Source organism: Taudactylus pleione, unplaced genomic scaffold (assembly GCF_031769625.1).
Source record: "Taudactylus pleione unplaced genomic scaffold, aTauple2 ptg000016l, whole genome shotgun sequence".
Taxonomy (NCBI): Eukaryota; Metazoa; Chordata; class Amphibia; order Anura; family Myobatrachidae; genus Taudactylus; species Taudactylus pleione.
This window is the reverse complement of record NW_028284418.1, coordinates 48,869,898-48,941,986: the sequence shown is the minus strand read 5'-3', so window position 1 is coordinate 48,941,986 and position 72,089 is coordinate 48,869,898. Positions and strand designations below refer to the sequence as shown.

Sequence of the window (72,089 nt, the reverse complement as noted above, 5' to 3'; positions counted from 1 at the left end):
TTTGTGTTTTTTTGGCCATTTTGCTTTTGCCTGGTGAATTTGCATCCTTATGTAAATTTTCAAACGTTCCTTAAAGAGCCCTTTTTTTTTCTCATGTAAAATGTTGTTGTTGCGCGTTTTTGCCTTGTGGGCCAGGATTAAATGTAAACCATTTTTACAATAATGTCAGAATACAAAGTCGTACATTTTTTGCACATTTATTGCTATAAAAAAACAATTTCATGCACATATTTTACACAAACATTTTTTGCAGTGTTCATTCCAAAAATTGTAATAATTGTGCAAACATAAAAGTTGTTTGAAACGTAAAGCTAAAAATTAAAAACAATTCACAAGAAAGGAGAGGGAAGTTTTGGCCAGACAGGAATATGGGGCAAGCACAGAAGGAGTGTGGGAAAAGTAGCCAGTGCTGTCAACGTTTTTTCCCCCGTTTGGCTGGGGGAGGGAGGGCGCCAGACCGGGTCCGGGATGTCATCGGGCTGGCCTGTCCAGAGGCAGATGTTGTGGCCTCTGGACTAGGCACAGGGCTAGGCACATTTGGAGGATTGGCTGATGTTGTGCCAGAGGTGGAGGATCCTGATGTTCCAGCAGGAAGGGAGGCCGGCTCCACCATGTGCTGGCGAACGAGCTGCTCCAGGGCATTGGCGATGCGGATGTTGGCCCTGGTATTTTCCGCCAGGGCCTGACCAATGGTGATCCGATTTAAAATTGAGTTCTGTGAGGAGGGACACTGCCTGCGAGGGGGATTGCCCTGGACTGGCTTTTGCGGGGTCCTCAGCCGGATGTACTGGTTCCTCCCCTGCAGAACCAGCAGAAATTCTGCGGCCAAGCCTCCCCTCTGGAGCAGACTCATCCGCCTGTGTCTCTGTTGGAAAAATGAGAAAAGAGGAACATTAGAATCTACATATTGGCACAATAACATTTCAGAGTTGGTGACATCACAATATTTACCTTGGACAACATGAGGAGCCACAAAGTCTGGCATGTCCATATCCATGTTTGACACGCCACACACCTCCACAGCCTGCACACACCCCCGTGCCAGCTCTTCTAAATCATTCAACGCCAATGACACAGGGGTGGGACCCCCACCTGTCCCCCTTGCATGCCTAGCCCTGTCTGCCAGTTTTTGCTTCAGGCGATATTTGAAGTCGGCCCATCTGTGGGTGAAATTGGAACCATTATCCTTTTGTTTTAAATGGGTTTTGGTTTTAGGGGGGGTCAAGTGTTTACTTACCGCCGTTTGACATCCCGGGCTAGACGGACATAATCACCCACCCTATTGACAGCAACGGCTACCTCCTCCCACATTCTCCACTTCTGGCTTGCACTCATATTCCTGTCTGCCTGTGGCAGGATGTCCACACACTTCTGAACCAAAACCACCATCTCCTTTCTTGTGAATTGTGGCTGCCTTTTCTTTTTGCCAGCTTTGGCCGGAATACTGGGCCCAGCAGCCTCTTCCAGCAGCCTCTTCCATGTCATCCTCCTCACCTATTTGTTTAAATGTTGAGAATTGTAAACTTCACAACTTGCACTATATTATGTTTCAAATTAATCATTGTTTCCAAATGCCTGAAATACCTACCGCCCATTGTTTCCCTGGTCTGTAGCCATGTCTTAGCTCAAAACAAGAAATACACCAGAATGTTTGGTTTGGCTCGTGACGTATTTATACATGCGTCCTTATTTTTCGGCCGCATAATTGATTGTGCGTTCCTATGATCCCTCCTTAATTTGTGCGGGAAACTAAACACTATTTATGGCTTGGGGTGTCTCGAGTCGAGGTGGCGTTTCTTGATTGTTGGAGGTTACGTTGGTCGGAGTTGATTGTTGGCGGGTTTTGGAGTTGGCGTTGGTGGGAGTAGTTTTTGTTTGCTAAATTTTTTTTTTTTTTCCGTTCGTATTTTTTCTGGTGGTTGTGTTTTTGGCGTTTCTTTATTTGGTAAGTTTTTGGCAGTCTAACTTTTGTTCAATTTGTATCTCCTTCTTTTCCTGAATTTTTTAACGTTATTTTTTCGTAATTTCATCTTTGTTAGGTTTTTTTTTGGCTCTGCCCCAAAGACCTTTTGATCCGGAAACTTATATATTATCTATTGGTAAGTTCATTTTTTCACTTGGTTAGTAAATGTTCATGTTTGTATTTACTTTTTTGGACCTTACACTTGTAACCTTTGTTTTTCTTAGTCAGAAATGTTTCTAAAATGTTGTGTTTTTCTAGCTGTGTATTTTTGAACTTGTATTTGCGAACTAATTAGCGCATTTTTATCTGTTTCTATTGTGCCTGGTATTTGCGAATAATTAGCGCATTTTTAACTGCTTATTCAGACCCGTTAAATTGTTTGTGTTTTCCCTTTAGCATTTGTTGATTACATTTGGCCCCAATTTGAGGTAGTCTGCGCAATGTCATTTGGCTCTTTGGCCAAATGTGTGTTTCTCCCCTTTTATGTTTTGTCTTGCACCCAATTTTGAAACAGAAATGCACAGCATAAATTGTTGTATTTTTATATTGTGATTCTTTACAGTTTGCACGTATCATGACAATACCCCGGCATGTAAGCATCAATGTATGGTATCATCAAGCTAAGTATAAATCTATTTTTTGGGGGGGTTAAAAAGCCTTACATTCCAATCTTGCCATTTCAGGTTGATCTGGGTCGGATTGTTCTGGCCATGCTCCCGGAAGCCGACCAACCTCAATCTCGTCCCAGGCGTAGGCATCGTAGGCGTGCAAGGCCCCAGATATATAGAACACGTGTTTGAAATGCCCGATGATGAGGTTTTAAGACGCTACCGTCTTCCTCCCAAAATCATCATAGACACTCTCTCATTAATAGAGAGTGATCTTGAGTGGCAAATTGACAGTCCTACAGCAATACCACCACTTACGCAATTTATGGCGGTGTTACATTTCTGTGCCTCAGCATCGTTTCAAACAACGGTGGGAATAGTGGCGGGCATCTCACAATCCTCCTTTTCCCGGATCCTGAGGGCAGTGATGGAGGCACTTTTCAAGCACCTCCGTCATTTTATTCAAATGCCTTTGGATATGGGTGCCCTTAGTGTGGCCAAGGCCAATTTTCACCAAATAGCTGGCTTCCCACACATCATAGGGGTTGTGGATGGTACTCACATACCACTTCAGCCTCCAGCATGGCTGGAGGCCATATTTCGCAACCGGAAACACTATCACTCCCTGAATGTAATGCTGGTATGTGATGCCTCCCTCCAGATCCTGTCCCTGAATGCAAAATTACCAGGAAGTGCACATGACTCATTCGTCATCCGGCAATCAGGGATATGGCACAAATTAACCAACCTACAAGCTGGTGATGCGTGGCTTCTGGGTAAGTGGAGACCTTTAGTACATAACAATGTTAAGCTTGATACACAGTGTTCCTGATGTTGTCTATTCTTTTTCACAGGAGACAGTGGATATCCTTGCATGTCCTGGCTGCTCACTCCTTATTTGGCTCCCACACCAGGCCCACAAAGTGCGTATAATTCCGCACTTACAGCCACCAGGCAAGTGGTGGAGTGCTGTATCGGCCTTTTAAAAGGCCGATTCAGATGCCTCCACCGCTCTGGTGGCGAGCTCATGTATTTGCCGGATATGGTTTCGAAAATTGTGGTCCTGTGTTGGATATTTCACAACATCGCCATAAGGAATGGTGTCCCAATGCAGCCAGAGGATGCCTTACCTGAGGATGGCCCCCCCAAGGTTGGTCGGAGGTCAGTATGTGGGGGGGCCATACGCGATGATGTGGTGGCCAGATATTTTAGGTAATTATTGTCAAAACAGTGTTTAGACCCAATGTGGTACGGTTTGTTTGAGAACATCTAATTTTTTTTTTGTTTTTTCTCCATCTTCTGTTTGTTTTCATAATCTTTGGGACTCCAACGATGACTACTTCCTGCTACCCTTAAAAAACCTTCATGTGGAAACTTTGGGAATATATTATGGAACCCATATTGCAACGCCACATTTGTGGAATCATGTTGGCATTGTCCTTCGTCAACCAGTTCTTGATTTTTTGTGTGATATTTTGTAATTTTTTGTATGTGTTGTATTTATGATTATCACTGTGTATTTTGTTTGTGAGTGACCACTTTGTTATTTTAGTTATGTTGTGAATAAATGTCTGGAGAGTGTAATTTTGTTCCTTTTTTTGGCCATTACAAGCAAGTGTAACCAGGTTCACACACGTTACATTTGCCTAAGGGGTAATCCAGTAATGACGCAAGTTAAGCTAAAATGTAAGATGTTTTCTGGGGCAAAACCAACACCCAAAGGAATCCTGTACAATCAGTTGGCTTCGTAATATCGGCCTAAGCAGCTTGCCCCCCAAATAGGAACATGTAAAATGTAGTAATATATAATTTTGACAACACCAAAAAAGGGAAATCAGATTGTTACTGTTAGGTGTTTCTTGTGCCTGTTTTCCTAAAAAATACAACACACAATCTTAGTGACAATAATTGCAAATCCTTGCTGGAAGAGTCTACTTATGTCAGTGTAAACAATCTCTGATTTTGAAACAAGGAATGAGAAAGAACGTTAAGTTTAAAATATTAATTTATTTATATTTTGACAAAAAAAAACTAAAACTGGTTCCTAAGGAGGACCGACATATGGTCAAGGACCACCAGCAGCCCGATGACGTGTTCCCGCATACGGCCCACACAGCCGGCTAATTCAGCCATACGCCTCTGTTCCTCTGTGGGTTAGAAAAGTGTGGGGATTAATACATCAATAATGAAACCACATTAAAAAACAAGCCAAACCAAGCTAACCAAAAATGAAAATATTGTGGCCCAAAGCAGAATTACACCGAAAAAACCAAGCCCCCCAAAATGGTCTACCCCAAAATTACAAGTCCAAAAATCAGATTCAGACAGGTGTGATATGTGTATGGTGAAATCAGCAGTAACAGGTAAAGACAACCTGAAAACTCCCAAAAAGTCGGCAAAAAAACACAAAAAAAGGGAACGACACATGATTACATCCAAACAGTTTGTTGCGAAAAAAAAAAAAAAAAAACATACCGTTCAAAATAACGGACGCTCCTGAAGCCACTCCCTCGTCCTCCTCGGAGGTGCCTCCATTCCCCAAAGATCTTGGCGGGGTGATTTGGGATTCCGGGGAGGGGGTAGTTAGAAGAGGGGTGGTTGGAGGAGAGGGGGAATTGGGATGGAGGGGAAGGAGCCTCGAAATATCCTCCACAGGGTCTGGGCAGGCTGGGGAGGAGGGGGAAATCGGGGAATTTGGGGTTGTGGAGGGTTGGCTTGGGGTTGGAGAGAGTGGGCGAGAGCGCCGTCTTGGATGGCGATGACGCCGTAGTCTTCGCTGTGCCCCTAAAAGATGTGAAACAAATTGTGGTTAGTTTCAACAAAAACCGAGTAAAACACTAATTTATGACAACACAAATCTGAAAACATGGCCATGCAGATATGAGTTCAATGAATAAATAGGACATACATGAAAACATGGCCATGCAGATATGAGTTCAATGAATACATAGGACATACATGAAAACATGGCCATGCAGATATGAGTTCAATGAATACATAGGACATACATGAAAACATGGCCATGCAGATATGAGTTCAATGAATACATAGGACATACATGAAAACATGGCCATGCAGATATGAGTTCAATGAATACATAGGACATACATGAAAACATGGCCATGCAGATATGAGTTCAATTAATAAATAGGACATACATGAAAACATGCACACGCAGTTAGGGCCACAAATATAAACATGAAAACCACAGTCCCAAAAACTTACTTTCAGCGATCTGCATGCGAAAGCATGCCAGCAAGCGGGGCGTCCGCCGTTGCAGGTCTGACCACCTGCGCTCCAGCTGGCCGATCTGGCGGCGTGAGCCGAAGGAACGCAGGCGGCCACGTACCTCCTCATATGCGGAACGCTTCTCGCGATTTGTGATGGGTGGAGGCTGGCTGGTGATCCGCCTATCCATCACCTCGGTTAACACCAGCAGCTCGCGCCTGGTGAATGCAGAGGCTCTCATGATGGCAATGGTGTATTTGTTAAAAATCATTTTTAATAAAGACCCGAAAATAATTTTGATTGGCTAATGTATTTGGGTAATTAACAGGACCAATTCTATTGGTTAGTGTATGAGTCATGGGTTCGACAGGGCCAGAAATCTCTTAAGAGTTATGATAGGCTTGATGCAGTGACATGCGTAAGCAAATTTAAATAAGGAAATGAACCACGGAAAATATGCGTGGTTAAAAACAAATAAAACAATTGTTTAATTGGCTCTAACATGTATTTTGACAAATAAAAGCGAATGTTTAAGCTGTACGTATTCTGCGGGTAAACACAAACACGGACAAGATTAAAGTTTATTGCATTGTGAAAAAAATATAAAAAACCAATTAAGCTAATTGATATATTGATTGGCATGATACGATTGAGGGAGGTAGGCAGAATAAACGAGCAATTAATCGAAATCTGACAGTCCCACTTCCGGTTTGTACTTGTGCGTGCGTTCCCTTCAAGCCATTTCGGGGATGTACGCTCGCTATTTGGCACGCTCGTTAGTTAGAGGAGGGGTCGGTAGAGTTTGGGGAGGATGTTTGGCTGCGTTCGAAAATACGAGCGAGTGCTTGAATTTACATATTTTTTTACGTACGCCGAACGTACGAACGGCCACTTGCGTCCGGGTCTGAATGAGGGCCAAAGTGTGCTGATTATCATCCTCTTTTGTCCTAATAAAGTGGATGTTCAGGCAATTGGTTTTGCGGATGCTTGCAACTAACAGTATTACTTACTTTGATCCATATCAAGCTGACTCCTGTATGATATTATATGACCCTGATGTGAATTGCTGCATTTCCTGGATTCAGAAGAATAGCTACAGTAAATGGTAATATTAATGTCAATACTAAGAACAAAACTGTGGCCACAGTAATTGACATATTTAGGATTCTTGGATTTTGGGGACATATAGGTATCTTGGAATTTTTTTATTTAAGTTTTGATAATTATAAGTGCCTAATATGAATCAATCAATTTTACATTTCTATATTGATTGTGTTTATTATCTAATCATAAGATTCCTATCTCTGCAATATCTACTGAGCACAAATAGTGCACTTTTTATTTTTTGGGGAATCTTACTCTTTTTAGTTATTTATCAACAGTTATTTATATAACACATATTATGAAGCACTTTACAGAGAATAATTCAGCCATTCACATCAGTCACTCCCTGTCCCAGTGGAACTTATGATCTGTACTTCAGATTGTATATGGACACACGTACACATAGGGGCGTATTAAGAGGTGAGGGACCAGTGCACAGTCTCTGTCCGGGCCCCCACCTCTCTAGCTGGCAGCACAAGTGATTAGAGTCTGGTGCTGCGCACAGGTCTCTGAGAAAATGGTGTGGCGGACGGTTTTCCGCAATTGCATGACGCAGGTCTCCGGAGAGATGAGATCAGTATTTTAAGAACTTGAACCCAGAGGCCCGCTGGTTAATTTTTTGTCAGAAGCCAATTAAGGTCCCAGAATGTTTTTTTGGAGAGTGTGAATAAACCGAAGCACCTGGAGAAAACCTATTCAAACACAGTGAGAACATAGAAACTCCACACATACTGTATATTGCCTTGGTCAGGAATTGAACTCTTAACCTCAGGGCTGAAAGGCAGCTGTGCTAACTACTTTGCCAACCATGCTCTGTAAGTGAGTTTTAATAATTGTTGGACTATTATTTTTCCTAAACTACTGTTTACAGAGCTAGCACCTGTCATTTTGATCTCAGCCCATTTAAAAAAGCCAAATATAAGATTTCCAGCCCTATTATTTCCTTATATGTATCCATATAGATTATTTTAATGAATGTAAAGATCCATAATAATTATTTATATATATATATTTTATGAATTCAATGTAAATATTGCATATTACTAATTCTCAAACACTATTGGTATTATTTGGACATAATATTGTATATATTGTTGTATATACTTTTATAGGAATAGCTGCTCCATTATCAACCAAATTATAGTTATTGGGGCTGATTCTGTGCTGCACGCTAGTCGCAATGCGCATAGAGCATGCAGGCTTCAGCACACTGCGCATGCGCCAAAGAGAAAGATTGGCTTTAGTGCATGCGCCTGATCTGGTATATGCACACAGGCAGCATTCGTCTGTGTATATGAATTGACCAATCCACCGATGGTGCACACAATTCGTGAAATGGGCATTCCATGCTGCAACGCAACATGCGGACAGAAATTGGACACCTGCACAAGATGGATCTTTTGTCCCCAACATGGGGTGGGTGCAAGTCCAGATACTAATGATGAAGGTTGTGGCTGCGGACAGTAGGCGGGATAGGTTTCCACTTGCGGACACACAGATATTTAGTATACACGAGTGGTTTCTTGCAGTGGCTGAATGGATCTGGTTCATTACATATAGTTGTCAAGCATCTAAATTATTAGTGCTAAATCTTTTTCCCTTTCTTTATTGTGTGTGTAGTTGTGCAAGGGTTAAATAGCCTTGGGCAACAAATTTGACACTTGAAATCCACAGATGGGGGTCACTTACATATGACCCACTTGCAATTGGCCTTGCCTAATAAGGTTTTGGGCATGAAATAGGGGGAATCAGTATGATTGGTGCTAATCCAGACAGCGGAAGCCCGGCAGGGGTGAAGATCCCGAAGCTAGAAAGGTAAGTACTAACCTATTTTTACCCCCTAACCCTCCCCCCCAAGTGCAAAACCCTAACCCCCCTCTCAGTGCCTAATCCTTCCCCGCAGCCTAACCCTATGTCTCCCGGGGGGGTGCCTAACCCTAACCCCCCCTTTCCCCTAGCCTAACCCTAACCTCTCGGGGGGGTGCCCAACCCTAAGTCCCCCCTGGAGCTCCTAACCTAACCCCCCCCCCGGAGCAGTCCGCGGCCATCGCCTGGCTTACCTTCGATCGGTAAGCTGGGTGTCTGGCTCACGGCGTAGGTCTAATGACAGGCGTCGGGATTTCGATGCCTGTCATTTCTACCTTCCCGGGATTAGACAGTCGGGAAGCCGGCAGTCGGGATTTCAACCGTCGGCTTCCCGACTGCTTCCCAAATAGGGTGGTCAAGTGGGCACAGGCATCAGATTTTCTACATTTGAATAAGTAGTATAGTTGTTCAAGGGTTAAATAGCCTTGGGCAACAAATTTGGCACTTGGAATCCACAGAGGGGGGTCACTTACATATGACCCTCTTGCAATTTGCCTTGGCCAACAAGGTTTTGGACATGAAATAGGGTGGTAAATTTGGCACAAACATCAGATTTACTACATTTGAATAAGTAGCTGTAGTTGTGCAAAGGTTAAAAAAACGCCACATCAACAATCTAGTTTTAGCATGTTAAATTTTGTCATTCTAAATGTGTCGACATTTTAACCATGTTGACCTAATTGTACAGTTCATGAGCTATTGTACAACTTTATGGTTGAGATAGTCTGCCTCTCAATCTTTGACCGCTGGAATTTAGACTGAATTGGAAGAACCGTTCTGCCCTTCCGAGGATTCTGCTTACTTCTTGTATGACTTGAAGGCTCCTTGTGCCTCCTTGATGATTTATGCAATGATTGCAAATACGTGCTATAGTGCGTATTTTACCCAGGAATTGAAGGTGGGGACTCATAAACAAAAACCCGCCAGGTCCCACAGGATGCGCTTTGAGCCTGTGACCAGTCAGTAGTACTGCAGCGCTGTCAGTGTCCTGTGCTGCCTGTGACTGTCAATACTTCATGCTCCAATGGCAGAGGAAGGGGTGGAATGTGCGAGTGTGATCTCTCGCCCTCCCCTCACCCTCTGCTCCGCATAGGGTGCAGATCGATTCATCGAGGACTTCAGCCTGTTGTGTGTGGCCGGGGACTGTTACGGCCGGGCGTGGGATGAGGCAGTTGCATTAGTGGGTAAAGCCGCAGTGCGTCGTCAGTAATCTAAAGGAGTCAGGGGACTGACTGCAGAGGAAGCCATATGCGGGAATCATGCCTGCAGAAGATGTTAGTGGTAGGTGGCAAGACAGAAGGTGGCTGGGGATGGTATAGGATGAGGCTGCAGCCTGCCACGGGCAAGAAGAGGACACACAGAATGGGAGGATACAGAGGACACAGAAAGCATATGTGTCAGACTGAGGAAAGGGGCACAGTTCCTATATGTATATAGGGATAAAGGTACAGAAGGTTAGTGCCCTGTACACATATATATTGTTGTTTGAGCGTGCTGCCGCACGAATAGGTGACCCCACCTATAAAAGATGTAAAAAATATGCTGCGTTCAGCTTCTTGGTTGTTGTGGTAAGGTCAATTACATATGAAACCAATGTGTCCCCATAACAATGTCAAGTATGAAATATCAAGTATATTGAAAAAGCAATATGTTTTACTAAAGATGGTTAAGGGGTCTATGTACTAATAATTGGGGTCCAGCTGCGATTATTATGTATCTGTATCGCTGAGGAAATTTTATCTTTAAAGAAAATATCCCCGCTATGTACAAAGGGAACTCGCAGGGACAGCGGTTGCGGTAACCGCTGTCCCTGGTAGTTATATCCCTGGCATTTAGTAGAAGTCTTTCACAGAAGTGAAAGACTTCCCCAGGGGAAGCTGACATTGCGCACAGTGTCAGCGTCTGGAGATGGTTGGGGGCTGCAGGGGAGAGATTGAAAGATCTCTCTCTTGCACCTGGAGCCCCAATAGGCATACCGTAGTTTACACCATCTGAAGATCATGTAAACTACCGAGGCTAAACGCCGAAAAGCTTAGCTTTTTGAGGTTTAGTACATAGGGGTCAGATCGTAGTCCCCATTGATAATAATGGGGATTACAATCTGCAGTGCATATTAGCACTCTGCGGAAGATTTCTGTGAAATCTCCTGCATTGTGCCATAGTAAATATGAACTATACATAAAATGATGTAGAAACTACAGTTCTTGAATAATTTTTTTTTTGTAAAACTCAGCTTGATACATAGGCCTCTAAATGTATAAAGCATAATATTAAAATGGCAAATGACATCAATCATATGGTGGTCCACGAGAATCTGTCCAATGATCAGATAATGGCACCTGCTGTGGATAACTATTAATGAATCTCTTAAGATCACTGTTATGTAGGTGATGGCCCTGGCTTTGTCTGAGTGGAGTTTGACTGGAAGGCTTTGGAGAAGATGTCTTGTTTAACACAAGGCCCTGTAAATTGCCCGCAGTTCCAAGATATTGATGGAAAGTTGGGATTCCTGGTCTATCCAATGGTCCTGGAAGGTTCTCCAGAGTGACTGCACCCTAACCCTGGCATTCGTAGTGAGTAGAGTCCACTCCAAAATAAGGAACAGACATACCTCGTCCAAGTGAGAGGTCTGAAGCCACCAGAGGAGCAAGTGACGAGTCTCTGGAGACAATAACGTCAACTGGGACTTGATCTGAACGTGAGATGTGTTCCATTTGGTCAGAATTTCCAATTGGAAGCTCCTAGAGTGGAACTGGGCAAACTCCACTATTTCGAATGTAGAGACCATTATGCCTAAAACCCTCATGCAGAGATGTACCAACATTCTAAATAAATGGAGAAGAGATTGTAGCACGTTCCAAAGGGAAACAATGTTATACTATGGGAGAAAATCCCTCTGGACTAGAGTGTCCAAGAGGACCTCCAAGTGTACCATTTGCTGAGAAGGTACTAGGCTGGATTTGCACTAATTGAGGAGCCACCTGTGGGACTGAGGGGTCTGAATTGTCAGGTTGAGTTGCTCCTGCAGAGTATCCACTGATTGGGCTGCAATGCGAAGTTTGTCTAGATAAGGTATTATCCAAACCCCCTGAAGTTGCAGAGTGGCCGCCATTACTGACATTACCTTGGTGAACAACCAAAGAGCTGTCGACAACCCAAAAGGCAAGACCCAAAATCAGTAATGTAAGAAGAACACAAATCGGTAAAAGCATTGATGTCCATCCCAACTCGGGATATGTAAATAAGCAAAGCTATAATAGGATGTAAGATCACCATGTGTCAGCCCGCCCCCTTACATCATGTGGAGGGGGCGTGGCCAGCAGCACCGGTAAGTGCAGTGCTGGTTTGAGCATCCTTTGACTGCAGGAAGTTGTGGTCTCTTCGTATTCCCTGGAGCAGCTGGCTGTGGAGGAATCAGCTAGGCACATAAGCTGAACTTGGTGGAGTCTCAGAGGGAGGGGGCAGAGCCTTAAGAGGGGAAGGAGAAGAGAGAAAACAACTGGTCCCAGAGACTGAGGGAAGAGGGAGGAGACGGGCACTGCTGCTGCTGGCATGTCAGTCTGACATGTCTGCAGTCTCTGCCAGACAGCAGCTGACAAGTGCAAAGGTGGTGGCCATGACTTTTGCTAATTGTGGTTGCCACCAGTGTTCAGTAAAATAATGACATCAGAGACATCCTTTTTATTGTGCTGGCAGCCTCAGTGCAATCCCCTAAGGTGCTGGTGCCCTAGGCAGCTGCCTAAAGCTGCTTAATGGTAGTGCTGGGCCTGTACACAGTCCATATTAATGCTAATTCAGTCTGTGTAGTTACCAGGAAACAGTGCTTTATGTCTCTGTGATGTTACTTGTTACTGGTAAATTAGCAATTACCTTCTCATGAACATACAGTGATTAGCACTACTGCCTCACAGCGCTGGGGTCATGGGTTATATTTTGACAAGGGCTCTATATGTGTGGTTTATATGTTCTCCCCTTGTTTGTGTGGTTTCCTCCAAGTGCCTCGCCTTCCTCCCACAGTCCAAAAACCTAATAATATGTATTAGTGTGTTCGTGGGTTGAGAAATGTAACCGTACGATCCCCAGGGCTTGGGCACATCTTGCTGTAAGGGAAAGGCAGATTGCTAAAGGTGAAGACCTAGAGTTCTAATGGTCTTATAATCTCTTTACTGGTCCTGCCCTAACATAAACCTTATGAGATCTAAGAATAATGTTATGTAACAAGAATACAATAAAATAAGGTTACAATAAAATTAAATTGTGAAATGCAATGAATTGAAACCACTAATACCACCAATGATGTTTATTTAATTGGTAAGATGTTATCTGATAAGTGGCCTATGGTGTTAGTGGACAATGCAACAAGGTGACGGCCTCGGCCCAAGCGGATCTTTTCATCACCTTCTAAGGGCAAATTCCAGATGGATGACAGAATGTGCGCTACAATGAGCTGTAGTCTTGATCTAAAGGGAATTCAATTAAAGTTTCAGATCATCGTTTCAGAGGAAGAATTAAACGTTTGTTTTAACAATAGTGAGAATACTCTAAAAATAACAGCAATGACAGGGAAATTGTAACCAGAATACAATTCCCCAAAGAATTCTAACAAAAGCTAGGTAATGACAAAGTATAAATATTTTTGTCTACAGGAAAATCTTTTTAATTGGTAGTCAAATGGATTTTTTCATTTTGTAATTTATTGAAACTCTTCCTAATATGTAATCCACAAGCAATAAAAAAACAATGGAAGACACAAACAGTTCCGCTAAGACTTTCTCTGCAGAACGACTATGAGCTGGCTGCTCAGCCAATTACAAGTGGTTTCCTACACTAGCTGTTGTGATTGGTAGACTATGAGGTGGGTCATGGGGATTCTTTACTTTAACCAAACATCAGTACAGATTAAATTAATTTCTGCGAAAAAAAATAATGATTAGGAAAGCTATGAGGCTCCATACCTGTCAATTTCCCATTCATTTGAATTTCCTATGATTTCAATAGACTTTATGTGTAGCACACAACTCCATTAGAATACATGGGCCACTGGAATACCCACTGACAGGAATGGGAAAAATACAGTAGAATACTGGTATAACCAATGGTATATACAGCATGGATAAAGGGTCTCTACCCAGCCTCTTGATTTATTACTCCACCCCCACTGATGAACTGGATTAAAGTGTAGTTGATAGACTAATAACCCATCTTTGAAGCCTATTTAATGCAGAAGCCATTAAATTGGATATCTACCATACACTAGCCATCAGATTATGGGACTGTTTTATACAACACACACATAATTGAGTAGCTTCTTTATATGCTAGCCACCAGATTGGGGTCTGGTTAGTATACTGCCCACCAGATTTGGGTCTTCTTATTATACTGGCCACAATATTGGGGTCTGCTTAGTATACTGACCACTAGATTGGGGTCTGCTTAGTATACTGGCCACCAGACTGGGGTCGTCTTAGTATACTGGCCACCAGATAGGGGTCTGCTTAGTAAACTGGCCAACAGATTGGGGTCTGCTTAGTATACTGGCCACCAGATTGGGGTCTGCTTAGTAAACTGGCTACCAGATTAGGGACTGCTTAATATACTGGCCACCAGATTGGGGTCTGCTTAGTATACTGGCCACCAGATTGGGGTCTGCTTAGTATACTGGCCACCAGATTGGGGTCTGCTTAGAATACTGGCCACCAGATTGGGGTCTGCTTAGTATATTGGCCACCAGATTGGGGACTGCTTAGTATACTGGCCACCAGATTGGGGTCTCCTTAGAATACTGGCCACCAGATTGGGTTCTGCTTAGTATACTGGCCACCAGATTGGGGTCTGCTTAGTATACTGGCCACCAGATTGGGGTCTGCTTAGAATACTGGCCACCAGATTGGGGTCTGCTTAGTATATTGGCCACCAGATTGGGGTCTGCTTAGTATACTGGCCACCAGATTGGGGTCTCCTTAGAATACTGGCCACCAGATTGGGTTCTGCTTTGTATACTGGCCACCAGATTGGGGTCTGCTTATTATACTGGCCACCAGATTGGGTTCTGCTTATTATACTGATCACCAGATTGGGGTCTGCTTAGTATACTGGCCACCAGATTGGGGTCTGCTTAGTAAACTGGCCACCAGATTGGGGACTGCTTAATATACTGGCCACCAGATTGGGATCTGCTTAGTATACTGGCCACCAGATTGGGGTCTGCTTAGTATACTGGCCACCAGATTGGGGTCTGCTTATTATACTGATCACCATATTGGGGTCTGCTTAGTATACTGGCCACCAGATTGGGGTCTGCTTTTTGTATACTGGCCACCAGATTGGGATCTGCTTAGAATACTGGCCACCAGATTGGGGTCTGCTTAGTATACTGGCCACCAGATTGGGGTCTGCTTAGTATACTGGCCACCAGATTGGGGTCTGCTTAGAATACTGGCCACCAGATTGGGGTCTGCTTATTATACTGGCCAGAAGATTGGGGTCTGCTTATTATACTGACCACCAGATTGGGGTCTGCTTAGTATACTGGCCACCAGATTGGGGTCTGCTTAGTATACTGGCCACCAGATTGGGATCTGCTTAGAATACTGGACACCAGATTGAGGTCTTCTTAGTATACTGGCCACCAGATTGGGGTCTGCTTAGTATACTGGCCACCAGATTGGGGTCTGCTTAGAACACTGGCAACCAGATTGGGTTCTGCTTTGTATACTGGCCACCAGATTGGGGTCTGCTTAGAACACTGGCAACCAGATTGGGTTCTGCTTTGTATACTGGCCACCAGATTGGGGTCTGCTTAGTATACTGGCCACCAGATTGAGTTCTGCTTAGAATACTGGACACCAGATTGAGGTCTTCTTAGTATACTGGCCACCAGATTGGGGTCTGCTTAGTATACTGGCCAACAGATTGGGGTCTGCTTAGAACACTGGCAACCAGATTGAGGTCTGCTTATTATACTGACCACCAGATTGGGGTCTGCTTAGTATACTGGCCACTAGATTGGGGTCTGCTTAGTATACTGGCCACCAGATTGGGGTCTGCTTAGAATACTGGACACCAGATTGAGGTCTTCTTAGTAAACTGGCCACCAGATTGGGGTCTGCTTAGTATACTGGCCACCAGATTGGGGTCTGCTTAGAACACTGGCCACCAGATTGGGTTCTGCTTTGTATACTGGCCACCAGATTGGGGTCTGCTTAGTATACTGGCCACCAGATTGAGGTCTGCTTAGTATACTGGCCACCAGATAGGGGTCTGCTTAGTATACTTGCCACCAGATTGAGGTCTGCTTAGTATACTGGTCACCAGATTGGATACCTTATACATGCAGATCATCTCCACCTTGGGATATCTTGTTTGGACACAGGATTTTTTTTCCAAATTAAGAATAAAAATGTTGCTCTGCTGAGACGACAGGAGAACAGGACTGAGGACTAGTGAATTCATCACTACATCTGGAGGTTCCCCTGAGTATCTGGGACACTATACCTAATAGACCTTGCTCTATTCAACTGTCTGTTAAACCCAATGGAGTGGCTAAATGTGGATATGGTGTATTCATTTACATATTATATATGTCACGGCCAGGGTATTTCAGCATGGCGCTAGGCGAGTGCTACCTGTGAGGTCATTGTGGCGCGGGCTGTCTGGTGGCGGAGCTGGTGTCTGGCGGGGGGCTTTGGCTGCGCGCGTTGTTGTGCGGGCCTGTTGTCACTCTGCGCTGGTAAGGCCTGGCGGCGTCTCCATTCTGTTTGGCATGGGCGCCGCCATCTTGCCTTCTGGCCATGTGATGCGGCTGGCCAATCCTGGTGAGTCACATGTTCCCTCCGGCCAGTAACAGCACGGCATGGGGTATTTAGGAAGGGTCAGTGCCTTCCTTCTTTGCCAGTGCAACGTGTATCTCAGCCTAGCTGAGAGGGAGTTCTCTGTGCTTACCTGTTCCTGTGAATTCGCTGTCTGCCAGTCTGCCTGTCAGCTCCTAGCTCCCACTGGACTACCCCACTTCCTCCATCACCCTTGCCCATACCTGTGCCTGAGCCTGCTGACATCCTGCGCTTCTGTTCACTACCTGCAAACCTGGCTTGATTATTTTTCAGTTCACTGCCTGCAAACCTGGCTTGATTATTTTCAGTTTCACTACCTGCACACCTGGACAGCTCTAATTATTTCTACTTGGACATTAACCCTTCTACTCCCACCACAGAACTCTTGTGCACATTTATATATTCCTGGACTTTTATTTACTGCCATTATATGTCTACTCAAGCACTTATTAAAAATCCTAGTTTTATTTTCAAATCTGATTCTGTGATTGCTCCTGCTACCACCCCGGGTCCACAAACAACCCAGAACATCACAGTTTGCACTGGCCCCATGGAGCCGGCCACGGATCAGGAGTCAGGAGTGGATTTGTTTCGGTGCATTTCTGGTCGTTTAGAAAATCTGGAAAACATGCAGCATCAGATGGCTCAATTTCTGCAAGAGATGTCCAAGCGACAGGATAGTTTGCAAACTTCCTTTTCTACCCCTGAAGTACCAGCATCTACATCCGCATCAGCGTCTGGGAATACAGGAGGCAGATCATCTCCCCGCTTACATCTTCCTTTACCAAATAAATTTGACGGCAATCCTAAACTCTGCCGAGGATTCCTAAATCAGTGTGACATACATTTTACCCTGCAGCCTGACAACTTTCCAACTGCAAGAACTAAAGTGGCTTATATAGTCTCTCTGTTATCCGGCCAGGCCTTGGAATGGGCTTCCCCACTCTGGGAGCGCTCAGATCCACTGCTGGATAATTACGCAGGCTTTGTGTCATCCTTCAGGAGGATTTTCGATGAACCTGGGCGTACTGTATCAGCATCATCAAACATCATGACACTGAGACAAGGGGTCCGTCCTGTCAGTCAATATGCCGTGCAATTTCAAATTTTAGCATCAGAGCTCAAATGGAATGAGGAAGCCCTCACCTCGGCCTTCTGGCATGGGTTGTCAGACCGACTAAAGGATGATCTAGTCACTCGAGAGCTTCCTACTAATCTGAACGACATGATTTCATTGTGTATCAAAGTTGACCTACGCTTCAGGGAACGTCAGGCTGAAAAAAACAGAACTGACCAGCAAAGGTCATTTACCCCCTCCATTTCTACCCGTCCCATTCCTTCTCCCACTGAAGAGGAGCCTATGCAGGTGAATCATACACACCTCTCCAAAGAAGAACGTCAGAGAAGAATGCAAAAGAACCTCTGTCTGTACTGCGGAGAGTCTGGTCACCTGCTGATCTCCTGCCCCCGTAAACCGGGAAATGCCAAATCCTAACTGACCCTGGAGACATCAAGTTAGGAGTTATGAACCCGTCTCCAAAAATTAAAGATTTCACGATTACCCTAGCCTTGGATCTTAAACCCAAACCTGTCTTTGCTACTGCTCTAATCGACTCAGGAGCAGCCGGAAATTTCATAACGTCTAGTTTCATTGATAAATTTCAGATACCTTGTTTGTCTCTCAACCATGCTATCTCTCTGACCTCGATAGACGGACGCCCTCTGACTAACGGGATAGTCACCAAAGAGACTCAACCTGTATTGGTCCGAATTGGGGCACTTTATTCTGAGTCCTTAAAATTCCTGGTGATATCAGAGGCCTCTCAAGAAATTGTTCTTGGTCTACCCTGGTTACGTAAACATAATCCCAGGATTGATTGGAGTTCTATGCAGATTCTGTCATGGGGTATGGACTGTCAGAAATCCTGTCTTCCAAAAATTCGACCTGTGAGAAAGACAGTTTCATTAGTTTCTTCTGCCATTCCCAAGGAATATCAGATGTTTGCTGACGTTTTTTCTGAACAACAAGCAAATATCTTACCCCCTCATAGGGAATGGGACTGTCCAATTGAATTGATACCTGATAAGATGCCACCTCGTGGTCGTACCTATCCGCTGTCCTTGCCTGAGACTCAAGCCATGACCGAGTACATCCGGGACAACCTGGCAAAGGGGTTCATCCGCCCCTCTACTTCACCTGCCGGAGCTGGGTTTTTCTTCGTTGGCAAGAAGGACGGTGGTCTAAGACCATGTATCGATTATCGAGGCCTTAATGACATTACTGTAAAAAATCGATACCCTCTTCCCCTGATTACTGAGTTGTTTGATAGGGTCAAGGGCTCTGTCATTTTTTCTAAATTAGATCTAAGAGGGTCTTACAACCTCATTCGTATCCGAGCTGGCGATGAATGGAAGACCGCTTTTAATACCAGAGATGGACATTTCGAGTATTTAGTAATGCCTTTTGGATTGTGTAACGCCCCTGCTGTCTTTCAAAGTTTCGTTAATGAGATTTTCCGGGATCTGTTATATGTTTCGGTTGTTGTCTATCTGGATGACATACTGATTTTTTCACCCTCTGTGGCTAAACATCAAGAACATGTTAAGGAAGTCCTGACCCGTTTGAGAGAAAACCACCTTTACTGCAAACTGGAGAAGTGCGTCTTTGGAGTGCCCAGTGTACCTTTTCTCGGCTATGTAATATCTGGCTCCAGTTTAGAAATGGACCCCAAGAAGGTACAAGCAATTCTGGATTGGACCCGACCTCAGACACTGAAGGCCATCCAGAGATTGTTGGGCTTCGCCAATTATTATAGACGCTTCATTAAGGGATTTTCTACACTGCTGGCTCCCATTACAGCCTTGACCCTCAAAGGTGCTAATCCTGCCCAATGGTCACCTGAGGCAGAGTCTGCCTTTCATCTTCTAAAACAGGCCTTCATCTCAGCACCAGTTCTTCGACAACCAGATCTGGACAGGCCTTTTTTGTTGGAAGTAGATGCATCATCTGAAGCTGTGGGAGCAGTCTTGTCTCAACGTTATGAGGACAACCGAGTCCATCCGTGTGGGTTCTTTTCTAAATAATTCTCACCTGCCGAAAGGAACTACGCCATAGGTGAGCAAGAACTACTAGCTGTAAAGTTGGCGTTGAAAGAATGGAGATATTTGCTAGAAGGCGCCAAGTTTCCATTTACTGTATTTACGGACCATAGAAATCTCCTATTTCTCAAAAACCTCCAATGTGTGAGTCCTCGTTTGGCCCGCTGGGCAATATTCTTTGCCAGGTTTCAGTTCACCCTGACCTTTCGGTCTGGAGCACTTAATCAGAAGGCTGATGCCCTATCGAGATCTCTCCTCTGTGATGATCAATCTGAAAATCAAAGCAATACCCCTGTCTTGGAATCAAGAGTTTTCGCCGCATTACAACTTCAGCCTCCTATGGGAAAATCATTTGTGGCCCCGGAATTAAGGAAGCAGCTTCTCACTTGGGCACATTCCTCTCGCTTCGCAGGGCACTCAGAAGACCTTGGAGTTCCTGAAAAGACACTATTGGTGGCCTTCTATGAAGGCAGACATAATGGAGTTTATCTCTTCCTGCTCCTCCTGTGCCCAGCATAAATCATCACGACAAGCTCCAGCTGGGGAATTGCTTCCATTACCTACTCCATCACGTCCATGGACGCATCTCTCCATGGATTTCGTCACAGACCTGCCAGTCTCTCAAGGTTTCAACACTATCTGGGTTGTAATAGACCGATTTTCTAAGATGGTCCACTATATACCGTTGAAGAAGTTACCTTCTGCCCCTGACCTGGCACAGTTGTTTGTCCAACACATATTTCGTCTACACGGCCTTCCTGCTGAAATTGTCTCTGACCGTGGTGTGCAGTTTACTGCAAAATTCTGGAGGGCTTTGTGTTCTGTTCTTCAAGTGAAGTTAAACTTTTCCACGGCCTACCATCCGCAAAGCAACGGCTCCACCGAGAGAGTTAATCAAGATCTAGAGACTTTCTTAAGAATTTTTATGTCATCTTCCCAGGACAATTGGGCTGCCTTGCTGCCGTGGGCTGAGTTTGCACATAATGCTTCCTACCACTCGTCAACTAACCAAACGCCATTTCAGGTTGAATATGGCCTTCATCCTCGTGTTCCCGAATTCCGAAGCCTGCCTGTTTTCGATGTTCCGGCCGTGGAGGACACGGTGCGGAATTTTGCTGCCATCTGGACTCAAGTACGGTCTGATTTGTTGAAGGCATCCACTCGCAATAAGACCCAGGCCGATAAGAAGCGTAGAATAGTTCCACGCATGCAAGTTGGAAGCCAGGTCTGGTTATCCACCCGGAATCTTCGTCTGAGGGTTCCTTCTATGAAATTTGCACCACGCTTCATCGGTCCCTTCTCCATAACAGAAGTCATTAATCCAGTGGCCTATCGTCTACAGTTACCCCCATACCTAAAAATCCCTAATTCCTTCCATATTTCCTTATTGAAGCCCCTGGTCCTGAATAAATTCCATAGTGCTCTACCTGCTTCTCCTCGAGTCCAGACGGAGAGAGGAGTTGAGTTTGAGGTCGCCCAGATCTTGGACTCTTGTCTACGCAGAGGTCATCTACAGTATTTGCTGGACTGGAAAGGTTACGGTCCAGAGGAACGTTGCTGGACCGATGCTCGTGATGTCCACACTCCCACGCTCATCAGGAGATTCCATTCTGCCCATTCGGAGAAGCCTGGTGAGTGTCCTGAGGCCACCCCAAAAGGGGGGGGGTACTGTCACGGCCAGGGTATTTCAGCATGGCGCTAGGCGAGTGTTACCTGTGAGGTCATTGTGGCGCGGGCTGTCTGGTGGCGGAGCTGGTGTCTGGCGGGGGGCTTTTGCTGCGCGCGTTGTTGTGCGGGCCTGTTGTCACTCTGCGCTGGTAAGGCCTGGCGGCGTCTCCATTCCGTTTGGCATGGGCGCCGCCATCTTGCCTTCTGGCCATGTGATGCGGCTGGCCAATCCTGGTGAGTCACATGTTCCCTCCGGCCAGTAACAGCACGGCATGGGGTATTTAGGAAGGGTCAGTGCCTTCCTTCTTTGCCAGTGCAACGTGTATCTCAGCCTAGCTGAGAGGGAGTTCTCTGTGCTTACCTGTTCCTGTGAATTCGCTGTCTGCCAGTCTGCCTGTCAGCTCCTAGCTCCCACTGGACTACCCCGCTTCCTCCATCACCCTTGCCCATACCTGAGTGCCTGAGCCTGCTGACATCCTGCGCTTCTGTTCACTACCTGCAAACCTGGCTTGATTATTTTTCAGTTCACTACCTGCAAACCTGGCTTGATTATTTTCAGTTTCACTACCTGCACACCTGGACAGCTCTAATTATTTCTACTTGGACATTAACCCTTCTACTCCCACCACAGAACTCTTGTGCACATTTATAAATTCCTGGACTTTTATTTACTGCCATTATATGTCTACTCAAGCACTTATTAAAAATCCTAGTTTTATTTTCAAATCTGCTTCTGTGTTTGCTCCTGCTACCACCCCGGGTCCACAAACAACCCAGAACATCACAATATAACTATACCTGTGTGTACTGTAGAATATATATACTAAGATTTGCTATATATATATATATTAGGGATGTGCAGGCTCGGTTCTACTCGGTTCCGTTCGGTTCTTTTTACCGGATCTTATTGGGTTTCAGCTGTCACATACAGTCAGATGCATAAATATTGGGACATTGACAGAATTTTTATATTTTGGCCTCTATTCACCACCACAATGGCTTTGAAATGAAACAAACAAGATGTGCTTTAACTGCAGACTTTCAGATTTAATTTGAGGGTAATTACATCCAAATCAGGTGAACGGTGTAGGAATTACAACGGTTTCTATATGTGCCTCCCACTTTTTAAAGGGCCAAAAGTAATGGGACAAACTAAACAAGCCTAAATCTAACTTTCATTTTTTAATACTTTGTTGCAAATCCTTTGCAGGCAATTACAGCCTGAAGTCTGGAACGCATAGACATCACCAGATGCTGGGTTTCATCCCTGGTGATGCTCTGCCAGGCCTCTACTGCAAATGTCTTCAGTTCCTGCTTGTTCTTGGGGCAATTTGCCTTCAGTTTTGTCTTCATCAAGTGAAATGCATGGTCAATCGGATTCAGGTCAGGGGATTGACTTGGCCATTGCATAACATTTCACTTTTTAGCCTTAAAAAACTCTTTGGTTGCTTTTGCAGTATACTTCGGGTCATTGTCCATCTGCACTGTGAAGCGCCGTCCAATGAGTTCTGAAGCATTTGACTGAATATGAGCATATATTGCCCGAAACACTTCAGAATTCATTCTGCTGCTTTTGTCAGCAGTCACATCATCAATAAATACAAGGGAACCAGTTCCATTGGCAGCCATACATGCCCACGCAATGACATTACCACCAACATGCTTTACTGATGAGGTGGTATGGATCAAGACAGTTCCTTTCCTTCTCCATACTCTTCTCTTCCCATCACTCTGGTACAAGTTGATCTTTGTCTCATCTGTCCATAGGATGTTGTTCCAGAACTGTAATGGTTTTTGAGATGTTGTTTGACAAACTCTAATCTGGTCTTCCTGTTTTTGTGGCTCACTAATGGTTTACATCTTGTGGTGAACCCACTATATTCACTCTTGTAAAGTCTTCTCTTGATTGTTGACTTTGACACATATATACCTACCTCCTGGAGAGTGTTCTTGATTTGGCCAACTGTTGTGAAGGGTTTTTCTTCACCAGGGAAATAATTCTTCTGTCATCCACCACAGTTTTTTTCCGTGGTCTTCCGGGTCTTTTGGTGTTGCTGAGCTCTCCGGTGCGTTCTTTCTTTTTAAGAATGTTCCAAACAGTTGATTTGGCCACACCTAATGTTTTTGCTATCTCTCTGATGGGTTTGTTTTGATTTTTCAGCCTAATGATGGCTTGCTTCACTGATAGTGACAGCTCTTTCGATCTCATATTGAGAGTCGACAGCAACTGATTCCAAATGCAAATGTCACACCTAGAATCAACTCCAGACCTTTTACCTGCTTAATTGATAATGAAATAACGAGAGAATAGCACACACCTGTCCATGAAATAGCTTTTGAGTTGATAGTCCCATTACTCTTGGCCCCTTAAAAAGTGGGAGGCACATATAGAAACCGTTGTAATTCCTACACCGTTCACCTGATTTAAATGTAATTACCCTCAAATTAAATCTGAAAATCTGCAGTTAAAGCACATCTTGTTTGTTTAATTTCAAAGCAATTGTGGTGGTGAATAGAGGCCAAAATATGAAAATTCTGTCAATGTCCCAATATTTATGCACCTGACTATATATATATATACAGCAGTAGTCCGGCACTCTGAATCATAACATTATTACTTAGCTGGTTGCCCCCACTGTAGTAGAGAATATGTAGATCGTAGCGTGCGGCACTCCATACATCCATAAACGACCAAACAGGCAGCTTTCAGGTGTTAACGTTTCAATGCTTTATCGCATTTTCGTCAGAACAGTAACAACAGTGTACAAAATCTTACCTTAAATACCATAGGCATAATCACCCAGTGAACCACTTGCAGGCTGGTCCGGGCGGGACTGCGCGCCCAGCCGCCAGCGTCTTGCTAATGACGTCATCACGTCATAGCGCAAACGTGATACAACCATCACCATAGTAACAACATAACAACGCTGCTACAGTGCAGCAACAATTAAACATGACAGATATTACAGGTTGCCTTAATGTTAGAATGAGCAACAAAATATGCTGGTACACATTAATGAGCATTATTGTGACGACGGCACATCAATAACATATGCTCTGAACGCTGACAGCTTATGACTGCCTGGATAACTCAGGCTATGCATACACAAAAATATCAATTACAATAATTACAAACACATACATATAATACATAACATGTGATCCGTTCTCAATCTCTATACATTGAAATAATTGCCGGCAAACAACTAAGTTGTCATAAAAGATATCACAATCTATAGAAATACACCTAACCCTAATTGTTCATTTAACCCTCTAGGGGCCATAGTAATAAGTCGGTGAATCCACCGTGTTTCACGTTGCATTAATATTTTAGCTCTATTGCCCCCCCTGGCTAGTGGAGGGACATGATCAATCATGCGATATTTTAATGCTGACAAAGCATGTCTCGCCAAGGCAAAATGCCTGGCAACGGGCTGATCACTTTTACCACCGTTGATCGCCGCCCTAATCGCACTTCTATGAGCAGCCATGCGTTCTTAAATGTCCTTTCAGTCTTCCCTATATAGGAAAGACCGCAAGGACACACAATCTGATAAACGATGTACTGAGAATTACACGTAAGCCTATATCGGATAGAGTACTTAAAGCCCAAATGGGGATGATAAAAGCTGTCTCCCGGAATTAAATATCTACAAGTGGTGCACGTACACCTAATGCATCCCAGTTTACCTCCAACATTCCTATCTGCCATGGGATCAGGGCTCGATATGTCTGTCTTAACTAGGATGTCCCTTAGGCTGCGACCCCGTTTGTAACATGACATAATGCGTGTGTTCTGCAGTTGTAAGTCAGGGTCCGTCTGAACAATAGGCCATAGTTTCTTAGATACCTTATTGATAACCTGACTGTTGCTATTAAATTGGTTAACCCAAGGCATACAGGTTGATTTGGATTTTAGCAGACTCGGTGTTAGGGTCGTAGATCTATCAAGGCTAAGGACCCTCTTCTTAGTGTCCTCCAATTCTGCAGGGTTGTAACCCCTGTCTATGAACTTTTGAATCATGTCATCCATATAAGTCTCAACAATCTCTGGATCCGAGGTGATCCGTTTAATTCTCAACAACTGAGAATAAGGTAAACCCCTGATAAGTGGTCTGGGATGACAACTATCATATCTGAGTAAATTACTTTTATCTGTAACTTTTTAATATAATTTAGTAGATATTTTACCCTGATAGATTGAAATAGTTACATCTAAGAAATTAACCAACTCATTGCTGATATTATATGTGAGTTTTACAGGACTATCACTGCTGTTGTGCAGATCAATATGATCGATGAGATCCTGCTTGGGACCCAACCAGAACAGAAGCAAATCGTCAATATACCTTGTATAGACCGCAATTCTCCTGGCAACACTTAAATTGTCAAAAAATAGTATTTTTTCTATAGCAAACATATACAGATTGGCGTATGATGGGGCCACACTGGACCCCATCGCACAACCAATCAATTGCAGATAGAATTTATTATCATATAGAAAAAAATTTCGTGTCAGGATCAAATTCAGTAACTCGACAATTAAGTCCAGGCTGGGACCTTCATACAATGGATGATTGGTCAGAAAATTCCTAGTTGCTGCAAGACCCTCTCCATGGGGAATGATGGTGTACAAACTTCCAACATCCATACTACATAACCAAATCTCCTCGTTATAAGTAGGAAGCTCGACCAATTTTCTAAGAAGGGTAGACGTATCCAAGAGATAATTTGGATGACTACGTATACATGGTTGCAATATGGAATCCAGGTAAATGGCTACAGGCTGCAACAATGAGCCCCGGGCTGTAATGATGGGACGCCCTGGTGGATCAATTACAGATTTATGTATTTTTGGTATACAGTATAGTAGCGGTACTACTGGATATGCTGGAATCAATGCATCAAATAAGGATTTTGACAACAACCCTTGTTGTACTGCATTATCTAAGATGCTGGTCAATTCTTTCAGGACTGCCTTAGTTGGATCAGAGGGCAATAATTGATACGTCCGAGTATCCTCTATATGCACATTGACCTGTTGTCTGTATTTACATAAGTCTTGGATGACCAGCGCACCGCCCTTGTCAGCAGGGCGAAATATTAGCTGTTTATTTTTAGCCAAGTTAGTCAAAGCCATCTGCTCAACCTTGGATAAGTTAAATCGAATAGGGGGCAACTCAGCAATGGAGGTATCAACCTCTCTCTGTAGTAATCGCATGAATGTCTTAATGGACGCGTTAGAAGATAATGGGTCAAACGAAGACCTTGGTTGTAGTTTTTGTAGTTTCGGAGTTAACTGCACAGAGTCACACTGGTTAGGGACCGGGGATTTGGCAAAGTATTCCTTAAGTCTCAGTTGTCTATTCAAGGAGCACTGCTCAACTTGCCACTGTAATGAGTCCATTTTCACAGTTGGTACAAATGATAATCCGCTATGGAGCACAGCTAACTCTGTGTTAGACAATGCATATGTGGAGAGGTTGACAACTAGGTCCTCCTGAAAAAGGTTTTCCTACCCTCATGCATAATGCGACCTTGGAAAATGACCCAGATACTAGATGGTTGGACAAACTTAACACACAGATACAACTATACAAACGAGATATCATCAAGTACAAAAAAGAAAAACGTAGTAAAGTTGATACTGACTATGAGTTACACACTGTGTATAGGTGGACCAATAAGGACAATGAGGGTAGGAAAACCTTTTTCAGGAGGAATCGGTACAGGAGGTATGACTCAGACTCACCTCATGAGCATAGATCCTCTGAAAGTGATCTTGAACAGACCAGTACAAGGGTTGGAGACAAACATCAACGACAATACCACCCTTTAGGTATGACCACCAGATCCCAAGAAGGAGGAGGTGGAGGCAGTACACCCGAAGGGGTGGGCAAACAGAAAGGAAGAGGGCGTGGTCAAAAACCACCTCTACCCCGCAGGACCTAGTTGTCAACCTCTCCACATATGCATTGTCTAACACAGAGTTAGCTGTGCTCAATAGAGGATTATCATTTGTACCAACTGTGAAAATGGACTCATTACAGTGGCAAGTTGAGCAGTGCTCCTTGAATAGACAACTGAGACTTAAGGAATACTTTGCCAAATCCCCGGTCCCTAACCAGTGTGACTCTGTGCAGTTAACTCCGAAACTACAAAAACTACAACCAAGGTCTTCGTTTGACCCATTATCTTCTAACGCGTCCATTAAGACATTCATGCGATTACTACAGAGAGAGGTTGATGCCTCCATTGCTGAGTTGCCCCCTATTCGATTTAACTTATCCAAGGTTGAGCAGATGGCTTTGACTAACTTGGCTAAAAACAGCTAATATTTCGCCCTGCTGACAAGGGCGGTGCGCTGGTCATCCAAGACTTATGTAAATACAGACAACAGGTCAATGTGCATATAGAGGATACTCGGACGTATCAATTATTACCCTCTGATCCAACTAAGGCAGTGCTGAAAGAATTGACCAGCATCTTAGATAATGCAGTACAACAAGGGTTGTTGTCAAAATCCTTATTTGATGTATTGATTCCAGCATATCCAGTAGTACCGCTACTATACTGTATACCAAAAATACATAAATCTGTAATTGATCCACCAGGGCGTCCCATCATTACAGCCCGGGGCTCATTGTTGCAGCCTGTAGCCATTTACCTGGATTCCATATTGCAACCATGTATACGTAGTCATCCAAATTATCTCTTGGATACGTCTACCCTTCTTAGAAAATTGGTCGAGCTTCCTACTTATAACGAGGAGATTTGGTTATGTAGTATGGACGTTGGAAGTTTGTACACCATCATTCCCCATGGAGAGGGTCTTGCAGCAACTAGGAATTTTCTGACCAATCATCCATTGTATGAAGGTCCCAGCCTGGACTTAATTGTCGAGTTACTGAATTTGATCCTGACACGAAATTTTTTTCTATATGATAATAAATTCTATCTGCAATTGATTGGTTGTGCGATGGGGTCCAGTGTGGCCCCATCGTACGCCAATCTGTATATGTTTGCTATAGAAAAAATACTATTTTTTGACAATTTAAGTGTTGCCAGGAGAATTGCGTTCTATACAAGGTATATTGACGATTTGCTTCTGTTCTGGTTGGGTCCCAAGCAGGATCTCATCGATCATATTGATCTGCACAACAGCAGTGATAGTCCTGTAAAACTCACATATAATATCAGCAATGAGTTAGTTAATTTCTTAGATGTAACTATTTCAATCTATCAGGGTAAAATATCTACTAAATTATATTAAAAAGTTACAGATAAAAATAATTTACTCAGATATGATAGTTGTCATCCCAGACCACTTATCAGGGGTTTACCTTATTCTCAGTTGTTGAGAATTAAACGGATCACCTCGGATCCAGAGATTGTTGAGACTTATATGGATGACATGATTCAAAAGTTCATAGACAGGGGTTACAACCCTGCAGAATTGGAGGACACTAAGAAGAGGGTCCTTAGCCTTGATAGATCTACGACCCTAACACCGAGTCTGCTAAAATCCAAATCAACCTGTATGCCTTGGGTTAACCAATTTAATAGCAACAGTCAGGTTATCAATAAGGTATCTAAGAAACTATGGCCTATTGTTCAGACGGACCCTGACTTACAACTGCAGAACACACGCATTATGTCATGTTACAAACGGGGTCGCAGCCTAAGGGACATCCTAGTTAAGACAGACATATCGAGCCCTGATCCCATGGCAGATAGGAATGTTGGAGGTAAACTGGGATGCATTAGGTGTACGTGCACCACTTGTAGATATTTAATTCCGGGAGACAGCTTTTATCATCCCCATTTGGGCTTTAAGTACTCTATCCGATATAGGCTTACGTGTAATTCTCAGTACATCGTTTATCAGATTGTGTGTCCTTGCGGTCTTTCCTATATAGGGAAGACTGAAAGGACATTTAAAGAATGCATGGCTGCTCATAGAAGTGCGATTAGGGCGGCGATCAACGGTGGTAAAAGTGATCAGTTCGTTGCCAGGCATTTTGCCTTGGTGAGACATGCTTTGTCAGCATTAAAATATCGCATGATTGATCATGTCCCTCCACTAGCCAGGGGGGCAATAGAGCTAAAATATTAATGCAACGTGAAACACGGTGGATTCACCGACTTGGTACTATGGCCCCTAGAGGGTTAAATGAACAATTAGGGTTAGGTGTATTTCTATAGATTGTGATATCTTTTATGACAACTTAGTTGTTTGCCGGCAATTATTTCAATGTATAGAGATTGAGAACGGATCACATGTTATGTATTATATGTATGTGTGTTTGTAATTATTGTAATTGATATTTTTGTGTATGCATAGCCTGAGTTATCCAGGCAGTCATAAGCTGTCAGCGTTCAGAGCATATGTTATTGATGTGCCGTCGTCACAATAATGCTCATTAATGTGTACCAGCATATTTTGTTGCTCATTCTAACATTAAGGCAACCTGTAATATCTGTCATGTTTAATTGTTGCTGCACTATAGCAGCGTTGTTATGTTGTTACTATGGTGATGGTTGTATCACGTTTGCGCTATGACGTGATGACGTCATTAGCAAGACGCTGGCGGCTGGGCGCGCAGTCCCGCCCGGACCAGCCTGCAAGTGGTTCATTGGGTGATTATGCCTATGGTATTTAAGGTAAGATTTTGTACACTGTTGTTACTGTTCTGACGAAAATGCGATAAAGCATTGAAACGTTAACACCTGAAAGCTGCCTGTTTGGTCGTTTATGGATGCATGGAGTGCCACACGCTACGATCTACATATATATATATATATATATATATATCTACCATTGCAATACACATGCTTATATAGTTACAGTTATGGAAAAATTAAGATCCACAATATATATGTGACTGAGAATTTTTTAATGAAGTGGTCCTGCATATTATTGACCAGAATGGATTCTTCTTCTAAGTATAGTAACAAAAAGGAAGAAGGGCCCTGCTACTGAGAGCATACATTCAAAAGGGAAAATATTGAAGTAGTGGCACAAAGATGGTAAGGATTTGGGGAGGAGGTGGGAAGGGTAACTACTCTCATATCCTCAAGGGCAGTATTAATTAAATAGAAATAAAGGAGCAGATTTTACTACAAGGATAGCTTAATTCTAAAATATAATAATGAATAACTAGATCTTTATGTGGAGGTTTGTTATGCGTATGTTCACATTTCTTAGTTTTATTTATTTAGCTTGTATTATGGATCTGTCCACTGCGGGACACAATAAATCTAAAACTGCCACTTATTTTTATTTAATTTACAACTATAATGGACTATGGGCCTGATTCAGACCCGTTCACAAGCGCTATGCGCTCACAAATGGGTCGATGGTAGGACACTGCGCACGCGTGCTGTGCACGTGCGCAAGCCCTGTAGCGAGTGAGAAATTCACTCTCTCCGGGGCTCGCTACAAATGGGGCGGCTGTCGATGTTGATCGACAGCTCGCCCCGTTTTGTAGGCGGGGAGGTGACTGGACAAATGGAGGCATTCCTGTTCTATTAGAGCAGGAAGCTCACTGGGGCTTGCGGGAACAAGACCCTACCACAAGGGTCTCGTCGCAAGCCCGATGGTCGCGAACATCGCGACCATCACCTGGCCGCTCGCAAAAGCTGTGGGCGGTCACCCACAGCTTAGCGAGCGGGCAACAGGCCGGGTAATAAAAAATAAGCGGCCGCCCTGATTCAGAGCGAGCACTTGCTTTTTGCGAGCGCCTCTGAATCAGGCCCAATGTTTCTGCCAAGTCATTTCCATTACAAGAAACTTGTTTTTCCTTTCTCCAAATTGTGTATAAATTATGATACACGCGGAGTAATATGAGATGTAAATGCCAGTGTAATAAGAATTACATTGATATGATAAAGAGATGTATAAATAAATAGAATGCCAGCGCCGGAATCCCGCCACCAGTCAGAATCCCGGCGCTGGCATCTTGACGGTAAGTTGTGTGGTAGGGGGAGGGTTAGAAGTTAGGCACTAGGGGGGGAGGGTTAGGAAGGGAGGAGGGTTAGACATTTGGGAGAGGTTAGGTTTAGGGTGCAATAAGGGAGGGTGAGCGGTAGGGTTGGGATACTTACCAGTAGGTGTCAGTATCCTAACCCTGTCCGGATGCCGGTGTCAGGATCCCGAGTGCCGGCATCCTTTACCCAACCCGTATAAATGCTAGCTCATAAGGAAAGTGAAAGTAGCCACAATAACACCGAGAGCACTTACGGTATTGCCAGATGTTTCCTTGGCATAGAGATCACGGGGGTCAATTTATGCCGCAAACCCCTAAAAAGAGAAAACAGACACCACAGTACCTAAATGACTCCATGAGAACATAATACAACTTAATGAGGATGATTCACTTCATTGGGATATTATACTCATCAGTCATTCTACATTACTATACAGAAAAATAAATATATTACAGTGACACTTTAAGTAAAATGTAATATGCTGTATGATAGTTACTGAGATACAAAGATTAGTATATGAATGGAATCCATAACTAGACATTATGGCAGAGCCGTAACTAGACATTGCAGTGCCCTGTGTGAGAAGGAGCATCGGTGCCCCACCACCACCACCACCACCATGTCATATTTTGATATTACTGTTAGTTTGCAGCACTGGAGGGGCCATGGCAAATGATACTGTGGCAGTCTGGTCCTGGGGCTCTTGCCTGTTAATATTGTTTGTCCCCATTTTGTGTTTTTAAATGCTGGATGGTATGTACATAGATTGAAGAACACAATTGAACACAATATATTATTATCTGTAGGACACCATTTCCTAAGAGAGGCTGGCGGCCGTGTCCTTACATTACATTACTTACATGAAATCTGCTGTGTAGATGAAAAATATCCCCATGGACTAAAGTAATATAGAAAATTATATGTGGTTCAAGTGAGTCCCTAAAACTGCTGCATACATACTTTACATTTTTTATATTAGCTTTAAAATAGTTTAACTGTCAGTATGAGGGTACTTTGATATTTGTTTACCGCTGTGACTGTGCACTGGAGTCCAGTGTGTCAAAGTAACACTCACACTGGACCCTTCTATGTAGGATAGTGGCGCTGGACCTGTCACGCTGCCTGCCGCTGCCGCCGTCTCCTGCACGCCCAAGTTCCAACAAACAGCTTCTCTTGGAGCTGAGGAGAGACGTCATGACATCTCTCCCGTCCCTGCAGATGGGTCAGGAGGTGGAGCAACAGAGAGTGACAGGCAGAGCTGCCGCTGCAGTAATGTAGCCAGGTGCACTGCACTAATACATAGCAGCGGGCGCCCAGTGGCATATAGAGATTGCATCGGGCAGCTGGTACTGCCCTCAGGGCATGTTGCACTCTCTGCAGAGGCAGCAGCCACACCATCCTAGTTACAGCCCTGTTATAGTATATGATTAACATTTAAATAGAACTCGCTAATTTTTATCCATAATTCCCATTGTAACATATTGTTCATGCACAGGGCCGGATTAACGGGAGGGGTCGACAACGGCGGTCGTCCCTGGGCCCCCACACATAAAGGGCCTCCACACCCATTGGGGTTAAAGTGGGCCGGAGGAGACGGAACCAGTTCTGCCTCCTCTGGCCCACCTAACCCCGGCGCCGCAGAGAGGCTCCATTGCCAGGAGATTTTGTAACCATCGGGTGTCCTGCTCCCTCCCCGCAGTGGCAGCCGGAGGCTGGAGCTCACTCGTGAGCCCTGGCTTCCGGCTCACGCAGTGTGCACTATGGGAGAGATGTCATGACATCTCTCCCATAGTGCAGAGGAGCAGCCGAGCGGACTGGATGGCAGCGGACGCGGGAGCGGGGCTTACGGTAAGTATTAGGGGGAGTTTTGTGCAAGCAGCTTTACTACCGGGAGGCATTACTGTTGGGGGCACTACTACTGGGAGCATTACTCCGGGGGCATTACTATTTGGGGGCAGGGCTTTACTACTGGGGCACTACTACAGGAGGCACTATTACAGAGGGAGCAATACTATTCAGGGCACTAATACAGGGGCATTACTACTGGCGGCATTCTCCGACACGGGCCCCCTCCTCTCTGCCCGACAGTGCACTGAGCTGTGCACGGACAGCGCCGAAGTTATAGACTCTGGGCACTAGAGTGTGCCCAGAGTCTATAGTGTATGCACAGGTCACCGAGAAAATGGCCGCCGCAGCCATTTTCCAGTCGTTTCACAGCGCCGGACCCCCGCGCCAACGTGGGACTTTGGAGAGGTAATATTATGGGTGCAGGGTGTGCGGCCCCCTGGACCCAGGGGCCCGTGTTCCCCGCACACCCTGCAGCCATTATAGATACGCCCCTGGATAGATGTCAAAAACGACCAGCTGGCGTGCGCATCACTGGTCATTTTTGGCATTTACATGGACGATTTTCGAGCGATTAACAAGCGAATAACGATAACAATGTCGTTATCATTCAATCGGCCTGTTTAATCGCTAAGTGGATACGTACCTATAAAGGGGAGAGTGATAAACGACCAGCCACTCAGCTCACGACTGTCATGTTACAGAAAGTTGGGAGCTGAGTGGTTGGTCGTTTATCACTCTCCACGTTATCACTTCCCTTTAGCTCTCATACATCTGCGGCAGAATATGGTAACATCGTAGTTTTATTTATCCTGAATGCACCAAACGTCCTCGCTATCTCATCCAGCTGCTGCTATTTATGTATCTTAGTTCCAGTATTACAGTGTGTGTGAGTACAGCTGCTGTACGGTCTATCACGGTTACACTCTTGAGCCCCTGGGGTTACGGCTCACCCCCACCGCAGCCACCGGCGCAGCTCACTCATTACTACTACTGACACGGTGACACCCGCTGGCAGCAGCAGCAGAATTCCCTCCCCGGGCCGCTAGTACCTGCTATTCCACGTGACAGCGTTTGTTATTGTTTACGTCACGAGGCCGGGCCGCCATTGGCGGAGGGCGCGTCACGTGGTGCGCCGCGCTCGCTCGCCGCTGCATGGGAGGCTCCTACTTCTGGCTGTGGGAAGATGGCGGACGCGGGGCGGCTGGCTCTCAGTCTCCCCGGCACTCCACCACCACCGCTGGAGGAAGACGGCGGGCCCGTCGCCAAAAAGCAGCGACTAGATATTATTACCCACGGCGGCTGTCCGGTCCCTGCTGAGGATGAGGCCCCGCCATCTGTCCCTGCGCTCCCCGAGGAGGGAGAGGCCTCTGCAGAGCCAGCGGACAAATCCAGGGCGCAGGGCAGCTCGCCTCCTCCGGGCCTTCCAGCGGACAGGCGGCAGATGGTGATGTTCCTAGTGCAGGGCACGGAGGAGGAAGCGGAGGAGGAGGAGGAGCCGGCGGATGGAGCCATTGATTATGGAGGTGGGTGCCCCTTCCCTCATCTCCCTATTCAGGGTGTCATCTCTGGGGGAGACACTCTTAAGTGGCCGAGGTGCCACACACTGCCCTGTATTACTCACCCATTGGGTGCTGGGCTTGGTGCCTTCATGTACAGTAACTGTCACCTATAGTAAGCCTGATTGTAACACTCCTCATATTGTGGCAGGAGGCCACTGATTCTTGGGCTGACAGTTGTCCATGGGTGTAGCCTACACACTATCAGCTTCTCAGGTGGAACAGTAGGAAATCTGCTTTTTGTCCTTCTTGTATACACCGCTTAAGATGATTCATTACTGTATTACCCAGTGTTTTGACTTGGGATGCTACACAGGGTAAATCAGGGATGCTACAAGTGGCAATCATAGGAGAGTATTACTAAAGGCATATGTTTTTATACCAGGATTTATAGATTGCTTCTATTAAACTTATCATTGGAAACAAAGTTGAGTAAAACTTAGAGATGTTACGCGAAACCTTTCTTTTCTCAAAATGTAATTCTCGTAAGTGCTTGTGATAGCATTTTAATATGGTAAAACCTTTTGTGGAAATACCCTTTACGTTTTGTTGCCATAAAATAAAAGTCTCTGATGAATCTGGCTAGGTGTTGCAATGTCACAAATGCTCTTGACACATCTCCGATCAGCCATAAGCCCATGTAATGCACGGCAGAGGGAAGAGAGACTACACTGATATGTAATGTCTCTATATGAGAGCTGTTATAAGTTTCGTATTCTTACAGATTTGTAGTCATTGAAAGTATATTTTGACGCGTTTCTCCGGCGCCTATTTCATCAGATGAGAAAGTGTGACTCAGTCCACCTCTCCAGTGAAAGTTAATTCCTTTATCCACAGTTGTGAGGGGAAGCAGGATCAAATTATTTCTGTAATTGGCACACAACATAACATTAAAATAACTGTATGTAAAGCATTTTCAGTTTCTACTTTATATTAAAAACAATCATATACAATTACATGTTATACACTTTTTTTTAATCAACAGAGTAAAACTACAGATTGAACATAGGGCCTGATTCAGACCCACTCGCAAGCGGCTGTCCACTCGCAAGTGGGTCGATGGTGTGCACTGCGTATGCGCACGACGGAGGGAGCTCCGTCGTGCGCATGCGCCAGACGCGACGAGCGAAGGACTTTCCTTCGCTCGTTGTGTCTGATCAAAGGGGGCGTGCTGTCGATGTTGATTGACAGCACGCCCCGTTTGGTGGGCGTGACTCCCAGACAGGGGCGTTCCCAAGGGAACGCCTACCGTCAGAAGCCGGCCCACTGACATCACTAGTGATGTCAGTGGGAGTGATTTTGGCTCTGATAGAGCCAAAATCACTCCGGGCCTTGCGGTTGAGAAACTCAACCGCAGGCTCCGGCTCACAGTGGCGATGGTCAAGACCATCGCGGCCATCAACCTGCACGCTCGTATAGGCTGTGGGTGGTGACCCACAGCTATACGAGCGTCCAGGAGGACGCTCCATAATTGTGGAGGACGGCCCTCATTCAGAGCGTGCGCTCTGCTCAGAGCGTCCGGCTCTGAATGAGGGCCATAGTCTGAGAATATCATCATTCTGGCCTCCTGTTGATGGATAATTTTATCAGCAGCACATATGCAATGGTAGTAAACAAGTAATATATAAAAGGGGATATGTTTTTAGTTACTGACATGATGTGCGCATATATTCTTATTTGTAATAAAGAATAAACATTATTCTAAACAAGTGTATATCCGAAATTATTATAATATCCATTTAAAACTGATACCCATACACTATTTAAAATGATGTATAAATAATCCAACTTTATAATAGAAATACAGAAAGATTTGTTTTATAAAATACTCAGCAAATATATAATACCAGCTTTATATACATTTTTTTATTAATGTTGTTCTGTATGCCCATTACTGAAATGATTTAGCTCCTGCTTAGCCTCACAATTGTGGATTAATGGATGGATTTCCTTGATTGAAGCTCTGGTTTAAAAATTATGATCTGTTATAAATCACACACTGTATAATTTTTCCATGCTGATGAAACTGTCTGGCGGTGGAGAAATGCGTGACTTCATACATCTAAGCAAAGGGTCTGCTTAACAGTGGAAAGAAACATTCCGTGGCATACAGCTGTGTAGAGATATGAATATCTTGGTTCTCCAGGTGTTGATTCAAAATCTTCGTAAAAAAATGCATAATCTCGGCCTACTTCAATGTGTTGGTAACAAGAATTACATTGCATATTACAAACTCTGGGCTCTGCAAATTTAACATGAGGTTTTCTTAACCTCATACTGGTTATATCCAAGTCCTCCCGCAAGTGGTAGAGGTGGTATATCTTCAGATTAAATTTTATCCAGAATGCTTCTGCTTTTCTGGACTATTATTGTCTCTTGCATAAATTTGCAGCATGGTACAGAGAATATGTATATGTCCCAGTGGCGTTTCCTGTCTAAATTCTCTAACCCAAGGATTGTTTTTCCTGTAATTTGGAAAACACTTGCCTTTTTAAAGCTTCTAAAATAAATGTAAATATCTTTCCCCATGTTGTCCCCAGTATTCCCCTCCTTGTTAATTGCGAAGTAGCGAATGTCAGTTACTGTAAAGCTAGGTACACACCATACGATATATCGTCATGACACTGATTGGAACTATATATTATACACATCGTGAAGTGCGTACGCCCGATCCGCCATTCCCGGCTGCTGTGCTGCATATCAGAATTGACGATTCAATTAACGACACAGTGCAGTTACATGTAGCATGTAATGATACATCGTGCCATCGTACATGCCACAATCCAATGTACGACGGCTCGTGTTGTATCATTACTCCTCTTGCCATATTGCTGGGTCGCACCATTGTAAGGTGTGTATACAGCTTTAAGAAATAGGGGCTTGGTAACCTTGGCCAGGGCTGACTGGCACTAAAATACGAGTAATATCTCTGAAATACAAAGTACACCAGCCCACATCTGTATACACAGCCAACGTCAGAAACATTCTTAATCCAAGCCTTATCACTGAATAGCAACAATTGACTGTTTTCTTTCTGATTCAGAATTGTCCATTCTGCATTAAAGGTCCCATACCATCACTGTTAGGTTGTACGTGAATATTTGAAAAACCTCTCCAAAGTAGGCCTGTAGACTGTAAACTCTAATGAGCAGGGCACCTCTTCCCTCGTGTACTTTGCTGCCCCTCTCTTACACCATCATCTCCTCCTCACTACCGACAGTGGCACCTTTCACCTGGGTAATATGATTGCTGATGCATCAACGTTTATTAACTATGTCCATCTCCTGCAATGTTCTGTGCCGTAAGTGACTTTGTTCTTGTTTTGTTCATATTGTTTCTGTCTATGTACTTTGTAAGGTGCTGTACACCCCTCGCGGCGTAATATAAATAAAGGATAAGAATATTGCATACCATTTGTTTTGGGGGAAAAACAAGATTATGGAGTAAATTTATCAATGCCACCAATCACTGTCGGCTTTGACCGATGCATTTAAAATAGGAATAAATGAACTGGGAAGCTGCCCCCCCTATATGTTCATCCCTGGTCAAAATGCATATTTTATCAAATCTAAAGCTAAGTGAAAGGAGGTTACCACAACAGCAGTAGTATGCAGAGGTAAACGCTACGTAATTCTTCACAATTACTATTTATTTGCTTACAATTTGAAACATAGGGCTCGATTCAATTGCCCGCGATGTAAATAGCGCCGGGAGATAGCTCCTGGAGCTATTAAATTCTGCGCGGTGTAGAATCGGAGGATGCCCGTTCTCGCAACTAAACACCCTGTTTAAGGCGCGAGAACGTGCATTCCCCGACCTATCTTCCCGGCGCGATGCTGTTTTCCAAGCGTGAAGGGCAGAAAACAGCATCGCGCCTGGACTTTTGTCGGATTTCTGCTTGCATCCCCGGAGGGGTGCAAGAAGAAATCCTTAGGCGGGCTTAGCAGCGCGGTGTATTGAATAGCTCCGGGAGCTGATTCCCTGCGCTATTCACTTTGCGCAGAATAGAATCGAGCCCATAAAATTGAGATCTTGGCATGTGCAAATGTCTGGGCAGTGGGTAATCCTTAATTTTATTATACCTTTTTAAGGTTTCAATATGTTTTAGACTATTTAAATTGGGCTTAGGTGGAGACTATTCCAGCGTTGAATACATACCATTCATACGTCTCAGGATGATGATCCTCAAGTCCCAACGTTGGTGAAGAATTTGAAGTTGGAAAAGGTTGGATGTTTCAGCATGAAAACCAAATATATATACGTTGCAATCAACCATGAAGTATAAAAATAAAATACTATGATGGTCTTTAGTCACCAAACTTGTATATGACCTGCGGGGAGAATCCATCTGCTATTTGGTGGTTATGTTCCAAAATCACCCTTTTCTGGCAAACAACTATTAGTCTCCAGATAAGTCTGGCAGATAAGGGACCATGTCACACTAGGTAACAGGTTCCTTTCTAGATACAGAAAGTCACTAATAAACCATTTTAAATAACACAGCTATGGCAATAGTCACGGTTTATTGTAAAACGTCACATGCTCCACCTATATGGCACTAGTTTCAAATGGTTTTTGTATAGGAAATGGGATATATTGCTTTTTCATCATTGGATTTATATTCCAAATTTCAACTTGGCCTAATTAGGAATTGCACAAATCAGTCCTTAGATGTGGTACACTATGGTGTGATCTCTTAGATTATACTCCTTTAATATGAGGACAGCTTTCTGATCTATTAAGGCACTGTGTGCCTGTTTTTAGAGGTGGATGCTATTTCATTTGCGACTGCTTATTTGTACGCAGCGGTACTGCGAATATATGCTAATGTCGCGGCGGATGACATATGTAGAGATGCCCACCGGCTGCGTCTCTAATTCGCTGCTTGCGTACAAAGCCGCACCATCCTTCTGCCATCACATTTCTGCGCAGCCCTATGGTTGTCCTCCTCTGAATCAGGCTCTGAACATTTAGAAGGGTTTTTGTGATGTTCTATTCCAAGGTCCATCAAATTGCATGGGGACGTCTGTGTAATGGATCAATAGTATTAGACCTGCCCAAGTGACTCATTTACTTATTGTGATTGATTCTCATAATATTGATCCAATTGGAAATATTGATCTACAAAGTGGATACCACCTGTTTACTAATAAGTAAATACAAGTGAGAATTTATCGATACATTATGGAATAGCAATTACACTCCTGATATTCCTAAACACAACTAACATTTTAATAAACATTGTGATACATTTGTAATTATGATGAAATGGGAATATGTGAACCCGATTGTGGGATCATAAAAATCCAGCGATGTTTGATTTAATCACTACTTTGTTTTTGTTTGTTTTTTGTATAATTGCTCAGATTTTATTTTGCTGAAACTTTAACATTAGACGCATTGTATTAAAATGTCATATAATATCTTTATAAAAGTTTGTACTTTTTTAAATAAAAAATTATCAGATAATCCCTTTTTTTTTTTTTTTAGTTTTAATTGATCATCAGTTCGTTGTGAGGTTTGTGCCTGGAAGAAAGCTACAGCGTCGCACACTCTATAGTTGTCTCCAATATAGTTTGCAGAGATCAGACTGTTCTGTGTGCAGGACAAGTACATGACTTTTAAGCAAAGTGCTTCACTATAGAGCAGAGGTTCTCAAACTTGGTCCTCTGGACCCCACACAGTACATGATATCCAGCTCACACAGCAGGTGCACAGTTAGACTCATTACACACTGACACATTTTAAAAGATCCACAGGTGGAGCTAATTATTTCACTTGCGATTCTGTGAGGAGACCTGGAAAACATGCACTGACATGCAACATTAATGACCAGTATGGATATGTTAAGTGATAGATCTACCCAGACCTGCAAACTTCGTTTTAGATGGAGTTAATAAGTTACACCTTTAATGCTAAATGCTACTTGCCTATGGTGAATTATTCTTTTCCAATCTTGATGCACATGTCCTTATTCATAAACAAGGGCCGTTCATACCAACGCTTGTTTGAAGAAAAAGCAAAAAGACCAGCAAAATGTACATTTCTTGACTGTTGAAGGCATTCAACAACTCTCTAATTTGGAATGGAACCATAGCTCAGGACAGTAGCACTCATTATTATAGCCTAATTTATTAGCCTCCATTCAAAGCTTCTTTAAGTATGCACCACAAGCGGTGAGTGAGGTAATGATAGATGTGTTGCTGATACTATACGATTACTTTGTACAGCATGTGTACCCACTATCCATTACTGTTGATGTTCTGCACCTCAAATGCCACCTGCATCTGACTTGTGTCCAGGGTTCCAACCCCCCCCCCCACATCATACATTATTTTCCTAAGCAAATGTCATAGAGAGTATACTGGGAACAGGGACACGTGCTGCTTCTATGTATGTAATGTGTCGCAACAATTTCTAGTGGTGCTAACTTATATAGCTTCCCATATGCAAAAGGTTTATTTCCTTTTTTTTTTTATGCAAATTTTTATTGATGGTATTTTGCAGGCATGAGAATATTTATTGCCTTTGAGCTCAGAGCGCTCTAAAGCGATACACATTTGGCAGGTTCACAAACTTCTTGCAGCACTACTACAACACTAAGGACGCAATTCAATTGTTTGCTGCCACCTACGCACCCGATGGAGCTATTCAGTTGTTGCTCCTGTCAGGCATGGTCGGCTGCCAGCGCAGGCATTTCAGCTCGCACCCAAATACATTTTAAAATGTATTAAATAAATTTAAGAAAATACTATTTGAGAGGTTTTGTGGGGAAAAAAAGGCAGTGAGGGGTCCATTGTTTCAAATACAGTAGAGGCATTTATGAAAAATTAGAAAGTAATTTAATAAATAAATCAATACTCATAACAACCAAACAAATATTTGCTTTCCTTTTCTAACCTGTACAAGAAAACTTACTTTCCTATCCAAATAAACTTTTATATCTGAAGTTTAAAATAACACGCTATACTTTTTTTTGTTGTTTTGGTTTTAGCTAGAGATGGTTAAACCACCTAGAAATCTTATTTTATGCTCTTTTTGCAGAGAGTATTCACCTAGATGATGATATTGCCGGTGGATTTCATTCATGCGACAGTGATGAAGATGATGGCGTTTCCCATGCCAGTTCCAGTGATTGGACTCCAAAACCTTGTATAGGTGCTGACTTTCATACCTTATAATTGTACACGTTCTTTCACATCACATATTTGTGTAATTGTACACATCCTTTCTGTATTGTGCACAGAATATATTCTCATTTGACCATGGTGTGCTTGTCTAGCGGTATCTCACCACTACCAAATCATATTAACTGGGAAAATACTTAATTTGTCTAATAATACAATTTTGCATGTGGAACCTGCAATTTATGTAGCTTATCCAGAGGTGAGCGTAGACTCTAATACCGCCTGCTGCGTCTTTCCACGATGCTGACAGTCTCACCATAAAAACTTTCACCAGCCCTATGTCAGGTGCAGATTTTCTTAGTAAGTAAGTCTGCCAAAGTGAATGATTGAGCACACGTATGCAAACAGCTCAGCACACTCCCATAACACAGCAATAAGACTGAGCATCTCCAAGCTTGCGTTTAGTCTCTGACCTGCACTACGGTAGCACTTCAAGACCTATGTGATACCGTACATCTGAATCGTTAAAGCACCTTTTGTGCGTACACACTGTACAACGCCTGCTTCATAGGAGTTTTTAGGGATTTTCACACGTGCTGTAGCAACATATCGCTCAAACTAGGTGAACGTTGGCATTCCATGCTACTCTGAATAGGGCCCTATGTTTCTTAGGGGGAGATGTACTAAGCTGTGGAAAGTGATAAACTACCAGCCACTCAGCTCCTAACCTTCATCTAACAGGCTGTGTTTGAAAAATGACAGGAGCTGATTGGTTGGTAGTTTATCACTTTACAATTCGTCACTTTCCAGAGCTTAGTACATCTACCCCTTATTAGTTAACACGCTGTCTATTTAACAGTTCAGTTATTTAACACTGCACAGTGGATTGGTTTATGTTTAACGGCTAATGCCATGTGTAAGTCTTTGGAAATTGAAGTCAAAATTACTATTTGTTCTATCTGTACTCAAGCAATTCAGATATAAGACCAATATATGGAAAAGTATACACTGTCTGCTGAAACTTTTTGACTGACATACTCTTAACTAAAAAAAATTTGTAAAACTCTCAGATGGGTGGTGGACACATCTTGTTGAACTGACGTTGAATGACCCTGCAGAATGTCACCTATGTCTGGACATCTCATATGCTGTAAAACTTTAGCACTGCAGGACATTGTTCCATAATGCCATTTTAGGCGATCAAAATAATTGGTCACATTGAAAGTATTCTAAACCAAATTTAATTGAAAATCATTAAAAAAATAACTATTAAAACCAGTCACCCATTGACGTCACAGAAATCTTGGCTTCTTTTAAGATACCATGCGTTATTAGTTGCTAGTTACTTTGTCGGTAAGCAGAATGCATGCTCAGGTTGTTTTACATCATCGAGTCCCACTGACAAACTCTTTGGTTGCACTCCGAGTGTTTTGGGTCATTATCTTCCTTTTGCAGTAATCATAATTTTATTTTTCCATCTGCACATGCTTTTTAGGTTGTGATTACTCTGTACATAAGTGGTTGGTCTGGGTTTTTTCAGCACAGATACTTCTAATTTAATTTTTGCAATTCCTGGTTTTATGTAAGGGTTTTAGCTGAATATATATTTATTGTTTTGATTTCTGCATCCAAATTACCGAGGTCTAGTCTTCATATAGGTTTAGAGGTTTAGGTCTACTGTTGCCAAGTGCAGACAGAGAACCAGGGAATAGTAAAGCCAAAATCCATCGTTACATATTAAGGGATGTGCATTATCTGTAAAACCGAAAATGCTTTACAGGCAATTGCCAATTACTGCTGTTCTAAAATGGAACATCAAAAAGAAACTGCAATAAAATGCTGCATTCTGTACTTTCCTTTTTTATCTTTGACTAATAATATCTTTGCAGGTCCTTACACATTCGTTCAGCGACACCTTATGATGGGTACAGATCCTAGGACCATATTGAAGGATTTACTTCCAGAATCTGTTGCACCACCGGATCTGGATGACATGACCCTATGGCAGATCGTTATAAACATCCTTTCAGACCCACCAAAAAGGAAAAAACGGAAAGACATTAATACTATTGAGGATGCTGTGCGGCTTCTTCAACAAAGCAAAAAAATAATGGTGTTGACTGGAGCAGGGGTATGTTCTTAGAATTTGTATTTGTTGGAATGTTTATACCTAGAGCAAATACCTATATGTATAACGTGCTGATTTTGAGCCGCACTAATATCAGTTTGCTTTGGATAGGAAACTGCACATGCTTCAATATTTGGCAAAAGTATAATGTGTACATCCCCAATGTGATGCTGTATAACCCTGCGTCCTGTTATGTTCTGTGAGAGTGCTAGCTCTTTTTACTTAGCATATTTAATAGATTTTTGTATAAAGTAATTTCCTGTCTACCTGAGCAACTCATTAGCTTAAATACAGTAGGGTGTAGATTTACTAAAGCTTCTAAAAATGAAAAGCAACCAATCAGATTCTGTCTGTCATTTCTCTATTGCATTCTAGAAAATGATAGATATAATCTGATTGGTTGCTATGGGGAACATTCTCACTTTTAGAAGCCTTAGTAACTCTACCTCGCAGTCCCAAACTCATCTGCGGGTTATCTAAGTTCACTTAGAGATTTACCTTTTCAGTTACTTTACCTGACTAAAATATGTTACCTGTGGATTTCCAGAGCCAAAATGCACCTTTGCTATACTTGTAGAATTACATGTTTTCCCATAGAAGTCTAGCAGTATGAAGTCTTCCCACATCTTGTTCTTTAACAGTGAATGTTTGCCTATGTTCTGGATAGTGCATCCCTGTATTGGGCATGCTCTTTCCTTGCCAGTAACTTACTGCCATTCTGTCATTGCCACATCATTGCTTTTTTTTTCTCTTTAACCAAATCTTCAGGTTTCCGTGTCCTGCGGAATACCAGATTTTAGATCGAGAGATGGCATTTATGCACGTCTCGCAGTGGATTTTCCAGACCTTCCAAATCCTCAAGCCATGTTTGATATTGAATATTTTAGAAAGGACCCAAGACCATTCTTTAAATTTGCAAAGGTAAGTTTTGATCTCTTATAATGTAGGGAATGTATTTATTTACAACATTCTATAGAGAATATCAATGATGGTCCTCATTCTGACCTACAATGCATGTTAAAGTAAATTGCACCTTCCCAGGTAACATGGAGTTTCTGCATGACTGGGGTAAGAATATGGTTGTACATTTTGTGTTCTTAATTGATAAACTTGTTAGAGTGGCTGAACTCCATATAGCATTTTTCCAACATAAATTGGTTCTAAATTGGATAAAAAATTTAATGGTTTATTCTACTTTATAAAAATGCTGCTAAACCTAAAAGGGGGATTGATCAGGTTAAGAGAAGAGTCATTCAATGTAAAACACACACATTTCTAATTAATGCTGAAGGTAAAAATCATAATAACTTTACAGTGGTACACATAAATGTAAATCTGTATTGGACATTTGTATCTGACATATAGGTTTTGACCACCATATTTTATGTTACCATATATTAGGGAATTAATGACTTGTAATGCAATACTCCATTAATTTTAAAATGTCATTAATGTAAATGTTGAATTAAATGTTTGAAGGACTTTTGACTATTATATAGGTATATGAATGAGATGGACAAGGGATGTGCATAGTGTGTTTCTCATTTCCCATTAGTTTACCAATAAATTAATGTGTACAAACATAAAATGAGTGTAATGCAGTATAAATATTTTATTCCTACCTAGAAAGTCTATTAAAAATATTAAAGCTGATCTGTGAAGAGCGGCTTATACCCCTTTTACACCGGAGCTAAAACCCGGGTTTTTGAAGGGTTAACCCGGGCAGCTCCCTGGTGTAAAAGGGGAGAGAGTTGGATCGCCGGGTCGAGTGACCTGGCAATCCAACCCAGGTAACTAGCAGGGTTTAACACGGGCGTAGCCCGTGCAACCCTGCTGTGAGAACAGCGCACTCCAGGTCACGATGACCTGGAGTGCGCTGTTAGCCGCCCGATTGGTCCGGCTTCAGTGGCGCTTGGAGATGATGTCATCTCCAAGCGACCACTTTCACTCCGCAAAAACCGGGTCTATGCAGACCCGACTGCGGTGTGAGCGGCGCTGACTCGGGAATATCCCAAGTCGGCGCCGGCAAAATTCCGGGTCTGATCCGGATAGGAACTTTGGCCCTCATTCAGAGCCGGACGCTCTGAGCAGAGCGCTCGCTCTGAATGAGGGCCGTCCTCCATAAAAATGGAGCGTCCTCCTGGACGCTCGTATAGCTGTGGGTCACCACCCACAGCACATACGAGCGTGCAGGATGATGGTCGCGATGGTCTTGACCATCACCAGTGTGACCAGAAGCCTGTGGTCGGGGTTTTCGACCACAAGCCCTGGAGTGATTTTGGCTCGATCGGAGCCAAAATCACTCCCACTGACATCACTAGTGATGTCAGTGGGGCCGGCTTCTGACGGTAGGCGTTCCCTTGGGAACGCCTCCGTCTGGCAGGCACGCCCACCAAAGGGGGCGTGCTGTCAATCAACATCGACAGCACGCCCCCTTTGATCAGACACAACGAGCGAAGGAAAGTCCTTCGCTCGTCGCGTCTGGCGCATGCGCACGACGGAGCTCCCTCCGTCGTGCGCATGCGCAGTGCACACCATCGACCCACTTGCGAGCGGACAGCCGCTTGCGAGTGGGTCTGAATGAGGCCCTTTGTTCCAACTCCGGGTCAGACCCGGAATTTAGGTGGAAAAGGGGTATTAGTGAATATAATCGTCACCCCCTTGTCTCAGAGTGTGTTGATCTCCACTGATACTAATGCATTCAGATCTGTACTAAAGCCAAAGGCAATTTGAGGCCATGCAGAGCTCTTTTCCTATGTGTCTCCTCAATTAAGAGGACATTGATCCAAAAGATTGTAAGCTTGCGAAAAGGGCCCTCTTACCTTTGTCTCTGTTACTACCCAGTTTTGTTCTTTTAATGATTCCATTTGTAAAGCGCAACGGAATATGCTGCACCATATAAGAAACTGTTAATAAATAAATAAATTGATCTATATACATTATAGTGCCCGAATACTTGGAAACAAGTTTAATACATAACTATAAAAGATTTGCTTAAGAGAAATTTGTGCATTTGGAAGGTGAATGGGAACAAAATATCTAGAGACCTATTGGTGCTTACTGAAGTGATATAGGTAACATGGATGCCTGATCATGCCATACGCATAACATTAATATGTCCCTCAAATATTTGGGTGAGCATACATGTTTTGTGAATGGGGCATTATAGTCTTGAAAGTTTTTGGTCTTCTGGCATGGAAAGAAATGCAGCAACATAGGCTGAAGGTGATTATTATTATCCTTTATTTATATGGCGCCACAAAGGTTCCGCAGCGCCTTACACAGTACATAAATGAGCACACAAGAAAAACAGTTATTAGCCATACAATACAATACAGGACAAGGACATGGTTTATAGACATAGCTGCATAACACAAGCAGCAGGACATAAGCAACCAAGTGTTGGGTGCTGTTGTGGGGAGTTAGGAGTAAATTATACTATACGTAGGGGAAGGAGAAGCACATGAGGGACGAGGGCCCTGCTCGTGAGAGCTTACATTCTAAAGGGGAGGGGCAGACAGGGGTGACACAGATGGGGTAGATAGTGAGGAAGGAGCATGGAGCAGTGGTTTAGGATATAGGATATGTGCTGCAGAATGTGTGTGTATAAGATGACCTGATATTATGTCAAAATTAAGTCCTTCATTCATATATCTCTATGACAGAAAATAGATTTTGTTTGTGTTATTTACATGAGGGATGTACAAAATGATGTTGTAGCGCTTTAATTATTGTGTGTTACATTGTAGCATCTAAATACAGTACATCCAGATAAAAATTCAGCTATTATGGGACTGTCTCAGTACTATGAAGTAGCAATCATTGTTGTCCTTGCCTTTCAATGATTGTACCCAAACTGTGCCAGACAACCATGCCATAGGAGCTGTAGCAATCTTTAGGTTGATGTCTCATGTTATGAGTTGCTGATGGTTTTCCATTAGTGTTAAATGCTGAAATATCTTTAGACACAGTAATGTGGGGTACACACTTGAACGACTGACCCACCAACCAACTGACTTTGGTAGGCACACACATTTACCAACATGTCGTACAATATTTCTGGCTAGAAAAACCCATTTCAGTATGCCAGTCCAGTTTTGATGTACTTTGGATTGGCTCTTGCGATAACATAACTTGCGGTCGTTTGGTCATGTGTACGATCAATCTGTGCAATATACTGTATCTGCCGTGCAGCACGGCCAATGCAATATGTCTGTTAGACATATAGATTTATTGTTTGGGTACACACGTACAGATGGACTGAACGATATATCGCTCGTCTGCTGTATGAACGATATATCGTCCAGTGTATACTCGGCATGAGTCTTGAAACATTAGAAAAAAGCTAAGGGCCTGATTCAGAGCCGGACGCAATTAGCGCTCGCTCGTCCTGAAAATAGGGGTGGCTATTCAAATGAACCGTTCGCTGTTTGCGGTCTGTTCACGCCTCTAGGTCTGAACGAGCGAACAAAACTTGTGGTCGTTTTTTGGGAAACTACGCCCCCTGGCCGCTCGCATCCTACGTCATGTTCGCTATTTATTAGATTAATCGAGTACATCGAACAGGGTATGAGCTGCTCGCTATTCTTGTGGTTGGTTTTTGTTACCACAATTTTGCGAGCAGTTCTGGCTAAAAAATAAACCCAGTGATGTGGTAAATGACGCTGCTGTTTTAAATATGCACACCCATAAAACGCCCGTTTTGACCTTTAAGCACGCCTGCGATCGGATCTCCACTCCCCGTTTTCAAGCACCTTCCCCTGTTACCACCCACATACGCCTCATCCTGTCACTCAAATTAGCAGGCATTCGCTATTTTGCGAGCACATGAATTTCGGCCGCACTGACTGGTTCGCGCATGCGTATAACGATCCGTACGCATGCGCAGTTGGGCAAACACCGCTCGGAGCGAACGAGCTGCCGCTTACGAGTGGCTCTGAATCAGGCCCTAAATCCCTCCAGCACACTGTAAAAAAAAAAAAAAAAAACTGCAAAAATACTTAATTACTACATGAGAATTGAAATTCAGAGATCTTTGTTCGCAAATACATGGCTAAGCGCCAGGCCACGCCAAGGCTTCTCTGTACCGGCGTCCCTAATGCTACATGATAATAGCACCCGCTCTGGGTCATATAATTGCATACTGTAGTGCCACATGATAACAGCACATAGATAGATATATTTAAGTTGAGAGCCAACTCACCTGAAGGTACCCCAGAGACCTCCAAATAGCACTACATGAACCAGAACACCCTCCCAATACTGGTCCCATCCATGCCTCTCAGAACAGCAATACAAAATAGTGGTTGCTCATGATCAAACTAATAGTTTTTCACAGGTGCTTGTAAAGGGAAGAGTTTATTCTGGGGAAATTGTTTCTCTTTTTTTTTTTCTAGCCTAGAATAAACTCCTCCCTTTACAAGCACCTCCTGAAAAACTATTGGGTTGATCATGAGCAACCACTATTTTGTATTATCTTGAAACGTGTGTAATTTGATCTGTTCTGGTTATGTGAAACATACCCTGACAATCACCCCCTCAATAAAGTCCTTGCAGTCTCAGACAACTAGCCAGATTTATAGACCACTAGAACAACCCAGCATTTTTATACCTGACCATGGGACAGGCTTGCCTACCCTCCCCATTTGGTCGGGAGCCTCCCAAATATCAGGTGACGCTCCCGACCCCCCCGGAAAGGCAGGCAAGCCTCCCGGCTGCCGGCTGTCCTCCCCCCCCACCCCACTCACCCCCGTCTGCCTACTAGGAACCCCCGCAGCGTCACTGTGGCTCTGCCCCCTGCTTCACAATGCCTTCATTTTCGGCATTGTGAGGAGGGGGCGGGACCACGATGACGCGGTCGTGCGGCCACGCCCCTAGCTCCACCCCCAAAACGGACCCATTGCCCGGCCACGCCCCCTGCTGTATGCAGGCATTCAGCTCCCTCCCGGAAGGAGGGAGCAGAATGTCGGCAAGTATGCCCTGGGATGTTACCTGCTGACTTTACTCATGTATATCACTTTTTTTTACTTATTTTTGTTTCTCTGCTACTATTCTCTGCCTGTATGTGTTTAGCTATGTGGATAATGAATATCTCTAAGGGTGTGTATGGTTGTTAAATATGGCAATATTTGCAATCATTGGCTTTGTATTTTTATTTTTTCCTCAAGGAAATCTTTCCTGGTCAGTTCCAACCATCTCTCTGCCACAAATTTATCGCCATGTTGGACAAAGAGGGAAAACTTCTTCGGAATTATACTCAGAATATAGATACACTGGAACAAGTTGCAGGAATACAAAGAATAATACAATGCCATGGTGAGTATGTTATTGTACATTTATAAATCCTGTCCATAAGACCTCTGCAGGAGATATCTCGCCATATTTTACATTCGTCCTCTCTCTCTTTCCTTCAATCACTAGAGACTTTTCTTGCCTCTCCTTCTATTTCATCTCCAGTATAGCGGTGTACAGATGATATTGGGTTTTTGGGTTACATTTTCTTGTAACTTGCGTTTGGATTGCAGTGTTTCATAAACACACGATTTGTTATGCTGGGCATACACGGCCAGATAAAATGTCTGTCAGACCGACAGCCATTTTATCTGGCAGCCTGCCAGCCGCAGATGTCGCCGGCATACACTGTGAGATCAATCTCGCAGTGTATCAGCCCGACATCCGCGCTCCGCCCTCGGGGGAGGAGACATTTCCCTGTTCCTTCCGTAGGAAGGAACACAGGAAATGTCTGTCTGTCAGCCGCGGCTGGGCATACACTGCCTGATGCGGCCGACAGTTTACCGGTAAATATCGCACCGGACGGCATGCTGGACAATCCGGCATACCCGACCGAGCAATATTTAACCCTCGGTCGCCCCCCCACACGCTACAATTGTCGGGGCGATCTGCCGATATCAGGCGGATCGCCCCGATAATTGTAGCGTGTATGGCCAGCATAACTGAGGAAAAAAAATCTGTTCAGTACAAATACGTTTTTTTTTTTGTTTGTTTCTTTACCTTATGAATGAATAATAGTTGAATTGTTAGTATTTTTTTTCTTTTTTTTTATTACTATTCTTACCAGTCATTTACTGGGCAATGAAGTGGACAGTTGAGCGAGAAAGTAGAAGCCCTGCACTATATTGCAGACCTGTTCATTTAATGCTTTTTCTGTTAGCACTCCAGAACAAATGCACAGCACAAAGTGGGGTATTACTGTATAAGTGTGTACAGTATGTGCACACTCCTGCCAAACTTATCCCTTCTTCCAGCAATGCACCCCATGTGCCTCACCTCTGCCCTTTTTCCACGTTTGCAGACATGAAAATGCTCTGCTAGTGCAGAGAGCTAAGGTGAGGAAGTCTCACAATTATATCCACTGTCAAACAGAAATCTTTTCAGGTATGGCAAAAAGTGGTTGTTAGTGTGACCACATTGCTGAGGCTGCGAATTATGCCTTGAAAACCTAACTCTGCCTGCGGCCACCACACGGACAGCACTAATTGTAGTGTAGGTTTTAAAACTGCATCTGTTTAATATTAAAGGGAGAATTCAATTAGGTGCGATAAGCCGCTTTTTCGCAATAAACTGTATCGTGCAAATAAATGCTTATCGCACAATCCTATTAGCCACAGTTTGTGTGGGTGCAAATTCTTCATACCATTTTTTGCTAATTTCTTTTCACCACCTCCTGAACAAGGGGAAAATCCCTATTTTAAGGTAAAAATGTCGGGACTTCAGAACCACTGGGACACCCTCCTTGATGACTAATTAGATAAATATTTATCCGAATTTGACCAATAATGACATGTATTTTTTTGGGTGCAAAGTGCAGGAAAATGGATTAATTGATGTAGGACAGGTACCGTGTTTCCCCCGATAATAAGACACTGTCTTATTTTTTTTTATTTTTTTTGTTAAAAAAAATACCATAGGGCTTATTTTTGGGGTAGTTCTTATTTTAATTAACATTGACAGCAGTGCCCCTTATGCAGGCCTCCCCTGTAGCAGTGTCCCTTATGCAGCCTCCCTCGTACGGTAGCAGTGCCGCTTATGCAGTCCCCCTCCTGTAGCAGTGTCCCTTATGCAGCCTCCCTTATTGCAGTGCAAGCCCCCCTGTAATTGATCCCCCACCCACCAGTACAGTATGGTACTTACCTGACTCGCCGCCGTCCGGGATGTCCCTCTCACTTGCGCGCTGACTGGATCTAAAATGTTCCAGCAGGCGCGGCCGCAGAGGATCCTCAGCGCGCGGGTGACGTCATGATGTCACCCGCGCACTGCATGACTGGGAACGCTGGCCTCTGAAGTGTTCCCAGCTCAAAATAGGATTTTGGTAGGTCTTATTTTTGGGGTAGGGCTTAATTTGGACCGGGTTACAAAAGTAAGGGTAGGGCTTATTTTCGGGGTAGGTCTTATTATCGGGGAAACACGGTATATGGGGGTGCTATATGAATGGGACAGGTGTGTTTAAGATTGCAGGTGGCTGCTAGAGGCCTATTTTGAAGGTTTTTCAAAAGTGTCTCTTAATGACATAAATATATACTTCTAGGCATTTTTATGTACCTTCCAATGTAAGAAGAACATTTATTTTGTCAACAAAAAAAAAGTTTTCTATCATTATTTGACTGTTTTAGAAGAATGCATTATAACAGCCATTTGACACACTTTAAGAGCCCCAAATACTTTTATTGGGGTCACTTTTATACTGGTATACTATATTGCATTGCCTTTTTTTGGGGGGGGGGGGTACAGGCAGATACTTATCGTGGGAGTGCACATAGACACATTAAGCATAATTAGCGTGTGATAACGTGCAAAACATTATCGCGGCTGATTGAATTCCACCTATGTATTTTAATGTTAAATAAAATTCAGGGCAGATTTGGTGCTGATGTTAAACATAAGTTAGATATGGCTACTTCATTTTTGATCCTACAGCATTGTTGATTGAAAAGCTTGTGAATGTCAAACCTTTTTTTGCTTTTCTTTTTCTGCCGCTAGGGTCCTTTGCCGTGGCATCTTGCCTAATATGCAAACACAAAGTTGACTGTGAAGCTGTCAGAGAGGACATATTTAATCAGGTATATTGTGTTTTTCATGTAAGTGCTACATTGGTTGCAGGTTGTCTGCATGAATTTAGGAGATATACAGTCAGGTGCATAAATATTGGGACATTGACAGAATTTTCATATTTTGGCCTCTCTTCACCACCACAATGGCTTTGAAATGAAACAAACAAGATGTGCTTTAACTGCAGACTTTCAGATTTAATTTGAGGGTAATTACATCCAAATCAGGTGAACGGTGTAGGAATTACAACGGTTTCTATATGTGCCTCCCACTTTTTAAGGGGCCAAAAGTAATGGGACTATCAACTCAAAAGCTATTTCATGGACAGGTGTGGGCTATTCCATCATTATTTCATTATCAATTAAGCAGGTAAAAGGTCTGGAGTTGATTCTAGGTGTGACATTTGCATTTGGAATTAGTTGCTGTCGACTCTCAATATGAGATCCAAAGAGCTGTCACTATCAGTGAAGCAAGCCATCATTAGGCTGAAAAATCAAAACAAACCCATCAGAGAGATGGCAAAAACATTAGGTGTGGCCAAATCAACTGTTTGAAACATTCTTAAAAAGTAAGAACACACCGGAGAGCTCAGCAACACCAAAAGACTCGGAAGACCACGGAAAACAACTGTGGTGGGTGACAGAAGAATTATTTCCCTGGTGAACAAAAACCCCTTCACAACAGTTGGCCAAATCAAGAGAAGACTTCACAAGAGTCAATATAGAGGGTTCATCACAAGATGTAAACCATTGGTGAGCCTCAAAAATAGGAAGACCAGATTACAGTTGGCCAAACAACATCTAAAAAAGCCATTACAGTTCGGGAGCAACATCCTATGGACTGATGAGACGAAGATCAACTTGTACCAGAGTGATGGGAAGAGAAGAGTATGGAGAAGGAAAGGAACTGCTCATGATCCAAAACATACCACCTCATCAGTGAAGCATGGTGGTGGTAGTGTCATGGCGTGGGCATATATGGCTGCCAATGGAACTGGTTCCCTTGTATTTATTGATGATGTGACTGCTGACAAAAGCAGCAGAATGAATTCTGAAGTGTTTCGTGCAATATTACGTGCTCATATTCAGTCAAATGCTTTAGAACTCATTGGACGGTGCTTCACAGTGCAGATGGACAATGACCCCAAGCATACTGCAAAAGCAACCAAAGAGTTTTTTAAGGCTAAAAAGTGGAATGTTATGCAATGGCCAAGTCAATCCCCTGACCTGAATCCGATTGAGCATGCATTTCACTTGATGAAGACAAAACTGAAGGGAAAATGCCCCAAGAACAAGCAGGAACTGAAGACATTTGCAGTAGAGGCCTGGCAGAGCATCACCAGGGATGAAACCCAGCGTCTGGTGATGTCTATGCGTTCCAGACTTCAGGCTGTAATTGCCTGCAAAGGATTTGCAGCAAAGTATTAAAAAGTGAAAGTTAAAATTAGGATTGTTTAGTTTGTCCCATTACTTTTGGCCCCTTAAAAAGTGGGAGGCACATATAGAAACTGTAATTCCTACACCGTTCACCTGATTTGGATGTAATTACCCTCAAATTAATTCTGAAAGTCTGCAGTTAAAGCACATCTTGTTTGTTTCATTTCAAAGCCATTGTGGTGGCGAATAGAGGTCAAAATATGAAAATTTTGTCAATGTCTCAATATTTATGCACCTGACTGTACATTAGATGCAAAACTAAGATCATGCCAGCTTTCTTTGCATAGCATTTGTTAACTGACTAAGAAAAACCTTTTGCGTTTATTTTGCTTCAGGTAACCGGCAACTGTCAAATGAATATTGATGTTTTTTCCCTCCACACATAGATTGTTCCACAGTGTCCGAGGTGTCCGCCCGATGAGCGTCTCGCTATTATGAAGCCTGATATTGTTTTCTTTGGGGAGAATTTACCGGAGCAGTTCCACAGAGCAATGAAGTATGACAAGGATGAGGTTGATCTACTTATTGTTATTGGTTCTTCGCTGAAAGTGAGACCAGTTGCTTTAATACCAAGTAAGTGGTTAAAATAAATATCTGATGATGGAAATTGTAATTCAGGAGGAGGCTTCTTGCATTAATGACAGATGTAAACGTGTCTTAATGTTCTGCTACACGTCTCCCAACATGTGTAGAAAATAGTGACTATATAAGGGAGTACTGAATGGGTGCCTTTCAGCTGCAGCCAAAAAAGACTTTTAACTAATAGGCAGAACGCCACCAAATTTAGTAAGTATACAATTCGGGACATGGGGAAGGATTCTGTCCCGAAAAAAAAAATGGCAGAGGATTTTTAGGTTACTGAGTTATTAATTTGTTGATACCTTTTCTTGCATTTTACCTTACACCATATTTATTTTCTGCCAGATTTTACAAATACATTTTTTTTTTCTCTTTATTTCACAGAATCCTCCCCATGCCTTGAATAGTATCCTTACTAAGTGTGGTGGCACTCCACCTACTATGTAGCATTGTAGAGATCTCCGAACAGAGACATTTTTATTATGTCCACTGTGTGTGTGTGTGTGTGTGTGTAGATAGATCGATATATAGCTACCGTATATACTCGAGTATAAGTCGACCCGAATATAAGCCGAGGTACCTAATTTTACCACAAAAAACAGGGAAAAATTATTGACTCGAGTATAAGACTAGGGTGGGAAATGCAACAGCTACTGGTAGTAATCCCCCTCCCCCTGGTACTGCCCCCAGTAGTAATATCCCCCCTGGTAGTGCCCCGAGTAGTAATACCCCTTGGTAGTGCCCCCAGAAGTAATCCCCTTGGTAGTACCCCCAGTAGTAATCCCCCCTCCCCTGGTACTGCCCCAGTAGTAATCCCTCCTCTGGTACTGCCCCCAGTAGTAATATTCCCCCTCTGGTAGTGCCCCCAGTAGTAATACCCCCCCTTGTAGTGCCCCCAGTATTAATCCCCCCCCCCCCGCTACTGCCCCCAGTAGTAGCCCCCCCAGTAGAGAGAGATGTAATTAAAAAAAAAAAAAAAAAATACTTACCTGAAACCCCGCTCCTGGTCCCGACGCTGCTACTGGGTCCTCCGGCCGCTTTGCATTATGGGAGAGACGTCATCATGACGACGTCTCTCCCATTACCCACTGCGGGAGCCGGAAGATGGCTCCCGCAGTGGGAGCAGCAGCAGCTAATTGTGAAAGATGTTTGACCAGTCTTTAGTAAGAAAGCTCGCAGTTGGCTGTTGTAAACGCTAGATGTCCCAATATTCCTGCTTTTCAATCTTGGTCCGGATAAGGAAGGACAAGATGCCCAAAAGTGTTCAGCGGTTCAAGTGCCAAATGCGTTTTTGTCGTGGAATTAGACCCACAACTTCTTCAGAATCATGTACTGATCTGTTACTAATTGTTCATTTTTTAAATCTTGAACTAGAGCAAATGAAAACATATTTTTTAAAACTCCATATGCAAAACTTGTATTTGTACATTTGGAAGTATATTTATTCACATCAATGACCATCACTCTGTGACCATTGCATGAATAATTGCTGTTCCAGCGGTTAGGAAAGGTAGGATAATACTATTTTTTTCTTTTTGTTGTAATGTTGCAAAAAAAATGTTGTTTTCAGATTTAGTTTAGCTTTTATAGTAACCATAGATGTTAGTCTTTATTACTCTATAAGCCAAATAATTTTATCTTTTAGGCTCCATACCACATGAAGTGCCTCAAATTTTAATTAATCGGGAGCCATTGAATCACCTACATTTTGATATTGAACTACTTGGAGATTGCGATGTTATCATTAATGAGCTGTGTCAGAGACTGGAAGGAAAGTATTCAGAACTTTGTACAAATTCCTTGAAACTCTCTCAAATCACAGAAAGACCTCCTCGACCAAACAAAGTGCTTTCCATCTTGCCAGATACTTTACCAACTAAACCCTTAAATACTGGGCAGGATTCCTTTTCTGAAGACAGGTTGGCTCACCCAGAATTGCCACTGACTCCACCGCTTGAGGACTGTCTGTCATCAGAAAGTGACACTGAGCTATTTCAAAACTGTACAGGAAAAATGGCTGTATACAAAGCTGATGGTCGGGCTGTAATTACACAGCTAGAGCCTTCGAATTCGGTCAATGAAACGTCAATCGGTAATGGTGAAGAAAAAGAGAGCAGTATTGATCCATCCAAGGCGATTTTAACCAACAGACTAACAAAGGAGCAGATAAGCAAGTGTTTAGATGGTGAGTGTATACTCGCACCTGGCAACTTTTAAGAGGTTGGGTACGGGATGCGGATGCTCAGAATCCCGATGCCGGCATCCTGACTGGGTTACAACGCCGACACCTACCGATAAGTAGGCTAACCCTACACCTAACCCTCTCTCCCCGCTGCCTAAACCCTTCACACCATACTCCTTTCCTCAAGACTTCATCCTGCCTTTGGTCATATCAACATGTTAATTGTTATACCATGTATTGCTGCTTAATCGTCTTGATTAATCTCTGGCACTGCAGACAGCTTGTGGCGCCATGTAAATTAAATATAATAAGGGGAACTAAACAGTGGCTACATGTAAACATAAGTTCTAAATAAAGTTCCTGAAACTAATACTGAATCATTCTATATAGTTCCCAGCAGTGATAATATAATGTTTCTATGAAATAACCTTGATACGATCTTTATTTAGAACATTGTTTTAATAAATAATACTTGCCTCTGCTATATCTAGTATTTCCTTCCCCATTGTAAATGGTTTTTTGTTTCAATCTTAAATAAAAATAAAAAAAATGTTCAGGGCTTGAGATAAAGAGTTCTGTTTTATATTTGGTGCAGTATCCCCTAAAAGATCACAGGGTGCAGCTCTCCAATCTTCTGTCCTGATGCACTCCGCTATGTGCTTCATTTTTACATAGAAATCGTAGCACTGGACCGCCAGTGCATCCATGGACACCTGCTGGATTATGATAAAGCCGTGCAGTGACAGCCATAGGAGGTACCAGTTCAACATCTCCTAGATTAACCAAAGTTGAAGCCATTAAATAGTGATGTTCACCACACACTCCCATCCTTACTGCTAGAATGACTAAAGTTTTCTCCTGTCAGTGCTGATGTTGCATAGTCAAATTGGTATATGGGAAGATGGGGTTCCTAAATCACTGATACTTCCTGAGTCTATAAATTTTCTGTATGTTTGTGCAAAGTTATATGTTTATACTCCAGACTAGTGAGGTGTTGACCATAACAAGGTCCGCAAACAAAACTAGAGGGCAGAGACTGTAGAAAAGCACTACAGCTGTTAAGTAGGGAGATGAATGGGTCTGAGAACCTCCAATTCGTGTGATTTGCATAATTGACATTGATGTTTTTATTTATTGACTTACACAATGATCCTTTTTATTGCTGAGTAGAGCTAATTTGTACCTTATTAATATGTAGTCGAATTCTTATTTTTTCTTTTAATTCCTTTCAGACACCCAATATCTATTTTTGTCCCCAAATCGTTATATTTTTCATGGTGCAGAGGTTTTTTCTGATTCCGATGATGATCTGTCCTCCAGTTCGTGTGGAACAAATAGCAACAGTGAATCTTTACAGAGCCCGAGCTTACAAGAACCTATAGAAGAAGACAGCGAGAATGAAGATTTCTACCACATTAAATATGACCATGACTCTGACACAGAAAATAGGGTAGGCTTTGAGGAAGAATCCGAAGAAGTTGTGCTATATGAAAACGATGAGGTTTTAGGTAATGACAGTACAAAGTTATAATATAGACATTGCCTTAAAATCCACTAAACACCAGCATTAAGAATTTAAAACTGGACATGAAAAGCATGTGAATACGTGGACTCAAGCATGCAAACCGACGGTAATTAAACCTAATAAAACGCCGCAAAGTAAATGGTCATAGGAATCTTTTTGTTTTGTTTTTTTTTTAAGAAAAATTTGTATTCACACTAAACCATTCTGTAATTATTTTTGTATCTGGTCCGCTTTCTCTGTTTTTGCTTAGTGGTGGAAATTCTGATGCAGTATTGTGGTTAATTTATGTATTAAGTACAGTTATTGTTTAAATTGAAGAAAAAATATTCTAAAAGATATTTAAATGTAGGATTTATGTTAAAGGAACAGCTAAAATAGGCCAAAGACACTTATTTTCTTTTTATTTTTTATAACTTTTTTTTTTCTTTTTATTATTTTTTATTTAAGTAAACGTGCATTAACAGAGTCATAAAATACACTTTTACATATTTTTTTCCGGAACTTTTTTTAATCTTTTTATCAGACAACTTTATATTTTCTAGTAACTTTTATTCCTTAATTAGAATAGTTATTTGACAGTGTTTTAGGTTTGTTTTGGTTTTTTTTTAATCTAGAATTAAGGACTATTTGGATTTAGAAGTTTGTTTTTCTTTTTCATAAAAACATGTACACACTGTTATTCCTTAAACCAGTAAATTTAAGCTTGGCTTTCTGCATAAATGCACCTGTTCCCTCAATAGTCATGTGATGCAGCTTTTTTTTGTTCGATGTTTAAATTGATGCGTTTAAAGTTTTTGTTGGTTGAGAATACGTGCCTAATTTATTTTTTTTTGGTCTACATTGTTTTTGTATGGGTGGACAGGGCTGTGTCCCTCCTAGTAGAATTTGTTTCAAAGTGTAATTTCAATTAAAAAAAAAACCCTATCATTAATATGCAAATTATCCCTGCAATGTGTGATCTTAATTTGTATATCAATTTTGCAGGTTGTATTTATATTCTTGAGTATACTTGTATGTTTGATAACAATGATGTGTGATTAGCATACTGCATATTTTAATCTACATATGTTAGTGAGGGAGGGGCTTTTTTGACAAGTAATATATCATTACTTTACTTCCTATATTATAATGTGTGTTCCTTATGTTTTAAATGTGATAACCACCACTCAACATTTAATAACAAAATGGAGCCATGTGCCTACTTGCCTCGTTCAGCGATTATACATCACTGCCATCCAAGTCTATTGTGCTGGCCCTTGGGTCTCCTCCTTTCTGGAGGCTGGCAGGCTCCATCACAGCCTGTCAACTCTCATGTGGAAGTCTGTCCCTCCCGGCACTCCCTCTATGAGCGAATGCCAAAATCTTCTCTGATTCAAAGTGACCACTGATGTCACTTTTAGTACATTTTAAAATTCCCATACCTTGCTCCAGCATCCCTGTAGAACAGTTGCTATTCTGTGTACCCTGAATGTTATTTATGACTGTGCTTGTGACCCTGACCTTTGCTATTCTGTAGTATTTGTATCTACCATGACACAGTCCAGCAAACCCTGCCAGCTAGTCACATTAGGCAGTTAGAGAGCTATGACCTACAGGATGCCGTCTGTGAAGTTTATTTTGTGGCAATTCCAGGTGAAGACCAGGGATCTCTTAAACTCTGCAACTCAGCGCTGCTTGAGCTAACCTTACGCTGACAAACAGAATCCTTCCAGTTTGCCTGCCGTCTGGCACCTTTTAACCCATCTCTAGGACTATGACTATAATCTCTATTAAAACTCATGATTCCTTTTATACAAGGGTCATTTTGATGCCTAGCGCCCTGCAGTGTTGATGCACTATATGGACAAAAGTATTTGGACACCTGACCATTTCACCAACAGGGACTGTAATGACATTGTATTCAAATACATATAGCTGCAAAAGCGGGACCAACTCCATTTTAAAGTATAACAGCTTCCACTCTTCTTGGAAGGCTTTCCACAAGATTTTGTAGTTTTTCTGTAGGAATTTGTGCCCATACATTCTGTATGAGGTCAGGCACTGATGTTGGATGAGAAGGCCTGGCTCGCAATCTTCTTTCCAGTTCATTCAAAAGGTGCTCGATGGGGTTGCAGTGATCGCAGATATGCACTATAGTGTGTACTTTACCCGGTATTGAGGACCGGGGACTCACTTTTGAAGAAAAGGGCTCCTCTGTGGCCAATCCCTGGCTCCTGATTGGATGAGATGCTGTGCGCTGCAGCCAATAGTAACCTACCCTGTCCACCCCTTCAAAAGCTGGAGGAAATTAATTTGTTGCTGCACCCCCTGCTATTTGGAGGTGGAGCCCCAGGTCACAGTCAGGAGCACGAAGCCAGAGGCGGGCGGAATGATCGATGCACCACTGGCCAGTCCACACCTTGGGATGGCCGCTGTTGTCTGCTGGGCTGCATGTGCTGTCTATTGCCAGAAGCACAGTGGAGATGCGAGGCCCTGCCCCCTGTCTCTTGTCTCCCCTGCCTGAGGACAGCGCAGCCATAGCCTGACGTGTCAGCCTGTTTTGGAATAGCCAGGGGCCTGCTGTAAATGAGGGTGAGAGTACCGCAGCGCACCTGGCCCCAGCAATCCCTGGCTTTCTGCCTCTAATCCCCGCCTCCCCTCCACCCATAATACCAAGTGTCACCCAGCCCCTTCTGCTGTCCCTGCCCACTCCTATTATCCCCAGCTCCCCTCCACCTGTATGTGGCTCCTCACCCCCTCTTAATACCCGGTGGCAACCGTCCCCCTTCTCCTATCCCTGCCTACCCTTCATGTTCTAGCTCCTCTCCACATCTAATACCTGTAACCCAGCTCCTTCTGCTGTCCCTGCCTACTCCTCTTGCCCCCAGCTCCACTCCACCACCTCCTCCTCCTGTATGTGGCTCTCCTTCCCCTCTAATACCCGGTGGCACCCAGCCCCTTTTCCTGTCCTTGCCTGTCCCTAGCTCCTCTCCTTGGCTGCCCACCTCCTAACACCTGTCCCCAGCTCTGCCTCCCACACATCAAGATGAGGAGCCAAAAGGACCTGCAGCATGAGCGCAGCCGCTCCATTCAGCTCCCACAGAATATAAAGGACAGAAGAGTGCACAGCTAGACGCAGAGAATTCCTTGAGCATTTTGTTCAAAGGTAATAGGACAAAATCTTTTTAGTAGATTTTTAAAATTTATTTATTGGTTTGATTTTTTCATAAAATTATGCTGAAACTACAGTTTCTGCATAATTTTATGTATCACCGCTATGTAAGAACAGTCTAATGCAGAAGATTTCACAGAAATCTCCTCCAGAAGGCTAACTACCGCAGCAGACTGCAGTCCCCATTATTGTCAATGGGGGACTGCTGTCTGACTCTGTACAAAACCGATGCCAATGGGGGTATGTGGTCTGAAAGGCATATGGGGAACTCCAAAGCATAAATTATGATGGGACCCAGAAATGGTCAGGTAGGACCCCATTTTTTTTTTTTTAAAGGCCGGGTCCCTGGGACCCACATATTTTGGCGCTCAGCGCGATCACTGGTTTGAGGTTAGAGCTCTGTGTGGGCCAGTCAAGTTCTTCCACACCGAACTCTTCAAACTTGCTTTGAGCACTGGGGCACGGTCATGTTGGAATAGAAAACTGCCTTCCCCAAACTGTTGCCACAAATTTGGAAGCATAGCATTGTCCAAAATGTCTTGGTATGCTGAAGCATTAAGATTGCCCTTCACTGGAGATAAGGGGCCTAGCCCAAACACTGAAAAACAGCCCCATACCATTATCCCTCCTCCACCAAATTTCACAGTTGGCACAATACAGTCAGGCAGGTAACGCTCCCGGCATCCGCGAAACCCAGACTCGCCCATCTGACAAACAGAGAAGCGTGATTCGTCACTCCACAGAACACGTTTCCACAGTCCAGTGTTTGTGTGCTTTACGCCGCTCCATCCGACGCTTGGCATTGGACTTGGTGATGTGAGGCTTGCATGCAGCTTCTGACGCACAGTTTTTGTGATTACCTTAATCCCAGTGGAAGTTTGGTACTCTTCAGCTATGGAATCAGAAGAGAGTTGGTGACTTTTATGCACAATGCGCCTTAGCAGTCGTTGGCCCCACTCTGTGATTTCACGTGGTCTTCCGCTTTCGATGCTGAGTTGCTGCTGTTTCTAAACGCTTCCACTTTCTAATAATATCACCTACACTTGAACGTGGAATATCCAGCAGGGATTAAATTTCACAAACAGTCTTATTGCAAAGGTGGCATCCTATCACCGTACCACGTTTGAAGTCACTGAGCTCTTCAGAAAGACCCATTTTGTATCACAAATGTTTGCAAATGCAGACTGCATGGCTAGGTACTTGATTTTATACACCTGTGGCAAAGGGTCTGATTGAAACACCTCAATTCAATAATTAACAGGTGTGGCCAAATACTTTTGTCCATATAGTGTATATAGAAATCTGATTTATCATTTTTGTTAGCCCAGTAGGCACTTGGTCTTTATGACAATAATGTGTTCCCAGGAACATACAGCATTTAATAGAAATGTTTAACGTCCATATATGACATTCCTAAATATTTATAAATACATATATTGTAAAATGCATAACTTGTGGAACTTAGGCTGCCAGGCCTATACTTAGTCACTCAACTCCTTAGGTTACATACTCTTCATTTTTTTTTTTTTTATAAAGTACCCCGCCTTTTCCATTGGTAAAGGATTGGGGGCCTCATTCAGAGGCGGTCGGAGGATGCAAGCGGTCGCTCAGAAACTGGGCGGCCACTTACATCCTGACCGCCCACCTCTGTTGCGGTCGTTAGGCTGTGGGTTAACACCCACAGCTCTAATGACCGCTTGGGTGATGGTCGCGATGGTTATAGACCATCGCGACCATTGGTGCTTACGACGAGACCCTAGGGTAAGGTCTCACTTGTCGTAAGCCCTGGAGAGCTTCTGGCTCTGTCAGAGCCGGAAGCTCTCCACTGACCTCACTAGTGATGTCAGTGGGGCATCCCCCAAACGGCAGGCGTTCCCATGGGAATGCCTCCGTTTGGGCTGCCACCCCCCCGGCCCGCCTTCCAAATGGGGCGAGCTGTCAATCAACATTGACAGCTCGCCCCCTTTGGAAAGAGACCCGCTACGACCGGCGCTGTCGGTCGTAGCGGGTCTCACGCATGTGCACGAGGGAGCCGGCTCCCTCATGCGCACTGGCAAAACATCGAGGCGGTCGTAGACCGTACGGCCGCCTCTGAATAAGGTCCTGAATCCTTAAGGAATGGTGATGCTAAATGTATCCATTTAATGATGAAGAGACATTGAAATGGAGTTGGGTTCCTAAAGTAGATATAACCAAAACCAACATGTCTGCTTGATCCACAATTCCCTTGATGATAGGGAGCCTATGAGAGACATGCGTAGGAATAAGGTAAAGTGCCTGATTCAGAGATGGGAGTGGCCAGTTTACACAGTGCCTGCTTCGGCTTGTATCCGGAGAGTTGCATGGGATCCTGGTCTCCCTGTATTCCTCTCCGTCAGCGGAGCTCCTTCCTCGCCTCTTAAGGTTGGTTTATTAAAAACTTACTGCCCTTTATTGATGCATTGAATTGTTTCTGTGTGCATGTGATCGATTGTTTAGGAGTACTTTTGTATATTCTCATGGTTTCCTCCTGTTGGTGTTATCGGTTTCTGCATAGCCCCACTTATTTCTTTATTTGTGGTGCCTTAACATTGCACTAACCCTCATTGGCACACTGCAGTTGCTTTATTTTGGTGTGGAGAAACTCCCTTGGATTTCTGTACCATACCTTCCAAGAGCAAAGCGCCCAGGGAGGGAGGCGCTCCTGTGCTGAGTAACTGTAGGACTTTTATTGCTGTACTTACTGAATAGGCCCAGGATGGTCTCTGTGTCTGCTGTTTCACGGCTACACAGCAGGAGGTTCTTTCAGCCACACCTTCCAGCCAAGAGCTGGCTTGGGCCTCCACGCTATCCCAGGTAATATTGCAGTTAGCTGATAGACTCGCAACCCCTGGGCCTGCTACTGGTGCTAGTACTCCTACAGGCACGGCCCATTTTTCCATTGTGATGTCGTTTCCTTTGCAGCTGTCTGCCATGGCGCCTCCTTGGATTCAGTCCTTCACGCAGTCAGTGCAGGGATTGGCGCAGGTGTCATAATCTTTCAAGTAGATGCTAGAGACTGCACTTCTAAACATAGACCCTCTAGGTGGGACAGTTCTACACTTATGATTCAGACTCTAATGCTTCCTCAGACCACGAGGAAAATGTCTGTAACCTCTAAAGGTGCCCACACATATAGCGACATTTTACACGATCTGGCCGATTCCGACACATTGGAACGACAGATCGTGTAAAATATGGCCAAATCGTGAGGAAATCGTGAGTCCCCACTCACGATGTGATGCGCGTCCCCGCTGGTCGCACATCGCATCTTCAGATCTGCCATGCAGTAGGGCAGATCTGACAATCTAGGACACAATGCACTGTAAAAAGTCTGACTGCAGGAGAGATCGTTTGAAGATTGGACACCAAATCGTGTGCATATCGTGCGGAGATCGTGTGCAGAGCTCCTGGGGAGAGTTTCAAGGGAAATCGTACACATCGGCTGATCGTGAGCACATCGGTATATGTGTGGGCACCTTAAGTTTCTGATAAGACTTCTATTCTGGAGCACTCCCAATCTCAGATAGATGTAGTTTCCCTGCTCAAAGCTGTTAAAACAGTGCTGCTAAGACCCCTAGGTCTAGCACACCAGTGTTTAAGCGTCAGAAAAAGGCAGTTTCATAGTTCCCTTTCTCTACACAACTTGAGGACCCACCCTAATAGGTGCTTCCAAGTGTCTAAGCACCTATTAGGGTGGGTGTTCTCCCGACGTTCTATGTTCCGGGCGCAGTGCCTGGCAACAAATCTCTGCCGCCCAGCACTTAGCATTCCCCCCTGCCCCGGCCACAATGTGCAGCATCTCCTGGTCACCCTTAATGTGTCCCTGTTCCAAAGGACATGGGTGCCGGATGTGATGCCTACGCTGGACTCCGAGGTGCCGGATGGCGGACACTGACTGCATTGGGACGGGGGGAGGTGCCAGTCAGGGGATGCTGCTATGAGACGGGTAGTTGCTGGGCAGCGGACACTGCATTGTGACCGGGGAGGTGCCGGGCAAGGGGTGCGGCTCTGTGATGGGGGGAGGGTTGTCGGGTGGATGACCGTGGTGGGCAGGGGATGTTGCAGGGGAGGTGTCAGACTGCAGTGTAAAGATCCCTCCGCCTGTTCAGGCGGGAACAGTTGCCTGAGCTGATTAAAGAGAGTAGACCTGTGTCCCACTCTGTCTGGGCCTGATTCAGACCCGGTCGCGTTCACTGAGCGCTCGCAACTGGGTCGATGGTGGCTCAGAGCGCATGCACACGACGAAGCCGGCTCCGTCATGTGAATGCGCAAGACCCGGATAGCGACAGGCAATCCGTCGCTCCGGGTCTCGTACCAAAGGAGACGTGCTGTCGATGTTGAGTGACAGCACGCCCCCTTTGGTGGGTGGGCCGAGGGGGTGGCTGCCCAGACGGAGGCGTTCCCATGAGAACGCCTCTGTTTGGGGGCGGCCACTGACATCACGAGTGATGTCGGTGGGAGAGATTTCGGTTCTGTTAGAGCCGAAATCTCTCTGCGGATTGCGGCAACGAGACCCTACCACAAGGGTCTTGTCGCGACCATTGCGACCATCTTCCTGGCCGCTCGCTATAGCTGTGGGTGGTCAGCCATAGCTATGCGAGCGGCCAGGAGGCCGTTCTTAATAAAAATAAAAAAAAAATAGCCCAGCCCTGATTCAGAGCGAGCGCTCTGTCAGAGCGTCCGGCTCTGAATCAGGGCCTCTGTGTTGGAGCTCAAAATAATCTGTGTGGACAGTATCTGAGGGCTGTATATTCTGTGGGGACAGTATTTGTGGAGCTGCAGCTGTATAAAAAAAATACATTCTGTATAGCCTGCATTAGGGGCCAGTATCTAAGGGCTGTATAAAAAGAAATTAATTTGTGCCAGCAAGTCACCTGTATTTAAGGGTGGTATAAAAAAGAAATTCATTTGTGTCAGCAAGTTAGGCCTGTATTTGAGGGCTGTATAAAAATAAATTTCTTTGGTGCCAGCAAGTGGGGACAGTACCTGGGAGCTGTTAAAAAATACATCTGTGTCCAGCCACTTGTTACCCATAATGAGTAAGAATTAAATCAGAAAACAATAACTTTAAGTTTCTTTAAGAAAAATGAAAAAACTAACAAAATCTCAGAGCCTGAAATTTCCAACAAGGACACTTCAGACGAGGCCGGACCATCTTCTGAATCAGTCTGTTTCCCATGATAAATGTTTCTCTAAACATCGCACATCAGGAGTAAACTATGACTGGTTTAAAACATTTCAGTGGTTTTGGGTAAAAGATAGTGGAATGATGAGTTCCACTTGTATAAAATATGGAAAGAGACCGGCTGCAAATAAGGAAGTAACTTGGGTGACTATTCCGAGCAAAAGACTCCGTAAAGAAAGCTTACTTGACCATGAGCAAAGTAAATTACACACCAATTCGTGTTCAAATATACTTCAAAAACGTGTTCTTGAAGAAACAGGGATAGGAGACATTGATCGATTAGTTTCAATTTTGATTAACGTGCAGAGAGATGCTTTTGTGGGAGCTTAAAGAAGTATGTATTGGTTGGCAAAAAACTACCACATACTACACTGTATGGAAATTTGATTAAACACTGCAAGGCTATGGGATATTTATTCCATCTTGATATTGGAAAGAATGCAAATTACACTTCCGAAAGAATAATGCAAGAACTGCTTGACATCTTAGCTTCACAGATAAGATGTGAAATACTTAAACAATTGCATTCAGATGAATATTTCAGTGTTCTATGTGATGAAACAGACATCTCTGTTTTGAAGTAACTTATTATATACATTAAATATGTTTGTCAAGTAAAAAAAGAGATTACTGTTTTATATCCACATGTAGTATCATTGATGGCAAAGCTGAAACTATAACTCACAAAATAATTGAACAAATTGACAATATAGGGTTGAAAAAAATCTAACTTGTTGGGCCTAGGCTCTGATGGCGCTGCTGTCATGCTTGGGAAGCCCAAGGGGTAGCAAAACTATTGAAAGATGAAACAGGTGGAATCATGGTCAACTGTCATTGTATAAACCACCGTCTGGCTCTTGCGAGTGCCCAAGCAGCTGCTGAAGTGCCTTATTTAGTTAAATGTAATGACTTCTTAAGACAACTGTTCTTTTTTCAAAATTCCCCAGTTAGAATGGCAGGTTTAACTGAAATCCAAAATATACTGAACAATCCTCAGATTAAACTTAAAATGGCAAGTAACACTAGGTGGCTGTCTGTTGACTTTGCTGTACAGTCTTTAAGAGAATCCTTGGTGAGTGTCATTGCTGCACTGGAGAGAGAGGCCACTGAGAGAAATGACATCACAGCTGAAGGTTTAAGCAAACATATGAGAACATACAATTTCGTAGCTTCACTTATGATGTTTTCAGATATGCTACCTCATTTGTCTAAGTTGCCTAAAAGTTTGGCAAAGGCAAGATGTTAATTTAACAGAAATAGACCCTATTTTGAAAGCTACAAAAATATGCATTATGGAACTGAAAGATACACCTACTACTCATTTTAAAAATCTCCATCTACATCTTGCTGGTGAATGGCCAGACCTTAAGGTAAATTGCTCTGATGCTAATGCTACTGCTTTTCTGAAAAATATCTATGGAAAATACATACACACTTATTAACCACCTAGAAGCAAGATTTCATGCCAAAAATATCCTGTTTTTCACGAGTTTCAATACAGAGAACCATGATCAAAATGAGGCTTGTGAGATTCTTTTTGAGCATTATTCTAAAAATGGAAGTCCTGCAATCTTAAACTATGCAAATAGTAAGATAGAATGGGCAGTTGCATCAAAATTATTTGAACTAGAATCCTACAAAAATCTACATTCAAAACAAATAATGCATAAATTTTCAACGACAACTGAGCTCAAAGAATCTTTTCCAAATTTTACTAAACTAGCTTCTATTGGACTGACCATACCTGTAAGCACAGCTGAATGTAAAAGAGGATTTTCTACCCTAAAATGAATTAAAACCTGCTTAAGGAATCGCATGAAGCAGAGCACACTAAATAACCTGATGCTGATTTCACAAGAGGGACCAGATCCTACAGACTTTGATTATGAAAAAGCTGCAGACGACTGGGTCTCTAAGAAGAAGAGGATAATTAATATATAAAGTGTTATTTCAAGTTTAAATCATTATAAGGTGACCTTATAATGATTTAAACTTGAAATAACACATTTTATTATTGCGAAGGCCCCCACCCGGGCTTCCTATTATCCACTACCGGCTGCGGATCGGGCTAAATAGGAGTCTACTAACACGGCATCCCTCAGGGCTTCGATGGATAGGAAGTTGGAAACTTTACTCAAAACTATTTATTCAAATGTAGGTGTGGTCGTGCGTCAGGCCCTGGCATCTGCCTGAGTTGCTAAGGCCATCTGATGCTGGGCAGATGCCCTGGAAGATGGCCTCACTTCAGGTACCCACAGAAACCAGTTTTTGTCTCTTGTGGGGGCATGTCCAAGAGGCAGCCTCCTATCTTGGTGAGACGGATATACACACTGAATTCCTAACTTCCAAGGGGTCTATCTTCCATGTCAGATAAGATAGCCCTCTGGCTTCGTAACTGGCGCGCTGACGCAGACTCTAAAAAGACCCTTAAGGCTTTTCCTTTTTCAGGGATATTCTCTTTGGTCAGGAATTGGACAAGATTGTGGCGGCATTCAAGGTGGCCTTTCTTCTTTCTGCAGCAGCCCTAGGTCGTGATTGTGTAATTTTAGCTTCTTTCGAGCGCAGGGAAAAGCCAAGGGCCTGTTTTCTAGATTCCAGTAATTCTCTAAAGAGCTCCAAGCCACCAGATTAACAATCCTGGTCTATCACGTCCCTGACCACCAAGCCAGATGACAAGCCTGCTGCATGATGGGACGGGCCTCAACGTGGTGGACCCCAGCGTGGGAGGTCAGCTTCGGCTTTTTGAGATTTGGATGGCAACCACGACTGATGCCTGGGTAAGAGGTGTAGTCTCCCAAGGTTATACATTGACCTTTTGAGAGCATCCTCGAGCCCAATTTTTTTCCACAGGTCTTCGAAATCAAGAAAAAGCATGAGCCTTGCGGAGAGTCCATCCTACTGGCCTCCAAGTCATCCTTCCAGTTCTCCCGTCTCAGTGGGGTACAGGCTTCTATGCCAGACTCTTCCTAGCTCAGAAGTCAAGCGGTTCCTTCTGCCGGATCTTCAACCTGAAGTCACTCAACAGGTACTTGCGGGTCCCCAAGTTCTGCATGGAGTCTCTTCGCTCCATCATACTAACTCTGGAGTTGGGGCACTTGCATGCTCCCGTCCAGCTCAGTCACTAATGCTTCTTTAGGTTTGCTGTCCGGGAGGAACATTTCCAGTTTCGGGCTGTGCCATTTGGACCTTCCACAGCTCCTTGTGTCTTCACGAAAGTCATGGCGATTCATCTTTGGAGCAGGGGAATCCGAATTCTACCCTATCTGGATGACCTACTTCTCCTGGCCCAGTCACCGTATGTCTTCAGGGAACACATTCGTCGCACGGTGGACCTTCTCCAGGCCCACAGATAGATCATCAGTTGGAAGAAATCCTCCCTGACACCGTCTCAGGAGATGTTGCATTTAGGATACCTTTCTGGATTCCAGAGTTCAGTTTTCCTCCCTGCAGACAAACTTCTGGACTTATAGGCCAAAACGTCCTTATTTCTGCATCACTGCCAAGTGTCAGTACACTTTTGCATGCAGATCCTGGGCTCTCTGGTCTCCACCTTCAACATCGTGGAGTATGCCCAGTTTTATTCCCGGCCTCTCCAGTTGGAAATTCTGTCCCATCTGCAGCTCAAGTCTCAATCGATCGTCCTCGCTCGGGAGGTGCGTCACTCCCTCTTATGGCTCTAGGGGTCCCACCTGGTCAGGGGCCACCCCTTATGGATTCAAGACTGGTTCCTCCTCCCCACCAATGCAAATCTTCGGGGGTGGGGGGCAGTGACCTGTCAGACTTTTCATGGTCTGTGGTCGGCTCAGGAGAGCCAGCTACCGTTCATCATTCTGGAGCTCCAATTGGTCTACAGAGCTCTCTATTTGATGCCCAGACTCCTACTCACCAGCCTATACCCAGCAATAGAACCTGTGTCTCCTATGGACCTAAGAAAAGGATTTAACAGGTGAGCAAAAAAAAAAATTATTAATTTGGAGAGAAACTAGATAGCTTTCCCTCCACAAGATTGCAGCAGCAATCAGATTGGCACGAGTGAATTTGCATCTTCCCTCATCACGTCAGCACTTCATTGAAGTGAGTATCTTTAAACCAGGAAGGTAATACAATAGGAATATTTATTCTGCCTCTAGACAGCCTTTTTGAGCATCGAGGTTAGGTGTAAAAGGCAAAAAAAAAAAAAAAATCAAAGGATTTCATGATATTATCTGGATCGGTCCCTTCTAACACCGGTGTGGCAGCAGAACTGTGCAGTATGCAGACAAATGCTCACATTCTGTCAAAAACCAATGGGTTTTAAGGTGGGTACACACTATATGATATATTGTACAGTGTGTATGCCCGATCTGTCGTTAATCGCATTGTCCTATCTGCTATTCTGCATGGCAGATTGGACGTTGCAATGAACAATACGGTGCTGTTACATGCAGCATGTAATTATACATCACACTCTTGCATACCAGATAGTGCAATGTGTACGGCGCATCTGATGCATCGTTACACTGCCTTGTTCCATTGCAGGCTATTCACAACCATTTCGGGGGCATGTAACACCATGCGACTGCAATCCCATATGCAGTAAAAATGGATCCAGCGTCTTGTTTCCAACAGCCATTCTGCTCGGCCATAGGATTACTCAGAAGTTCAATGATCGACCGGTGTGCGTCTGTCTGATGGTTGCATCTTCCTCCACAAACGGTGGATCTTAAAGGTTGATTGTGGGCATCTAAATACACATCCTGATGGCTGCTGCATTTGCATATTTTCGCATGTCCTCTGCATATGGGATTGCAGCTGCGACAGCACTTGCTACCGTCTTTGAATCGGGTCCAAAGTTCTGTTGTTGGAGTATGCTATTGCTGGATGATCACTGATCTATAATATGCATGTATTTGTAATCCACAATTAGTAAATACAATAAGCTTAACATCTA

At 43.5% G+C, this 72,089-nt stretch overlaps 1 protein-coding gene across 2 annotated transcripts; it reads left to right on the top strand.

Moving 5' to 3' along the window:
• The first annotated feature begins 34,323 nt into the window (after positions 1-34,323).
• On the top strand, positions 34,324-59,733 carry SIRT1 (sirtuin 1). Of its 2 annotated transcripts, XM_088476352.1 has the most exons (10): positions 34,324-34,726; positions 41,804-41,917; positions 43,776-44,017; positions 44,783-44,935; positions 50,182-50,329; positions 53,012-53,091; positions 54,903-55,089; positions 56,741-57,280; positions 57,953-58,032; positions 58,510-58,594. In XM_088476352.1, the coding sequence occupies exons 1-9, from the start codon at positions 34,387-34,389 to the stop codon at positions 58,018-58,020; spliced, it is 1,872 nt and encodes a 623-aa protein (XP_088332478.1). In that variant the 5' UTR covers positions 34,324-34,386; the 3' UTR covers positions 58,021-58,032; positions 58,510-58,594. The 2 variants fall into 2 exon arrangements, with proteins under 2 accessions (XP_088332478.1, XP_088332474.1); XM_088476348.1 differs by lacking the exon at positions 57,953-58,032 and having other exon boundaries at positions 34,326-34,726; positions 58,510-59,733.
• Positions 59,734-72,089: the final 12,356 nt, after the last annotated feature.

Coding starts and splice junctions, on each gene's coding strand:
- SIRT1 (XM_088476348.1), top strand. CDS start 34,387: ATGGCGGACGCGGGGCGGCTGGCTCTCAGTCTCCCCGGCACTCCACCA. Junction 41,918..43,775: donor GACTCCAAAACCTTGTATAG/GTGCTGACTTTC, acceptor ATATCTTTGCAG/GTCCTTACACATTCGTTCAG. Junction 44,936..50,181: donor CATTCTTTAAATTTGCAAAG/GTAAGTTTTGAT, acceptor TTTTTCCTCAAG/GAAATCTTTCCTGGTCAGTT.